Raw genomic sequence first — 72089 nt, 5'->3', positions numbered from 1 at the left:
CAGAGTTGACCTGTATGGATGGTACTGGATAAACTGTGCAAGCTGCTTTTTAAACACTGCAAATTGTTCTGAAAACTTGATAGGGCAACTACATGGCTCCATTATCCACACTTCCCGGCCTGCACTGGGAAGAAATCTGTTTTAAAAGCATTGTTTCTCTAGCACGTGTAAATAAATTTGACTAGAGCAGCTGTGCAGAGAAATACTGTTGTGCTGTCATCTCCTCAACCCTCTGGATGCAGCCTGGCCCTGATAATTTGCCTTGGCTCCTATGGGAACAGAAGTATGCTGACTAAATGATTGTTCCTGTTATCCGAGTTTCCTACTGTGCTGGGAGTTCTTTGCTTTAATTTCATTAACCGCCTTACAGCTCAGCCATGTGCAAAATGTCATCTTTTTTTTCCCCAACAAAATCTGCATTAAGGTAAATGCAATTGTTTAATAGCCAAGTTAGTGGGTCGAAGTGAACAAAGAGCTGCACGACAGGTTCTTCATGTGAGTGCCAATTCAAATCTATTTAACTACTGTAAATTGATTTGAAGGCAGCACCAGATGTGCCACTAGATTTCCATTTATTCCTCACAGAAAGTCAATGAAATGCATGTCATCTGGAAGTCATCCCAGGGAAGCAGATGTGATGTGTTTATCGAGGCTTTGACTAAAGACCAATCCTTGAAGCTTCATATAGGAGTTAAGGGTGCTCAGCAGCTCCCAGGAGGCTCCCAGCATAATGGTAGGTGGCAGAGTAAGTGGAATCTGCTTTGTGTAATATGACATAGATTCAAAAAGTCTTTTGAGTAGTTCTGTGAATGCAAGACTAAGATCAAATCAAATATTTAAACCGTAATAATCCTTTCCTACTGAACCCGGATGAGACTACTTTTTTTCAATGACCAACATCGTAATTCTCCAGTTCAATTTTCCTTTCTTTTGAAAAGTTCATTTCCTGTGGCCGTTTCCTAACATCTCAACATTTATAGGAAATGTAACTCTCTAACACATCCCAGTTGGAGAGAGTTTCCACTGCTCACAGAAAGGTACTGAAAGGTACAAAAGTTCAAACATACTCAGCTGCAGATGAGCTCACCCTCACCAGTTCTCTGCAGCTGATTATAATAAAAACATCACCTCCCATGTGACCAGCTCTTGCCATCGAAAAGCAATAATGTCATCTCCAGTGGGATCTTGGATGACATAGAGCTAGTATTAAAACAGATATTTCTCCAGATTTCCCTGCAGCCTGTAATTTCCTTTAGTGGAAGGAGTATGCGATTGACCAAAGTTTAAAGAAGGTAAAAGGATAAGCACCTTAGTAATACAGATTGTAGCTTGGCAGTTGGGATAAACACACGGGACTGCATTGATAATAAGAGTTGATTTTTGTTATTTTTTATTATATAGGAAAGTATATGCCTTTGAATAAGAAAGAGTTGCTATTAGTATTTATTCCTTCAAGCTAAAAATTTTATTATCAGGTCTGATCAAATAGTCCATGGAAATATTAGCTTTATTGGTCATTTGCTCAAGCCATCAAAGCATTTAGATGAGTGACTGTAATACAAGAAATTTGCCTTTCCATGCAAGAATGCTATTTCCAAGGCTTTTTCTAAATTCCACTGTGCCTGGTGGCCTCGAGGAAGAGCAGAGGCATTCCTATGACAAGAATAAAGGGTAAAATACTTGCTGAGTATCTGTCCTTGCTCATTATAGATGGGAGATTACTTGCCTGGCATTTAATTTGTGGCATGCTTTTCTTCCTTTCTAGAAAAAAGGCCATTGTATTTTGCATATCTGTCATGAAAGAAAAGATGAAATACTGTTACTCACAAACAAAAGAATTCAGATATCTTAAGGAACGTCAGATAAGGATTACAATATACCCCAAAGTTTGCTTAAGACAACCAAAGTCATGGGGAGGCTGTGAAATTTCCAGATGCTCCTCTCAGCTAGATTCCACCACAAGGCAGGGGGATGTGTTGCAATAAAAATGTAATATCATCCCTCATGGTTTTGAGAACCTATCTCCCATCTCTCTGAGTAGGCAGTATTTACATAAAGCTAAGAAAGGAATCCCTTCAGAAATATCTCACTCAACCTAGAGAGTCTGAATGCAATAAACATTATTGGTAATTATTGAGTCAGATTCTTTTTGTACACAGACAACAGACCTTCAAGCTAAAGGATACTGTTATTTTAACAGAGCAAGATGAATTGTTAGCATTGCAGTCTAATCAGTGGATTGGAAATTGCTGAGTACGTATTGCTTTATCTTTACAAAACCCAAACAGACCTTAGAATGTGTATTAGCTGCTGACAGTTTCGATAACTTCCCTGAAGCTGTTTGTAGCTTTTCCCAGCTCTTCATTATTTCTCTGAAGAGAGATCACTTGACTAAGAAGGCCTGAGAAGATGCATAACATACAGTGTGCCATCTATCATGATTTGTTAAGATTACTTTTAAGAGGCTACAGAAAGTGCAAAGTGGGCCTACACTGGACACACAGCTCAAGATATGAGGAGGAGAGATAGCATATTTGAAAAGAAGTCTTCAAGGCACATCAATGCTGAGGCAACGCTTATCAGGGTGCTTTGGAGATACACATGGCTCTGAGAATTAGCCATCATTGGTAACAAGCTGGAAGATCAACCAGAGAAACTAAGATCTGCTGGTGCTCAGAAAGGCTGGGCTAAACCCTCTGTGCTAATTCCCCATAAGTCCTCAGAGGAACTCAGTAATGTGCATCCACTATAAAAATGTCTGTTACACCTCCTCTCCATAGACAAAATACTCCTATCAAACATATTCCTTTATGCAGAAATTATACCGTACTCTGTTTTAAAATTATACTTATTGGTTATGCCACAAACTGCTACAATGTCCTGCTGGAACATGGTTTTGTGTGCTGAATATTTGCTTTCAATTGCTGTGGTATATAGTGGTTTGACTTATGCTATTGTACGTGTTGAATTGGTTTGAATACTGATAACTCACGGTATGTCACTTACAAAGTGCACTGTCTTGTGTGAAGTTAGCTTTGTTTCCGTGTTTCTTTCTCCCAGAGTGTTCTGATCCAACTAGAACTGAAACATTATTTGTACTTAAGGTAACTAACTCCCTGAACTGTTCCACAATAAATAATTACGATTTTTTTTTAAAATTCTGTATAGCTCTTAATTTGCCATCTAGAAATTTTTAAAAGAAAAATAGCTGGCATGTATGTACACAATCAATTCGATATGGTTTCCAAAAATATTTAGCTTTGGTCTAACTTAATGCTAGTCATGTCCAAAAACCCCACCTGCCATGAATTGGTTTTGCTCTTTCCTGCCTGTGGAAGAGAAGAGGCACATAGGCTGAGGAGAAGGAGAGCTAGCTGGAAATGTCTGGAGACACAGTGATGTTGACTGGAGCGTAAAAGTTCAGATAATGTATTTCTAAGCAAAGAAATTACTGGTAGGAATTTGTCATTTGTTACACTTGTCTCTTATTTGCTTAAGTAATAGCTGACATCACCTCAACCCAAAAAACAACAACCCAGAAGTCACTAAGAGCCATCAATGGAAGATGAATTTCACTACAAGATGACAGATGCAATGCTCAGTGCCCATGAAGATGTTGCATGCAACAAGTTTAAGAAGTCTTTGTATACCTCACTAATTGAAAAATGGTATGCCAAATCAAAAGCAACAGAATGACATGGCCCAGCTTTAGCAAGGAACACAGCAGGCAACTCTGAAGGTGAATCTTTCATAAACTATCCAGATGCATTCCCTTACCAGGGAAGAATGCAAAAAGGTTGAACCTTAGAAGGCCCTAAAATCTTGGGACAAGAAATCTGTGCGTATGTCTCAGGAAACTAAAGGCTCTTTGAGCACAAAACTCAATCTATAAGGATAGTAAATAAGCTATTTTGTGGTTCAGGAGAGAAGTACAACAAAGTAGGAGGAATGATATTACTTCAAGAGTTACAGATCTGTCTGGCAGAAGAAATTGATTATAATCTTTGTGTATAATCTCTCATTTTGTTGGCCAGAGCCAGAGTCCCTGTTCTGTCTAGCAACTAAAGCACTGGTACTGCAGCTTCTAAGCTAGGAAAGCCATCTTATAACTACTTCTTGGCTAGAACGTGTTGACTACAGTTTCGAATTTCTGGGTGTAAAAGAGTGGAAGCAGACATTTTTCAGGCCACAGAACAGTCCATTTGACAGAAAGAATGATTTTAAAAGCAATCTTTTCATTAAAGCAGCCCGACTTGGAAAAACTCTTGCCACTCACTTTAGAAAAAAATCCCAAACTTAAACAACTAGGACCCATGCAAGCAGGGAGAATGCTGCCCAGGCCATATACAAAAGAAAACTTAAACATTTCTATGTCTCATTTTTCCGCAGATTCTGAGCTGGTGTGAGGTGGGTGAGTGTCAGGACACAGCAAAGGCCAGCGGTTCCCTAAGGGCTGGGGAGCTGGGAGCCAAGCGTGATGACAGGGACAGCAGGGCAGGGGCTTTACCAGCCCCGTGCTACCTGAGCGAGGCAGGTAGGGCCAGCCCGGGCAGGGCAGCCAAGGACAGCCCGGGGTCGGGATCACACATGGGGATGAGGTAGGTCTGAGGAGCACAAGCCAGAATTAATGCAAAAACTGAAATAATGAGGGGTTTAGAACAATTGACTGCATCTTATGAATTAAGTGGTAAGTAAGCTCTGCCGATCACTCTCTAGGTAGAAAGGAAGAACCAGCCACCTCCTGTATTATCCTCTGTGAACAGCAGTGCAGAATCTGCAGCCTATCTCCTTGCTGAGATTCTCTCTCCCTGCCTGCACAGGTCATACTTGTTTAAGGTAAGATAAAATATGTTTTAGGACAAGGACTCTCTTTTCCTTTGTGCTTTCTAAGGCTGATGCAGTTCCATGATTCCCATCTTGGTTAGTCCATGGAAAAGAAACATTAAGGAAAAAGCAAGCTGCAGGCAACATAGCATATTCATCTGCCTGTCAGGCTCACATTTAAGTTCTGGATTGTCTGTGAGGAATGTTAGAGGATCTTCCAGGTAAAATGTACCCTGGAAGGAAGAGAACAGGCACAACGGTGGCTTTGTGAGTAGGGTGATCATTAGAGATTTCTGCCAGGCATAAAACATATGCTTAAATTTTACTTCACTGCAAAACGTTCAGTAATGAGACCAGATATTCCACTTGAAAAAGGTAGGGAGGAAACTTCCTTTGACTTTAGTTGTTGGGTGAAGAAAGGAGGAAAAGAGTAAAGCAACTTTTGCATTGAGACACTAGTTAGGTGAGTGCTGCTCTCTACTGGTAAAGAACACGCGTTGCTCGAGAAGTGCCTGGGTGCTGCCGTAAGCGATGCTTGAATAGTATGCGAGCTATTTTAATAAACTTTGAATTAAACGAAAGCTGTAATAGCTATACAAACTAATATATTATCACTGTTAAAATTAAATACTTATCATTCAACTTCTGTGTGTGTCTAAAAACTTGATTTCGTCTTCAGATTTCAGTTGCTTCAAGTAAATCCAGCAGCTTAATGTAAACATTCTGCCATTACTGTATATGCAGGAAAACGTTTCCCACTGATAATAATTCTCCTTCTTCCTTTCCTTCTTTTTTTTTAATATAAAATCCCATGAATTTTCACTTAAATGGGAATTTGAATGGCCTGAATTGTAGCTGCAACTTTAGAGTCCATATTGAAGAACATTTGAAAATGGGCTCCCAGCAGTTTACTTTAGGAATAGCTAAAATTATACCCATTTGCTCTTTGAAACAACATAAGAAAGTGCTGCTCTATATTGTACGTGACAGGTACTTTCAACTATTTAAAGATGGATAGTCATAGAATCATAGAATGTTTTGAGTTCACCATCCTCATAGTAAAAAAACTCTTCCTTGTATCTAGTCTGAATCTACTCTCTTTACAGTTTCAGATCCTAATGATTCAGAGTTACTTAAGGTGAGGAAAAGAAGCTAAATATAATGCTCAGAATTTAATCTTGGGTAAAAGAATAACTGAGTTTGTGTCTCACAGAGCCATGGCTGAGCTAGGCAACAGGCATAAGTATGACCATTAGCAATTTTGATTTACGTAGCAAAGTGGCCAATAATTTCTTATTATCTTTTCCAGTAAATCCACAAACATGTCGAAAGTCTGGAAATGCTTGTGTTGGTTTCAGCCTTTCCCCTGCCCTGTGTCCCCTGGAGTGGGAGGTACACAGGGAAGAATGGGCTGGGAAGGGGGACATGGGCACAATGCCCAGAGCCTTCAGCCTCTGCAGCCTTTGTGGCAGCCTCATCCAGAATTGTGGAAGGACTCAGCACTTCCTGACCTTGCGCACCTCTTCTGTCTTCACCCCAGGTGTTTCTGCTGGGACCGCAGTGCAGCAGAAACGGTGCGGGTATGTCAGGATGGGAAACCGTGTGCTATTTGCCTGGAGCCCCTGGAGGAGAAAAGCTGTCCTACCAGACTGTGGTTTTCCCTCCATGTAGGCACATGTGGCTCCATCAGGGCTGCATCCAGGCACGAGGCCCTTCCTGTATCTGTTCACACTGTTCGTGTCTCTCTTGCAGTGACAGGCACTTCACACAGGGTTGTTTTGCTTCTGGTGCACCCAGTGTAAAGATGTGGAGAAATTCTTGCCAAAAATATCTTCCATGAGGATCTGAGCCCCACCATGTTAGTTCTCTTCTGCCCTTCCACTGCGCCCACAAGGCAGAAGAAGGGCACAAGGCTGTGGGGTCGGTACAGCTGCCCTCTCACCAGGCTCTGTCTCCAACAAGAGGGGCTTCTGGGAGGACAGGAGGATGTGGGCTACTACGTGAGGTGCTCCAGGCCCTGGGACCTCAAATTGCTGAGCAGGAAGTGGGGTGCTGGTGGTTATGAGCTGGAGGGATTTGTTCTTCCCTGAACTTTCCCAGCTGCTGGGGGTAGGGCTTCTGCAAGAAGTTGGGGAGGTGGCACCTGTCCCTTCTTCTCTTGGATAAAAGTACTTTAGAATTTCACTTCTTCCTGTAGTCTATCTCAGCCCCTGTTTGCCAGCTGTGAAGCTACTCTGCTTTGAGTGTCCCAGCTCCCCAAGCTCTGACCTCCTCCTCCTCCCAGGTGACAGCTTTGTATCCCTCGCTGCTTTGTCTGCAGCCAACATATAGCTGCAAACACTCATCTTGCTCACCATCCAGCTCACACTGGTCAGACCCTTGCCCAGCTCCTTCTCCTTTCCCATGGCCCACGTCAAGTTCCTTCTTCTCAAAGTGATGCATTTCCCCATCTTGCAGACTCCTCTGGTCTCCTCTCTTTCTGGAGTCTCCCAGTCTCCATGCAGATGATAACAGGAATGCAGAATGGAGTTTGATTGCCAAGAGAGCACAGCATTCTCTTTTACTGCAGGAGGATCCAGTTTTGGCTGAAGTTGCTCAAGGTTTTATCGTCTGGTTCACCTCACGCGTGTTCAGAAGATTAATGCAAGACCTCACTTGCCTGACCACACTCACACAATATATGCTTATAGTAGTTCTCCCAAGCACCTTCAGCATTCTTCTCTACAGCCTTTTCTCACAGTTATATCTGCTGTTATCTGGATGCCCACGTATTCAGTACTTTCATCTAAAAATCCAGCTATGAAACACAATCTACCTAAGTAAAACAGAAAAAAATGAAGCAGTATAGTGCCTATCCAAGCAAACACCCCCTTCTTTTTCAGCTTCTGTCTCAGAAGGCAACCTGATGGGAAGCATTTATTTAAGCAGAGAGGCTTGCGAAGGTCTTCTAGAAAAGGCTGACAATGCTTTTTGTTAGGCGTAGGTTGTGTTTGTGTGGTCCTCTCCCTCACTCCACTCACATAACTAAGTGAACAGTGAAGCACCAGTTCAAATGATGTTTGCTGAGCCCAGCATGGTCACCCAGCTAAGTGCCTCCATGGGGTAAGATAACAGTAGTACTATGTATTTATGCAGAACAACAAACGAGTCTCCAAAAGACATTAGGAAATATCCTGCAGTGCCTGGTTTGACTGCAAGAGCAAACTGCAGATGAGACAGGAGGGCACAGCACACAGGCGACATTAATCACAAACAGATTGCTCATTGTTTTACCTAAAGTGAGACATGGAAAGTTTCAATGTCCCTCTCTCTCCTGTAAGGCCTTGGTCACAAAGTCATAGCTAGACAGTCTCAAGCACAGTGGCCTTGGTGGTCCTATTGCTGAATCTATGTAATGATTTTAATTCTTTTTTGACTTATGATATGAGGCTGAGATGCAATTTCAGTACTTTGCTTGACCTTTCTCCATGGCAGACCTGTTCCTTGCCATCCTCAGGAAGGATTCACAGTGATTGTGAACACACAGCCTCTTCTTTAGTAATCACGGCAGCATACCAGGGCTGATGAGAAATTGCATGAGTCCAAGAAAGAGTTGCCCCTACTATGACGCAGTATAAGACTATCAAACTTTCCACCCACCCCGCTTATGTGGAGGCTCCTAATCTATACTGCTGCCCAGAAGTTGCTGTAAACTATCACCAGAAAGGGACAGTTTAGCCTTAGGGGTAATGCAGAGGGTGCATGAGAAGACATAAATTGCCTCCACGTATCCCTAAGCCGTGTTTGCACTGAACAACATTACACTCTGAGGACAGAAAAGGAACTGATGAAAATGTCATCTTTGTTGTGTTTGTTTTCTGAGAAAAAAAAAAATCCACTAGAGGTTATCAGAAGAACAGTTTTATTTATAGAATACTCTTGTTCCCATGAAATTCAGGAGAATTTTTATCTTTGACTTGAATGGGAACAAAACTTTGCCCTTGAGGAACGACTTCTTACATTACCAAAAAAGAAATATGGTTAGAAAAACCTGTGGCACATATTTTCTCCAGTGAGCTGCTATTGAAGAAAAGTTACTATAGAGGGAAGTGTTTATGTTAATTCTGAGACGTTATTTTGTCATGCTGTTTGTCTTATAGGGTACTGGTTTGCAATTTCTTCCAGTGCCTATTAAAATTAATAGGAATTATAAGTTTTTAGTCAGCACTGGCTTAGAGGAGCAAGTGCTCTTAGCAGAATTTTACAGATGAAAAGAGAATATGATTTTATTAATTTATTCAATGCTTTTGGAATAAAGTATCTTCAAACACAGACAAATAAAAGGAAAGATAAAGATAAAAACCCCATCCAACAAAGCTAGATACAGTTTAGATCTGGAAAAGCATTTGCACATTTACTAGAGATTGTGTATTTGTGCTTGCATTGCATTCCTTATATTGAAGAAACCTTCAAATTTTTTTTTCCTTTCTTGAGTAAGCCACAAAACAAAGGTTGTCTGTTAGCCCAGAATTTGTTAAAGCACTGAAAAGCTACACTAAAACTAAACCTCAATCGCACCAAATAAAACCAGTTAAAACTAACAACAGATATCTTTAATAATGTGTTTCCAAGCAATGATTGAAAAAAAAGGAACGTATCACTGGAAGACAATTTTCTTGTATTGGCATTTTGCTACCCTGTAAACCTGATTTCAGAGATTGTCCGTCTAGCTGTGGCAGGATGATTAGTCTCCAGGTGATTAGTTCTGGGGTAGAGATGTGACTGGTTACAGTTAAGGTTAAAATTATAACTGGGATTCGGGTTGATGCTCTGGAGTGGTGGGGGCGAACTGTGTGACTGCAGTTAGGGTTAGGGTTCAAGGAAGGAAGAGGTGGGAAAATATATTTACTGCAGGATCTTGTCAATGTGGTGGATCTAGGATGAGGGCTGGTGATAGCAAGGACTTATGCCTTCTGGCTAGTTGTGATGGAACTGGTGGCAAGAGTGTTATTCAAGGCAGTGTAAAGGTCGCATGTATGGTCTGGATTTAGGAAAGCAATCTGTGGAATTGTGTTTATCACTGCGTCACAGCAGCCCTTATTTCAGACTTTTTTGATAGGAGTGGAGATCTGACGATGCATCCTAGAGGCAATGGGACTGACTAACTACAATGAAGGTGACTGTCTTGGTTGTGGTTATAATTAGGATTCTGGAGAGCCACGGTGGGAGCTCTGCTTTTAATGTGGTGTCTTGGAGTGGTGTAATGATGTCTGAAAGGATGACTGACTCTGATCTGGGAGCTGATAAGTCTGTATTGAAGCAAATGGTTGGAGTTATTGGGCAAGAAAGGAGAGAGAACTGGGAGTATTTATGAATCCTGTCCAGGGGAGGTCTGAGGTTGGCAAGGAAAACTGCAATCTGTGTGCTACAGCACTGAAAAGAGGATGAGTAGGATTATTACTAAGATTAGGGTTTGGTGAAGGATAAAGTTTTAAGAAAGCAGAGATTATGAACAACAATCTATTGCTCAATGCTACCACGCTTCTACTTTTCATTTAAGGGTGATTTTACAGTAATGAACTGTAAATGATTAAGATGTGACAGGACTACAGATAAAGCATCTGGCAGTTATGCAGACAGAGTTTGGGGTAGAAGAGGACAAAGATCTGAATTTACTGGGAGGTCCTACAGAATTTAGAGACACAGGCAGGGCTGATGCCAGGAGGTTACTTAGCTTAGCACTAATTTGGAAGTTTGTGGCAGTTGTTAGCCTGTCCAGAAGCCTATCCTAAGGATAGCACTCCCTTTTTCTGCGAAAGAAAGCATGGAGAGCTAAACCGAGTGTTGGACCCCTGAGAAGGGATGACTGTGGAGTGGGCTGCTGCTTGCAGAAGTCAACAAATTCTGGATAGTATTGTTTTAGGACAGGGTGAGTAAAGTTGCCTGCAAGTGAAGACCACATTTGGATATCTGGTTTCCATTTGGAAAGTAGAGGTGCCTCTTGGTGGATCCTGCCAAGTCTCAGGTTCCAGTTTCAGGACTAGTTCTCTTAGCAATGAATAACATATATTTCATCCTGTGACAGAAAACAGTAACTGTGCTAAGGATGTTAGAGCGTTTACTGTTAGTGTGGTTTAGGATTACATGTCTGGTAAAAGATGGTTAGGGTCTTGGTTTTACATTAGTTCCTCAAGAAGCTAAGGAAGAAGGACAAACTTTGATATCAGAGAAGTCAGTCATTGTGGTATGAAGTCTACAGTACAGATCAATATCTTGTTTAGAGAACATTCTTACCATTAATGCTTATGTTATGGTCCAGGAAAGGGTAGGCTAGAAGAGCAAGTTAATCGGTGAACTAAGTCCTGTGGGAATAGCATGTGGGCTATTATTTGTAGCAAACTGTGTGTTTCTCTCCAAACTTAATTTTTAGGGTGTCAGGGTTGGAGGGTTTTTATTTTCTTTATTGGCTAAAGTTGTGTTTAGGTTTAAGACAGCTGAATTTAGATACTCAGTTTCTTGCAGGATCCTAGCGGGTTGTGGCTCGTCCTGCCTGTGAGTAATGAATGATCAATGCCATGGCAGGAAAAGTTGAATGGGGTTCGGGTATGGTGACCAATAGGACTGAATTTGGAGCTAGGGATTTGTGCAGCAAAATTCAAGCATCGGTGTTGTTTCTTGCAGGGCACTGAGGCCTAGAACAAGGAGTGGTTCTTTCTGGAATTTATGAAGGAATTTAGACTTAATGTTAAAATCTCAGTTTGGGAAAGCAGGGGTTGCAGAGGTCAGATTATTATTAGAGTCGTTCAGTTGTGTAGGGCAGGATGAAAGCTACTGTTAGGAAGGGTGTATGCTTTCTGCGTGGGGGAGGTTTTTACTGAGAGGAGAGCAATGGTTGGCGCTATATTTTAGGTAAACAAAGTCTGAAAAGTTTGCTCTGTTGCTGGGTTCTGGGAGACCAATAAGTCCCATTTCACTGTTAATCTTTTCAATCATGAAGAGGGGGTACGTAGTATGTGCCAGAAACTGGGGCACGAATAAGACTCTGGACAAGATTTTAAATTGGGATTTGCTTTACATCTTCAGTAATTGCTCAATGTTCAACAAGGGTTTCTATAAAACTGAGATGAAGATTGACATCAAGAACAGTGAATTACTATTAATTTCACTATGACTGGAAAGGAAGACCTGGAGAAAAGTGATGCTGCCAGTTCTGTTGGGGTAGGATTGGGACTGGACTTGCGGATGGATATTGGATTTAGGCCCTCTGTTTATTTTTGGAGAGGGGCAAGTGCTAACAGGAGTCTGTGAAGGATCATATTTTGTGATGCCTTTATGGATTATTTTTTGGGACTGAATAGAATTATTTGTTGTAAAGAAAAGAAAGCAAGCAAGAAATCACAGTTTTGAGCTATTCGTGAGGCTGGCAGATAGTATTGCTATTGTTTCATCCTATTCATGCATGTTTCACTTGAACATTTAAAAATGAATATTTATGTTCATTCTTTTTTTTTTTTTTTTTAATTTGAAATGCATATATATTTTAAAAGTAAAAAAAATTTTAAACCCAAACACTAAATGAAATACTGATAGCTGGGACAAAGCAAATGCTTACATTAACTCTCATTTATAATTTTATTTCCTATGTCAGGTTTTCCAAAATAAATTTTTCTCCCCAACTTTTCCATTTGGCTAAGCTAAAAACTTTTTTGCACAGTGCTAACTTCCTTTGCCCTACCAGATTTAACTTCATGCTTGAAGGCTGATACAGATACAAAAACTAAAGATAAAAATAGAATCATCCATAGTATCAGTGAAAAAGTAAACACTTCAGATGTTTTGACACAAGACAGAGGAGCACGCGAAGCGTGTTAATAGGGTACGCTGCATAAGCTTCCACTGTTCACCTCTGTTGCTTTCCTTGTTTTGCAGGTGAATGTAAAGTTTCCACATTCAGACTTGTCCTTCTGGCAAACGTTATGAATATTAAATATTCATGTATGAAATCTGTTCAGATCCAACCTTGGAATCATTTTGAGGTTTTTTTATGAACGATTAAAATGCTATATAAATTTCAGATTCTGCCATCTGAGTAGCCTGAATGCAGAGAATGAAGGGCAATATCCTGTACTGCTAATTTAATTTTCCCATCAGTGTTTGTTTGAACTCTGTCTGTGGGTCAAGACAATAGATGTCTGTGCAAATATTTTCTGCTTACACCAGCCAGGACTGTGTGTATAATTCCAACTAAAATTTCAGCAACAGTTTAGAGTTAGTTAAGCTGATTTTTCCCACATAGGAAATATCACTTTCAGATAGAGAACTTTATTAATGAGCTATGTGTGTCACTTGCCTGTGGCAGAGCTTTGATTTTATGCAAACTGGACCCCCCCTCTGGCTCCAGATCTTGACTGGAGTTTGAGGAATCTTATAACCTCCAGAAAATGAAATTTTATTGAACTTGGAACAGTCCCACAAGCATCAGAGATTTGCTGTGCACACAGAGAAAACAGAAGATAAATAAATCGCAGAAGAATGTAGTGAGTCATTTAACCTGCAGAAAGAAGGTAAAACGTGGAGGAAGACAGTAGCAGGTAGAGGATATAGTTCCCCTTCGGGTCAGCTGGACGTGTTTTTCCATTCACTTCTAAATTTTATGTCTCAGTCCAAGTGCCATCAGCCTTGAACTTGTGAGTGACAGGGAGGTGGAAAGGGTACGTCCATGCTTGTCAGCCTGGAAAAACAAAGTAGGAATGTCTGCCAAAGAAATCTGGACACTTTGGATTTTCTTGAAAGACCCAAACATTGTTATTTCCTCTGATTTTGTATGCAGTATCTAAAAGAGATTGACTTGTAAGTGTTCCCATGGTCTTTGCATACACAAAGAGGAATGAGACACTTTCAGTGACATTTATTTTAGACTGATGGAAGGAACAAAGTGCCAAGCAGCTTCCAAGAGGGTGTTTCCTCAGCATGACCCTGAACATAGTTTGAGAACAGTCTGGCTGCTGCCTCTGAGCACAGGCACAGCTCCTGGAAACTGAAAAGTGCCTACTATGAACAGCAGACAGACATAGCTGTCTGCCTCTGTGGGCAAGATCATGCAGCAAAATTCAGATATTAAGATGGAAATGTCCTCAGAGCGGGGACAGCTGGAGTCAGGATTTTGGTTTGGATCACTGAGAGGCCCATTGGAGAGAAGTCCATTTGCAAAAGCTGGATGCATAGCCAGATTTCAGGATGCTGGAACACTCAGAAATGGGCAGTGGATTAGATCCTTAGAAATATAGCATCAAGTGGTTTTATATTTTTCCTGCCAGTACTGTGTACAGAATAAATGTGAAATAAATTCAGACAACTCCCATTACAAAAGAGAAAGCTGTTTCCTTTCCTACACTGTGTGTCTCATACCAAGACCACTTTGAGCACTGATCACTTCAAACCTCCACCTGAGCTGCAATCATTTGTAAACTGTATCAGGCCCAGTCTGGTCCATCTGTATTTGACACCACCTCAGGTTTTTGCAAAACAGTCAGTACTACTTTAGGTAAACACTCCCTCTGATCCCTTCTAAAATTACATAACTCTTTTGGTTCCCCCTTAAATAACACAGAAACTAACAGAAATTTAATAAACATGTTGTAGATCTCTACTTATTGCAAGAGGAACATCCAGAGCAACTGGCAGACTTACACAATCCTTCCGATGCAGGCTTGGTATGAAGATCATGGCAGTTTAAATCTTAACCATTACAGACCAGAATATGAAGAAAAGGCACCATACTTAGGAGAAAACAAAAAATATTTAAAGTAAGTGGTCATTGCCCAGCTTATTTCTCCTTCCACCATAGAATAGTTTGTCCATGGCTAAGATCGTATTTCCAAGTAATCCAGATTCTTCCAGCCCGTTTCTACAGGATTATTTTACTGGACCTTTCATGTTGATTCCACTCTTTCCATGTTGCCGAACTATGGAGGTTTTCATAGTCATGATTTCCTTTAGGATGAATTGGAGAGTGATGAAATGGAGAGGAGAAAGGAAGTAATACCAGCTCAGAAGAAAAAATAGGAAATCTGAAGTATAAATAAATAAATAAATAAGCAAACAAACAAATAAATAAATAAAACCAAAACAAACAAACACACAATCTAAATGTTACATTTTGGCAGTATCAAAACAAAATTATCCTGACTGCAGTCTTAGAGGTGTTTGGCTCTGTTTGTCTTCTTAAACTTCTACATATGGTTGAAGTCTAAGAATACCAAATCCTGGAAGACCGAGTTTTCAAATCAGAAGGGAGATCCTTGAAACTGTCCAGATTCTGTGCTCTATTTTAGAAAAATTGCTGAATTGCTGGCACCTTTAACATTCTTGTCCCCAAAGCTATTCAGGTAGTGAACGTGCTCCAGAGCTGTGACGCAGGAAATGAGGGCTCCCAGATGAGTTTGTCTCACTGAGTAAATCCACCCAAAATCCAGGTTGAGCTCCAGAGCAGGCTTCTATTTGAAGCATCTTAGTGTAATGATGGATCCCTCCAATATACGCTAGGATGACAGCCATGATGACATTAGCTCTTCCCAGTCAGTTTTCCTCTGCCTCTGTTCAGTGACCCTCAGATAAACAAGATGAAAGCTGACAACCACATTCCATCAACATTACTTAAGACACATTTCAGTGATTTCAGCTATAAACATTTCCTCCCATTTTCCTCATTGTCATAATCATTGCACGACTTCAATAGCTGTGAATACTCACTATCACAATTGTTTTAACCTATCTGCTTTACACCAGCCAACCTATCTGCTTCCAATTTCTTTTTGCTTTCAAAACAAGTTTATGTAACAGGCTAAGATGTATTTTTGTAATTTCCGACAACTCCAGACAATCAATCTAGACTCCTATGTTTCTCAATCCCTTGTAGATACTAATGGAATAATATATCTAAATGAAACTTTGTCATGACAGCAGTGTGGCAGACTAAACTGCATAAATGAAGGGGCTGCAGAGCAATACTTGGCAGGAAAAAAACCCAGTATATTGAAGATTTATAACTGTTCAGTTCAGTGTACCAGGACAGAGCCCAAATGGAAAAGGGCTGGCTGGCACTAATACTTTTGGAATTGGAAGGGAATGCCTGACTTCAGCTCATTTTGTTTGTCAGCATTTCTGATTCTCTGGCTGCAAACTCTGCAGATCTGCAGATCCGGCTTTGGCAGTGCCACTGTTCAAATGCAGCTGAGTGGCAGCATGTTTGCTGTCTGCCAAGAGGAGGGAGAAACAGCAGCAACCCCTGCCATGTCATTTATAGCAGCTGTCACCTTTCTAAAGCTACCAAATTCTCTTTCTACGTGCAAAAGTGACTCTATTTTCTTTTCACTCCTCCAGGCATTTGAAATATTAAGATCTAGTGCAGTTGTCTTTTCTTCCCTTACTCTGCTCCTTCTAGCTTCTGTCCTTTACTTATTACTCTGTATGTCTATCAACACAGTCTTTTCTGTACTGTTTTCCCAGCTACCGAATGCATGACTTTGTAAGAAGTTGTTAAAACAATTTTCATGGGTAAACTGAATTCCAGATTTGAAAAAACAAATGAAACCAAACCAACAAAACCATATCTCAAGTGTTCTGTATCTCTACAACCTTCAGAAGTGTTTCAGGACAATGTCCAAAATATGGAATGCAATTAAGATACTGTGTTCTGGAATTGTCACAGTTGAGACTAATCCTCTTCAATGCTCTAACTCAATGATAAATATTTCTAATGGCTGTGTTTATTGCAAACTTGGGGCTCCTTGTATCTGAACACGATTCCTATCAGACATTTTAAAGCCTTGGATTAACCTTCAAGCAATCAAAATATTAACTCTTTTTGATTGCAAAGAACTAACTTCCCCAGCAGTAAGTATATGGCTCTTGGCTAGTTCTTAGATATAGTTTACATTTTGCAAATAAGGAAATGGAGACTAAGAAGTTTGGGTAAGGTTCACAGCCAGTAAGTAGCTCAGTGATCACAACTCCAGGAAAGCCTTGCTCCCCACCCTGGCAGGACTGGAGCTGTTCGCTTATTCTTGTTTTGTTCTGAAACAAGAAGACATGGAGAGACCAACTAAGGGGAGAAAGAGGTTGTAGAAAGTTGCATGTTTTAATTTACTCCACCAATATACTGCCAGTAAAATTTTTGATAGCTTATGTGACAACATTTTCAAGCATATGAGAATACGCCAATTATGCCCAGAACTAGCTCCGACAAATACAATGCAGCATTTATTTTCCTTAAATAAACAAAGGTTTTTTTTCTGATTTTTAACTTCATTTTCGTATATGATCCTGTACCTGTAAAAAATTAAATGAATGGAAACCTCTCCAGGGTGTTCAGCTGCAATGAATGCAGCATCTGCCATTTGGTAACGAAAGAAGAAAAAGCTTTTCAGTTCTCTGCAAGCCAGATGCGAAAGTGTTTGATATTGAAACCCCAAATAGAGTAGGGACAAATGGTTGACTTTTTAGAGGTAACGTTTTTCCCCTTTGATGCAAGAAAACTTTTTATTTAATTTTTAAATTTAAACTGAACATAAAAGTCTTTGGAGTACAGCCAACAACACTGAGGCTGTCATTAAATGTATCTTGTTAGAGTTAAAGAGAGATTCCCTATAATGCAAGTACTTGGAATAACATCTTACCGCTTCTGTCTGAAGCATAGACCTGTTTACATAAGTGGGTTGATCAGACACAGTTTCTGGCCAAACAAATGTTCAAGAAGATTAATGACGAACACATGTTGTATTTTGTTATCTAAAACAACACCCAAATTCTCAGTTGAAATCTAGGTTATGCGATGACACAGAGTATTGGTTAGGGGTATTTCCTGTTTTTGGAGTGTTAATGCACTGTGTCCACTTTTGTTGCTCTTTGGAGAATGCAGTTGTGTTTTTATAGAAGGATTTCGCTCCCTTACTAGGGAAAGGGTGGATTTTCCTTTCTGCTGTAGGGTTGAGAAATGTAGGCCTGAGAGGTGGCCCAAATGTGTATGCAGAGAACATGTCATTGGTCGGTCCATAAGAAGGACAACAACCAGATTACTACGAAAAGCAGCTCTTCCCTTAATTCAAGCTATTCTCCAGTTGTTAGGATGGCAATAAAGCTTATGTCATAGCAAGAGGTTTGGTATTACCCCAGTTCAACAGAAAACACAGTAACTTTCTGCTGATTCTGTTTGCTATAGGCAGTTAAATACACATCCGGTCTGCTAAACTGGTCAACAGCTTGGAGGCCTTTTTAGACCTCTCAGTGCTACTGGATAATTAAATAGCATTTATGCAGAAGCAGTCCATGTTATTCAACAGACCAGGCACGTTCATTTATGTCTCAGAGAGAAATTCAAGCCATTAAATCTAGGAAGCTGAAGAAAGCTACAGCTGGAGCTAGCCATTAATACGGAAGTAGACATCAGATAGTAGATGTGGGTGTCCCGGTGCACAACGAGATGCACACCAGCCAATAATGTACTTTTGCAGCAAAGGCAGCCAACAGCATCTGTGGCTCCACAAGGAAGAGCGTGGCCAGTAGTCAAAGGAGGTGATTATTCTGCTCCACTCAGCCCTGGTGAGGCCACATCTGGAGTGCTGGGTCCAGTGCTGGGCTCCCCAGTACAGGAGAGACATGAACACACTGGACCTAGTCCAGTGAAGTGCCACCGTCACGGTTGAGATGGACAAACGACATAGGCCAAGTTCTTAAGTACAAACAGCCGTCTCCATTTATTGCCACAAATGCTTTTTTATATAGTCTTTACTAGCTCATGTGTCTTTTTGCTACTGGTTACAGGCTGCAATAGTAACATATCATTGGCTAGTTTTGCTATCGTCAATGTTACTCTTTAACTCCCTTTCTCACGGGTACACCTTAATGCCTTTGGATACTCCTCTACTCCCATCTTTCTCATGGGTAGGCCTTAATATTTTCAAGGCTGATCTCTGTTCCCATACCCTCCGTCAGGGAACCCACAGACCCACCGCAGTCTCCCATATGCCACAAAAATGACAAACAGATTGGAGCATCTGACATAGTAGGAGAGGCTGAGGGCTGGGATTGTTTGCCCTTGGGAAGAGAAGGACCAGAGGGAATTCTTAATAATAGGTATGAATGCCTGATGCAGTGGGTGTAAAGAAAATAGAGCCAGACTCTTCTGTGGTCTCCAGTGGAAGGACAGGAGGCAATGGTCACAAATTGAAATACAACAAGTTCCATTCAAATATCAGATTTTTTAATTTTTTTTTTTTTTTTTTTTTTTACTGCAAGGGTGATTTAGGACTGGAGCAAGTTGCCCAGAGAGGTTGTGAGTCTCCATCCTTGGAGATATTCAAACCCAGCTGAGTATGGTCCTGAGCAATCTGTTCTAGTTGAGCCTGCTTTCAACAGGGGGTTTGGACAAGATGATTTCCAGAGGTCCCTTCTCACCCTAACCATTGTGCAATTCTGTGGTTGCAGGCTTAGCCATGCAAGTGAGTCTGATGCGCTGCGGATTCACCTCTGCACTCACTACAGAGACTAGCCTAAAAAGCACATCGTAGCTGAGTATTCAAAGTTCTATGTGAGTGAATATTGCCTATTTACTCCTCAGTGCTGTCTTTGACAGCTACTTTATACCTCACAGCTCTTGCTGTGTCCTATCTTGTCAGTAGGGGAATAATGAAAATGCAAGAGCAAGAAAAAGCAGAGGTTCTGGTGTATCCGTGTAACACAGGCTGCAGCAGACAGTCCTGCCTGGCATGAGGATGATCAAACACATTGTTGCTGGACCTACAATCCAAAGTCACATCATCTATTTGGCACTCCAAAGCCTTTGCCTCACAGGCTAGCACAGCCATGCTAAGTAGTATGCAACTTCCCTTCCCTTATAAACCTGTCAAGCTATTTCTCCTAGAGAGAGGCTAGAAAAAAGATTTACTTCTGTTTGTGGCTGTTTTGGGACTGCTTAGAGTCTGTAGCAACAATGGCAAATACCAAACGGAACAAACGGCACCCAAGGATTTAGTATAACCTAACTTTCTGCTCTGCCAGATGTTGCACTTGTTCTGTCCAGGAGTGCATTACATATTTCAGGCTATAGGGCTGCCAGAATTAGTATTGCTTTTCCATTTTCTATTGTTTCTCTTCAGCAATGGCAGTGGCATCCCTGCCAGTGAAGACTGAAGTAATACTAGTCCTTGGCCCATTCCAGGGACTTCAGACGAGTTTGTCATGCATCAGTGGGTGGCCATCTCCATTTCACAGGGGGAAAAACAGAGACAAAGCATAAACTAGCACACCTATGGGCTCCAACTCGTGACTGCAAGTATTTTTAGGAGTAAGAGCTGAACAGGACACTTAAGGCCCACAGCTTACAGCCCAGTGTAAAAAAGTCTGCCGTGTGATTTGGCATGACTGGGGCTAGTCACTGCCTACACCACTGCGGTTAGGCCTGCCTATGTCAGAGCGGTATGGGAAATGTATGGTACAGTGGAAAGTGAACCTAGGACTCCCAGTTGCTGTATCTGATCTCCACTTGATGTCTTCTCCAACAATATGTCCATACCTTGCCAACTAGTTCTACATGATTCATTTTGTTACTGGATAGTCATATTTTGTGGGTAGCCACTAGTCAGTTTGAGTTACTCACTTCTACAAAATACTTCCTCTAGAAGGTACTGTAAACAGAATTAATTTTTAAATAGTTTGAGTTGTTTAAAAGCCATGAGCAATGGTTATTAACATTGGCACAGAATAGGTCACATGGTGATGATTCAAGGGATGGAAATTGGAACATTTTGGACGGAAATGATGTTTTTATGTTCACTTGCCTTTTATCCAGACACTCTGGTGGTAGAAGTGTTAATTATACCCAAGAAAGCAAACTGGGGCAGTTACGGGTACTAATACATGTAAAATAAATATTTAGACTAAGGAAATAATGTCTATTCAAGTAATCTAGTCTCCATTTCTTGGTTACAACATGCAATTTTATCATGTATCTCTTCTGAAAGACAGAGGTGGAGGAAGGAGTTTGTCTCATTGAAGGCAACGGAAAGTATGCTTAATATACCATGCACAAATATGGACATGAAACTGGGAGGCTGCACTGCTAACAGCTCTTACAGACACAAAGAAGCATGCACCCAGATTCCCAAACAACATACAGTGATGTTTTGACTTGAAATTTCTTGCACTGAAGCTCATTCTTGTGATAAAAAATGGCATGTCCCAGCTGGATCAACAAGCCAAGAAAGCTTGCCACTTGGTGACTGCAGCCTAGTTACCGCTAGCACAACTCAACACTGTTCTGCTTCCCTAAAAACCAAACCAAACCAAACCAAACAAAAACCCCACCAAACCAAAACATCTCCAAGGCTTGCCACTGTTTGGAAAGAACCTATTTTTTCTTTTTGCACGTCTAGACTGGTTTACTGCTTTTCAGCACAACTTCTTGTCATGGCATTGCAGCCAGTGTGTACTTTTTGACTGCTGCTGACCAAGGCAGACTCTGAGTAGTCTTCAAAAGCGAAAGAACTTGCCAGCAATTGAGTCAGTTTAAACTGCCTGCCAGCAATTTTCTGCATGCCATACAATGCATTTTTGAGTCGCCTTCCAAAACCAGCCTTGATGAATAAGTACTCGACAAGAAAAAAGTCTGAAATTCCTGCTTGGTCTTAAACACCAGGATTCTGCCATACTCCCTTTCTCTCCTAAGTCAAAGCACTCAACCTGATCTCAGTATAAACAGCTATTCAAAATGTCATGTTCAATAAGGAGCATGACTAGGGACTGCACACTGGGCCTTAACAAATGGAGACTTCTGTGCAGGGGCACAGGAGCCTGATGCAACAACACCCCCACACATTGCATGGGACTGCAGAAGAAATGAGGGGCTGCCTGGATGTCTAAAGTCATGAGGGTGATGCCCTCATCTCTCACATTACCATCTGGCCAAGAACAATGTGCCCATGGAAAACAAGTGTGGATTCTGTAGGAAACAGAAGAAATCAGTGTTTAACTCACCGCTAGGTGTCACGACTTCTTCATTTTTAAGCAGAATGATGAGTTTCTCTACGCCTAGAGGAAAGAAAGAAAAGCACAAGGTGAAGGCAGGAAGCTGGTACGTTAGCCAAACGCTCAAGCTGGCTCCAGTCTACATTCTTCTCAGTAAGGTCAGGTTGGTAGATAGCATATTCAGAGAAAAATGACAAATAATTTCCTTCCCTTTTGCAGCTTACTGCCATCTCAGACCACATTGAAACAGTAAAAATCTCAGGAGTGCAGGTAGCTGTAAACTTCTGCATGTTTAGTGCACCATGGAGTTTTGCTTATATTTGTTTGCTTTACCTTGCCAGAAATCAGCCCCAGATGCAGTAGCTACAGGTAACAGGAAAGTGAAAAAAAGTTTTCCCCACTTTTCAGCGTGTCTCAGACCAGCTGCTTTTGTTAAGTCTGTCCTTCTTGTTACTGACAAATGCTGTACTTTTGGTAGCTTTGGAGACTGACAAATACACAGACACAAATTTATGTATATATTTTAATGTATATTCACAGGGAAAACATGGGTCAGGAAATGTTAATGCAACCACCCTTCCCTATGCCACGCACTTTTCCTATGCCGCCGTGTTCTCCAGGGAGGTTTCACCTCCTCCTGCTTTGCTAGTGTCTCTACCGAGACTGAATGCAGAGGGAGCAGGCTGTTTTTATGCTGTCCACTGACGTGAAAGTCTTTTCTCCTTTCTTGCAAATAGACAAATTGTCATCAGGGTAAGGCTGTGACACACTTGATTTTTCAGCCTGTGGGCTGGATGCAAACCAGCAAAGGAGTGAGGAGCTCTCTCTCCCTCTCAAGGTTTCCACAATCCCCTTCAAGCTGGGACTAAAAACTTATCATAAGGTCTGCAGCCTTGTCATGAGAAAGATGAGGAAATGCTTCTTGAATGCTCTTCCCCTTCTTTCTGCATATTCCATGTCACGTTTAATGCACAAGGGTCTGGGGTGGACATGAACCCACCAGCCCAGGAAGAGGCAGGAGACCTGGCACATCAAACGAGGTGCTTCTGGGCACTTCTTAGGAACTTGGCAACAAGAGAGGACTGAAGTGGCTGCCCAGTATGGGCAGATGTTTTTTCCTCTGACCCCTTGTAGAGTACACATTTGCTGGATGATTTGCAGCTTGTACTCTGAGCCAAAGGAAAAATTCAAACATTGCTGGCTGCAGTCGGATTTTGTTTGACCTCTTAAGTAGTTTAACATGGTACTGGCCTTCTTTCCCATTTTAGGTCTTTCCCTTCCAGAACAGCAGAATGGATTCAATGATGCAGCTTCTGAAGCACCTACACAGTGCCCTGGGCTAGAAGTAGTGGATGTGTGATAACTACCTTTAAGATAAGAGCTCCCCAGAAGGGAACTTTTTCTCTTCTCGGTGCAGAGAGCGTTTTTATTATAATGTACTATGAGTTTCCATCTTCCTATTCTGTAAGTTAGGAATTTGAGAATCAGCATTTGCATGGGAATTTAAGACTACACAGTTTCCTCCATCCTTCAAAGTAAAGCCATGTCACTGGGTGGTCTTGGCACCAACCTCTCATATGAGACAAATAAAGGTGATTTTTGTAGTGTAAGTACAGAACCTAGAGATCCGATTCACATTAAAAATGTGTAATTAATCTACTGCATAAATTAAGAAGCAACAACAGAAAGATTTCACCCATTAGGATTCAGTGGACATTTTTGACATTTGTTTTAAAGGGACACCATTCAACCTTTTACCTTTCTTGTCAGAATCCTTTCGTAATTTAATATTGTTCACTCAATATTCCCTTTGCTATTACAGAAAATTATATATAATTTTCTTAATATTTTTCCAGTTTATTTACCTTGGACATTTGACGATGTCTTGTGTCTAGTCCGCTTCACTTCTTTTAAAATTGGAAAATGTAATAGTAAAACCACAGAAAAGCAGAGGAATTCAACAGCAGGTGCTGAGGCTAAGAATATTTTCCACTCATTCTTTAAATAAATGGAATTAATTTCAAACTGCCAGAGTCTTTAACTTATAGCTGTAGTTTATGGATCATCATAGTTAACAAATATAGTGTAACCCAAATATCAGATATTATTTATTTATTGCTTGTGGAACACAATGCCTCCATTTCTTTTCTGACCCCTCACTTCCAACTCCTGAAGCACTGAGGCAAAGTCCCATGCCTCCTAGATCTCAAAACCTGCCATTTCTACAACTGTATGCTCATTCTCTTCCAGATGTATTCTACCTATGTCTTCTCTGATGCAGATGGTGTGGTTTCTGGTTCCCAGTAAATACTTGTTCCCTTGCATAAGGACAAAATAATCAGTAGTGTTTTTGCCCTGCGGGAAGTAATGCCTGTCTGGTGAGAAGATATTGGAAACATCTTCAGGAGATGCAGATGTTTTGCTTTAGCCAAAACGATGTCTGGACATCAACCATAAGTAGAAGAAATACATGTTTTTTCAAGAATTTCAGGTAAACTAGATGATCTGCTCAGGAGTAAACCCTGGAGATCTGCTAATGCACTTACAGCAGTATTATTAACACTACAAATTGGCTTGACCTGCAGTACATAAATCCTACCAAGACTAGTTCACAAATAATACCTGAACTAGACTATAGCAGAAGGCTGGGGTAGGAATTACCAGAGACATCAGATGAAACTCTTGAACAGCAGGTCTAGGGGTGGATGAACCTTGCCAAATCAGAAACTGTCCTGAGGAGATGCAGAAACACAGGTTTAGTGCCTGTGAGACTCTTTCTTGGCAAAGCTAGAGGATGGGAGCTCTTAACAAAGTCAGATTCCATGCCTGGACTTGGCACCTAAACTCTTATTTAAATCTCAGTTCAGAGCTAAAAAAAGAGTATTATGCACTTGATCTATACTCTTTTCTTTGTTTCTGATGAAAAACAGGGAAACTGTTTTTCAGAGCTCCTCTAGAGCTACTGCCAAACAGCACCTCATAAGAGGTAGGGAGTGTTACCTGTGAAAGGGGTACTAGCTGTTGCTTACTTTACAGCAGTGAAGTAAGGGTAGCTATCCTAGGGACTATGAAGTACTTGTACACTGTGACAAAGGGGACAATGACAAGGACCTCAGACTTACATGGAGCTGTTCTTATTCTCATCCAACACAACCTGAAAGGTGAACTTGGAGAAGAATAGACAAATACCTGGAGGGCAAGTAGTGAGGTTTCTTTCAAGCCTTGAAGAGAGACAACCGCTGGTTCTGAATGACACTTTTGATTCCTTAGGAGCAAGCTTGCTTAAAAGTGGGAGGTACATAAGCATAGACAGACCGGTTTGTACACAGGAGTAAAATTATGGTACTTCCTACAATATTATTAGAGTGACTCCCAGTCCTTGTCAAGTTACACCTTAAACCAACAGAGTGTAAGATGAGGGAGGTTGTAGTATTTTCATTATACAGAGAGGGATCTGAAGTACTGAGAGATCGAATGACAAAGCAAGAAACAAAAGAATATGGCCTTGATAAACTGTGACTTGAACACCAGACCCTGGAGACTTCGAGTAGGCAGCTGGACTGCTCTTCTCTTGCAAGCTTTCTGAAATGCTGAATGGAGACATTTGCATCTCTTCCTGAGAGATGGCTGAAAACTAGGAGATCACTCTGGTTTCTAAAAATTTGACTAACAATATTCGCTTGCTGCTGTGTATTGGTTTTTGGCAGGTAGACCAACATGTAACCCATGGATATGGTTAATTATAATGCCTCTGAAAAAAAGAAAACTAGTCAGGAATGCATTGTTAGAACAGTCCTCTGCATGCATGGTAAAGTCAGGAAAAGTCTCTTAGGAAGAAAAAGAATGTGGCTGAACGCTAAAAACATCAGAAGGATTGTCATTCAGGGAGCTAAAATGAAACCACTGAAGTAGTTTAATGACCCCAGGAACAGGCAGTCAGAGCTATGTCTTGGAGGGCCCACTTAACCCTGGAACTTGTCATTCCATCAGCACAAGCCTCTGTTTCAAAAATGCATGTCATCAAAGAGGCCGCTAAGATGAAATTGCAACTATTAGCCAAACACATGCTTCAGAAAAAATGCACTAAAAGCACAGAACTCAAACTAAAAAAAAAAGTTTTCACTGTTGTTCCATAATGTTCCTTAAACAGCAGACGGGAAAAATAGTTGCATGCAAACCTTAATGAATGAAATCCAAATTGCTATCTCCAGGCTTTTGACTGAATGCCACTGGTGGGTCATTCACCAGTGATACCATTCAGTTTATTGGCCTATTTTTCGCAGACTTATGTGCTCATTTATGAGAATGGCCTGATTTTCACAGCGACTGTACCCATATGCTCCTGCTGCAATTGCAGTGTTCAGTCTCCAAAACAAGTCTGCTCTTTTAAGTGGTTAAAGATGGCTTTTAGTTGCGTAACTTTCAGGCATCCCATATCAGAGAGTTTGGGCCAAGAGGAGGAAGATACAGCAGATCTCAGGCAGTTAGTAAGTCCTGTCAAACCCCAGGAGACAGCTTATTCATCAGAGTTTATAAACTGAATATTGTGTCTTTGCTATCTGGGAGTTGCATAATCAGACAGAAATGTTGTCAGGCGTGAACACTGCAAGCAGCACTGAAAACTTTTTTTTTTTTTCAAATGGCATGTCTCCAGGCAGCTGGACTAAACATGCTGGACAGCCCTAATGTGGACTGGTCCAGCCTCCCTGATCACCACAGAAGCTGCTGATACCAAAGCAGCACACATTTTGGGCATTGTAGAGAAACGATCTCCTGAATGGTGCTCTGCTGCCCAATGCAAGCACTGAGCAACTTGGTCTTGATTAACATTTTGCCAGTCAGTGTTAACTGGTCAAACTTGAGTTCTGCTTCATTTTGGGCATGTTTTTCTTGCTTCACTTTGATCTCTTGACTTTGTAGAGCTGTCTTGGAATGTTAATTATATGCTATTCAAGGAATTCAGGTGGTATTCACATTATTTGGGCTTTCTATGGTAAGTAGGCATAAATTTCGACCTGCTTCTCTTGTTCCTTTACCAAGGGTCCAAGAATTTTTCTTGCACTTTATTTTCCTTCTTTTGTCAAGGAAGGCAAGACAGATGTTCTAGTATCTGTTTTATAAAAATAGCCAACTGCATCTGATTTGCCACACTAGAATCAAGCTGTCAAGGTAATGGAGTGCCTGATGGAGTAGTTAAGATGGAACTTAGCTTGTTTTCTGATGTTTTTTGGGAGCATGTGTTTGCCAAGCCATGACAGTTTGTACATGCTGAGCTTATTGTGCAGGGAATGGTTTCTATATAGCCTGAGGGAAACGACATTTTAAAAATACCGTCTCTAATTTATCGGGCCATCTCAGGCATACTCTCAGAGATATCACTTTGGTGCTGGTGTCACAGTTCTGGGATACAAGCTCCTGTTACTACCAATTAGCCACTAATCAGATGAACTTGCTGGCCATTTTTGCTCTGATGCCATTCCGTCACAGTCAGTACAGGTGGGGACCTACTCAAGGCTTCTTCTGGGTGGAGCAATAACAGCTCCAATAGGCCACCAAAATCTAACATACAATCTCCCAACTTTCTGGAACAAGAGCTGAAATGTGGCTATTTCTGTTTTGTTTATTTGACAGAAATCCTGTGTTCTGACTCTTAAAATAACACTGTACAACTCAATATATGGTTTTGGTTGCTCAGTTTCAGAGCTGGCTGTGGTATAGGCCACATAGGCCGTTGCCTAGGTCGATTAAGAGTTGGGAGACGACAGTGCAGCCATGGACCTACTGCTTGGTGTGCCTGTGTTGGTCAATGAAAGACACACACAGCTTATGCTGTGCTTTGAGGCTTATGCATGTCTAAACTGCCATCTCTATCCAACTGTTTTCTATGGCAACAGTGGCAGAGCAAGAAACTGTATTCTAGCTCCCTCTTCTCTTGATCTTCTCCATGACCAGAAGCAGCCAGCTGCAGGCAAGTCCTGCTTTCTGGTCCTTTGGTGGCAATATTCAGCATTGCCTCTGGAAGTAGCGGGCACAATTACCAGGCAGTGAGTACATCATCTTTGGAGACATCCACTAAAATGCAACAGTGTCACTTGTGCGTTGGCTGGCTACCACGAGAATGATCAGACTTGTTTGTTATTGCAAAATCTGGGTTAGCATCCTTCCCTGGCCTTTTTACCTGGAGCAGCAAATTAAACCACTTTCTTGCTCAAGTACCTGTGGCTTTGGGGAGACAGAACTCCCCTCTAGAGTCTGTGGAATCTAAAGCACTTTCAGGAGATAGAAAACCAGGAAAAAGGTGTCTCATTTGGAAGTGGGAAAGCCAAAAGGAAAAAAAAGTTGACCCTTTTCACAGAAATACAGGGACTTCACAATTTCATTCCCTTATGAAAATGAAGTCAAAGAGATATAGTGTCAGTGAAGAAGAGCAGAAGCTCTCTTGAATTCGCTGGGCTAGAATCCACTGCCAGCAATGATTCAAATCCCAAATATTTCACTATTTTAAGCAGGCTGAGGTTCCTATAACCCCCTGACAGTACTGTTATGGATAAATGCCTAGTGTTAAAATCCAGAGAACAATAGTATGCAAGAAATGGAATGTATGGGAAGTACTACATGCTTCCCTGATAAATTACCTGCACTATCTTTCTAACGACTAGGGATCCTTGCTCCAAGTGCCAACTGGGTCATTTGAGGTAAACCATCTATTGAGCAGATTTTTCTCGCCAGACATTGGCAGCAAGAATTGAATCTAACATTTTTTACTAGACATTAGTTTCTGCTTCTCTGGCTCTGGCTCACAAATGTGGTCACCAAGAAGCTTTGGCATTCCTTTATAACTAGTGTTACTCAGAATTATAATTTATTTGAGCTCCTGTGCTCTTTTTGTCTTGGCTGCAATGAAATAAAATCCAGAGATGTCACATTTCTTTTTATGACCAAGACAAATACTGTCCATGTAATCGAGGGGACAGAATACCTAGAAATAAGAGGAGAAGTCTTTAGGAAATTAAATTGATGTGAACACTCAGAGAAAACGTTTCATAGGAAAAGCTAACATAGAAGCCTTTTTGAAAAGGTCACTTTGAAATGAGGTATCTCAGACACCTGAAAGGGCAGGACAAATGTGATGTTAATATGACATAGCCACTTAGTAGTAATGAAGCAGCTTTGCTTTTAAAATCTGTGCTTAAACTTACTCCCTGAGCAGTCACTTCTATTAAGGGATTGTGTACATACATTGAAAGGTGAGGGTTTAGTGGAAACTAAAAAAATTAATTTCACACTGATAAAAAAACTCAAGACCTTGTCCTTAACCTGGACGCCTCAGTGGAAATAGATTTAAGATCTAGAAAACTTGTCGTTTAACTAGTTTGGCCATTAGTGTATGCTATTCTCATTTTCCTTCTGGTGGTGTCATTCAAAAAAAAATTACATACCTTAGTTAATCAATATCCCTAACTGTATGACTACTTTTGATCTCCCTTTCTACCAAAAGGCAGTTCTTTAAATCCAGATTGCTCTGCATTTCAGCCAGAAGGCCTTGATTATCACAATCTTTTTGTCTGTTTATTCAAAACTGGTTTGAAGGCACAATATCCAAAAAGCGAGAAGGTGTTGAAAAGAGGAGGTATATAAGCTGTTCTCCATAGTGCGCTGTGTCAGGAAAAAAAGATGAAGATTCGGAGGAGGCAAAGGAAAACTTTTCAAAGCATCAAGTTATTTCAGCCTGGAAAACATGGCATGGGAAAGCAACAGAGTTTTTACTGAGTATTTTTAACATCAAGCTGGATTTTTTTCTGTCAGGAATCACTAAAAGTATAGTATAGTACAGTGTAGTGTAGTATAGTACAGTACAATATAATAGTACAGTGTATTTCATCCTGCCCTTGGTAAAGGGTAGACTAAGTAACCTTCTACGGTCTCTCTCTTTTTCTATGCATGTAGAATTGCAAGGACAAAGAATATCTACATATTGTAACTCAATCTTTTCATTTTAGTACCAAGTTTGAAAATATTGTCATATAACTCGAGGAATCGAGCATCACACAATTTCATAGACATTTCTATCTATACTTGATGATTCCTTAACCAAGTACTACCTGTTGAAGGAAATTCTGTTACCTTGGGCAAAATAAGGCAGTCATTGACCAAACACTATTATTAGTCCAATGATTTAGGATCAGAATACTGACAAATACTCAAAAGTAAATGTTATCTTGTACCATTTTAATTACAGAACCATTCATACACTAACAACATGCCCAGCATGCTGATAAACCCCAGTTTTTGATAGGTTTAATCTTGGCAAATTAGAGGAACATCAGTGAAGTTCAGATATCACAGTGAGAATTATGCTCAAGAAAAGATTACAGAGTAAGGTCTATAAATCTTCGCCAAACATACTTCATGTTTGCATATATAAGGAAAAAAAGGAACAAACAGCTCTTCGCCGATGCTACTGATAAAATTATTAGCAGATACTGTGGTTAATACATGCCTTATTTGTTCTACAGCTTCCATGGGAGAGATTAACAACACGTGAATTTGTGTCATGCCTCAATACAAATCTAGAGAAACCCTGCTGAAGTTAATTGTGTGTGACAAGATTAAATCTGGTGCAAACCCAAACTTTGGCCCAGTATCTGTACTAAAAATATAGTTGCAGAAGGAAAAATAAGAATGTTTTTAACAGCTTACCATTTATTGGACAAGGAGAGGTCTGAAGAGTGCAGAGTGGAAAATGGCAAACATTTTTCACAAAAGTAAGTATTGTCCCTCCTTCACAGGCCTGGATAGTTTGCAAGTGTGGTACAAAAATGTGTAATGGAAACCTGGGAAACAAAGACGGCTTTTCAGGCTGTAGGATTCCAGCTGTTTGCAGACTGTGGAAGAGAAAACAGACTTTATTCAATGTCTGCAGATGTTTCCAAACTTTCATAGTTCTAAAATTCAAATTCAGTTACCTAATCAATATTAAATATCTGAGGGAAAATGTGTTGCCCATTGGATACAGTTTAGTTGGTGAGGAAAACAAAGGATTCAAACATTGTCAGGCAGAAAGATCTGGTGGCTCAGAGGCAGCAGCAGATGAAAACAATGACTGGAGACAGCCTGTGCTGGAATGGTAAACGAGCATTCATTTCTCAGCTACACCGGAGTGCTGTGTAACTCAAATGTAGTTTACCCACTAGGCCTGATCATCTGTAAATAAGGACAAATTCTGTCCACGCTTACATAGTTACGGTCTTGTAGTTATGGTCTTGTAAAACAAACCTAAGTCAAAGGAGAATGGGTTTCAGAGCCCTTTAGCCACCACCCTTAAACACACAAAAATTCCCACAAGAGGAATTACAGGAAGATGTACGAGTAGGGATTGTACAGGGCTGCACTGCAGGAAAGGCTGAATAAAGAGCAAGGATGGGAAAGAGCTGTATTTCAGTTGTGAGCACTTCTTTTGTTCTATCTCAAACCCACATGTATTAAAGTTGTGAGTCACTGGTGCTATGGCTCAGTCTTTAAGTAAATGACCAGAACTCCCAAACTCCATCTTTACTGGAGACAGGATGTAATCCTGTATCTGCAGGATTCACAGCTGACAAAATACCATCAGCAGAGTGTTTTACAAATCTGGCAACATATTTATATGCAGCCTGAGATTGAAACATATTTTCTGGTGTCCTCTCAAACAGGCAGTAACTTTGACATTTTACAGGCAGTAACTTCACATTCTTATATAGCATCAAGAACTATTATTTTACTGACAAATCACACACAGAAGGAGTGAGGCCTCTTTTTGTCTGACCAGTAGATGTATTTTTGGCTGGTGTGCAAAACAACATCCCTTTGCCACATATCTGACTTCTGCATGCGATCTGCTGCAATGTCTGTGGTGAAGATAGGTATCACTCTACCCCCCAAAAGAATTTAATCATTAGAGCACTCAATTTCATGGAAACAGATCAAGCAAATCCCTTTACTAAATTATTGCCAAGGACAGATGAAGCTCCAGTGTTAAAAGGGCCCTAAATACAACTCACCTCAACAATGCTCGCTGCCTTATGGGATAGAGACAATACCTTCTTCACTACCATCTCACATGATGCCATCAGCCCAAAGATGCTGAAAAAATGTAGGAACAGTGGCAGACCATCTCTGAATTTGGTAAGGACAAAAAGAAGCTGGTGCCCTTTGCAATTTGTTATTTTTTTGGTTGCTACTATTATGGAAACTAAGGAAACTTCAGATTCATGTGTTTCTTAATGACTTCTGAAAAGGACCAAGCACTGTATGAGTTAAGAGCCTCTGGATAGGAGCAGTTCAGGTAAACAATTGTTCTTTGGAAAACCACATTCATACAAGAATGAATCCAGAAGTTCTAGTATGATCTACATGAGGTGGTTCACTAAAACAGTACAGGCTTACTTGGTCTATTGTTATACACAGTTTAATTTAAAGGTTCCTAATTTTCTTCATATGTGTAAGAATAATCAGTTCAATTCACCCATATTTGCAGTTCGGATTCAAACCAATACTATACTGCTGAAGACCAGACTTCGGTAAATGTATTTGTTAGACAACAACCGAGAAAAAAATGACAATGCTGAGGTGTGCTGCCAGGCATTCAGGGGAGATTAGGTTAGGAGAGAAACCAGAGCACATTTGTATGTGTACATGGACAGGCAGATATATTTATGTGCCTAGTTTTTAAAGACAGTGAGAAGCACCTTTCTACCACATCACTGTATAGGGGGGGAGTGAAGCAGAGTAAAATTTACATTAACACTCTGTCTAAGGTCCCTTTAGAAAACTCAAGCTACTAAGCCTGTAAGAAACAGCTTGGAGCTTGCCTAACTTCGAGTGTGTTCATATAACATGTATATAACTGGACAAAGATTTAAGGCTTTTTGGAGAAGGAACTATTTTTCTTTTCTGTGTTTGTACCAAACCAAGCATGCCCGTAAGTGGGGCATCTGTTACCAATTCTACTTCTTCTAATAGTGAGCATGGAAACATGTAGCCAACCTCGTCCCCCAAATCCTGAGCTGCACTGCATCAGTCCAAGACCTCTTCACACCGTCCTGCCTGTGTGCATGTATGTGTTACTCTCTAAATAAAAGTTACACTCAAATTTAATTGTTTTTTTGAGAGCAGTCAGTAAGAAAACCACCACAACAAAATCCCTGTCCTGTTGATGTCATAAAAGGCTTTGTATTGCATGTGACCCACAGGTCTGTTATGACTGAGTGTCCTTCTGCCAAAAACATCTAATGTGAAATTTTCTTTCATTTTAATGGGGTACTTATTGATGAAACTAACCAGGGACTGAAAATCGTGCTGTGGTTAAGATAGCAACATACTTTGCTTACTGTACCCTTCCAGATCTTAGAGACATGTTAATTTGTTTCTCACCTCAAATGGCCTTTCTTACATCTCATCTTCTGACATGACTTCCAATTCCTATGCATTTTTTGGTCATTGTTTAATCTTTTTACAGTGTGACTAGCTCAAACCCCTCCCTACCTCACAAATCTAAATTTTCTTGTTGCTTCACTGTCCAGGGTTGGCACAATTATTGCAAATGATCTACTTTTCAGATGATTCCCAGATCATTCCCAGACTGTGAGACAGCCTGTTTATGTGATGGAAAGTACCAGAGGTAACATTACACCGATATGTTAATTGTTTACATGAGTGAAAAAAATCAAAATAATATGACTTTCATACTCTGCATGAACTCATACTTCTGTCTGATTGTATCACACTTGGTTTCCTGTAGTCTTCACAGAGTGCCATCAGCATGGCTCTGTCAAGTTCACTTCTTCCTTTTCACCTCTTCCCTGTGGAATATAGTCCCTGTAGAAGCCACCTTACTTTCTTGAAGACTGAGCAAGGAGCTAAGCAGATGGGAGACTCACCATCTCAATATTCTTGCGGACAAGTATAAGGAAGTAGCAGGGTGATGACACTGAATGAAGAGTGAACTGAGGCAGGCAAAAAAGAGGGAACTGTATCATGGTAGGAAGCTAAAGGATAGGGCATTTATACATTTAGAAGCAATAAGTCATTATTAGCCAGCCAGCCAAACATCTTGTACCTGCCTATGCCTTAGTCCCTTTATTTGATATTACAACTTGCTCTCTCTCCCCCTTTGTTTTCAAGATTATTAAGATCCATGAAAGAGGAACAATTCCTCTACTTGTGAAAAGCACCTTTTTACACTGTTGTGATATTTTGTCCAGAAAGTTGGGGCCTGACACTATTGCTGTTTAAGTGACCTGGGAATCTCCCACTGCTGTTGACTGAAGATTTTGTTACTGAGTGTCTGGAGAAAAAAGTTTCCCAGTTTTGCTTTGTGGTCTTGGCATGCACATTTCACTCTTCACTTGGAACTGTTCCTCTCTTATTTGTCTACATCTATTATTCTCAGAGCTAAATTTAGTTTCTCCTGCTATTTCTTTTCTGGGACTACAGTGGCTACTAATCTGTCTCTACTTAGTCTGTCACTCATTGTTTATGGAGTTTGTAAGAAGCATCTAGGAAGTGAGGTACTGCAGAAGAGAATGAGGAAGATAAAGCTAGACAACAGAAATAATAGCAGAGAAACCCATCCTGTGGTGGAGCAAAATGAATATCAATGGAAGTTCTATATTAAATGTATGTTTCTGGGAATTTTTAGAAACAAAAATTGTGTTGACAGCATGTCGACACTTTTAGAAAGCGAAATAGGACATTTCTAGGCACTTGCCTATGAAACACTGTTGACATTCACTTAGATGTTTTTCTGTGTAAACTCGGCCATTGGAAATCTTTCCTTGGCTTGCATTTTAGCTTTTATTTTTTCAGCACTCAGGTGATTTTAGACCATGCTTTATAAATTATGTGCTGAAAAGGCAGAGGAAACAAAGTTGTCTTGAGGCAGGGGAAAGAATAATTTCAGATCTGATCAAAAATTCTATTCCAGCTAGCTCCAGCCTTGCAGTGCCCTCTGAATTGAACAGCTTCTCTGTGCTGTGGTAACGGGAGAGGGAAAAGAAAAGGAGAGAACAAATATACTTCAGCTGAATTGCTCATGACAACTGAATTTGCACTTTGTTCAGTGAAACACAAACTGTGTAATTCAATTCCATTAACTAGTACAAATCTAGACCAACACCATCCTGAATAACAGATTTGTACTCTGTAAAGATTCATAAAAGGGCTGAATCCACTCTACATTCATAACCTTTGTAATAAGAAAGCAAATAGATAGTTACACTTGTCCAGGATAACTTTGTAACTTTCTACTGACCTTGCTATCAGATTTTATTAAAATAGTCTTTGTGTCTTTTCCAGCTCAGAGGCAATTGTTTTAGAAATTGCTTTCTAAAATATAATGTCAGAAACCAAAATAACATTAGGTTTTACATGGTTGGGTGCTCTTACCTTCCACTGAATTGTTTTGTTTTACTCCAGCCTTGCTGGTGATACTCTGTTACAAAGAAACTAAAGTGTAAGAGAAAAGATGGTGTAAAGGTAGCCCGAGAGAGTAAACTGAACCACAAAATGTCTTGCTAAATCAAAACAGCCAAATCTATTTGTGTGTGTATGTATGTTTTCTGGACCACCTTCAACTATGAACTATGCTAGTTTTTGAGAACACACAAGTGCTTGTACTAAGTGAGAAGAAGAAAGTAAATTTGTTCTGCATTGGGCAGGTTTGGGGAAGAAAGTCAACTTATCAGTAAAGGAAATGCTTCACACCAGTGCTTGGTGAACAGAATTAGCAGCTGGTGTGATGATAGATGAAGGAAAAAGCCTGGAAGCTAAAAACCAAACAAACCAGGACTCCAATAATTCTTTCTTCAGGTCAGTTTTGTCAATTTTGTGTTGTCAACTGGGATACAAACAGTTCATTCATCATACTTGAACTGTATGAAAGACGTGCAGTGATTGAAATAGTTTTCTACACTTTCTTGACACAAATTTTATGACATAGATTTTATGATACAAAAGGAGATCTGAAAGCAAACCTCTGCAGCACTGCAGAAACTCTGCCCTTCCAAGGTTTGTATGGGCTTGCGCTGTAGACAAACACCTGCTCAGGTGCAAATCAACAGAATTGCACCTTGTCAAAGAAAGAGGGTAGATTCAGGCTAGACATGAGGAAGAAATTTTTTACAATGAGCGTGGTGAAACCCTGGCACAGGTTGCCCAGAGAGGTGGGAGATGCCCCGTCCCTGGAGACATTCCAGGCCAGGCTGGATTGGGCTCTGAGCAACCTGATCCAGTTGAAGATGTCCCTGCTCATTGCAGGGGGGTTGGACTAGATGACCTTTGAAGGTCCCTTCTAATCCAAACCATTCTATGATTCTATGACAGCATCTTTCCAGGAAAAAATTAGTGAAATGGGTTTCAGTGGTCAATTTTAATGCCCCTGGGGTAAGGTTACATTTTTGTTCCAAGTCTGGAACAGAAAGCAGTGTGTAATTACAATGCTGCAGTGGCACTGCAAGGCCTATCTGGGCATCCTCTTGCTCATTATAAGCAATAATCACAAGCTACCCCACTGATTTCAGTAAGCAGTATAATATTTAAAAGAAGCAAAAGAAACTGGGCTATAAATTAGTATGATTTTCTAATTCTCACAAGCTAACTGTAGGGCTAGAATATTTAGGTTCCAGTTACTGAAGAAGAAGGATAATATCCTTTCCCTTCTAGAATTCAAATAATAATAAACTTTGGGTTTAATTTATGGAAATAATTCCCCCAAACTATTTTATTTTCATCCAGCCTAATTTTAAGAAGTGTGGCTCTGGAATGGGACTTAAAGGTTAGTCAGTTTGAAGTGTGTAGGACACAGGGTGCTGGGACAATTTACTAGTATCCATGAGAGCCTACAACTACACTTGGGTGTCTCTGAAGTTAGGCTCATAAGTCTCATAAGTTAGACGGTTAAATAAGTGGCCTGATTTTTAAAAATGCTTATGACCCAGCTTCTCCAGCTGACTTCAATAAAATGTGTGTGTATGTCTGTGTGTATGTGTTCATGTGTTCAGTACTTCAAAAATCAAACTACATATTTAGATGTTTAAATCTAGGCATCTAAGGCTTGAAAAAGTTGCCAATAATAATTCTCCTGGCTTCACCACAGGGATAACACACAGAGTGAATTTTAAATACAGGTGCTTCCACAGGAGAATAAGCAAGGTGAGCAGAGGGACCTGGTGTAACTTGTTTTTTTGGTTCTTTCTGAAACAGTGAGGGAATTGTGTTTTTGAAACATCAGATCTGCCTTTCCTACACCTGAGCAAACAGCCCATAGGAAAGCTATCACAGAGAATTCGCTGGCTGCTTGGCACATCCTTCCGATCAATGTTTAATAAAATCAATCATACCACATTGCTTTGCATGAATAACATGTAACAACAGAAAATGTTTCCTTAAACTATTTTTCTGATAATCATTTATGAAGGAAACTCTCCTTAAAAAAAAATCACCTACAGATATTCATAACTTTTTCTTTAGTTTCGAGAAGAAATAGCAGGTTACCATTTTTAAACAGGTTACCTGTTTTAATAAAACTTCATGGACTGCAAAATATACTTCTGAGGAATGGCTGACTGGTTCTTTTGGAAAATAATTCAGCTGTAAACCTAATCTTAGAGCCAGCCTTGTGCTGAGAAAACTTAAATTTACTTAGTGACTTTTAGTTAGCAGCTAGACAGATCTGAGTGCTGTGGAACAATCTACAACCAAAAGGAAGAATATGGTTTTAAAACGGAAGATAAAAAAGCAAGTGTTTTACTCAATAATCTTTGCATGCTAGTTTGCTATATGTAAAATGACCTGCTCATTTCTGTGAGTCACTTGAGCTTTGGGACAATATACAATGGAAAACATTGTGCTTCAGGTTAAAAATCTGCTGTGTTCAAGCAGAAGATGCTTGCTTGGCAGAACTTGCCAAGCACTGACCAGCTCCCCCCATACTCTTCACATCTGGAGGCAACTTCAGTGAAAAAAAATTCAGCAGGACTGTATAGACCAATCTGGCTTCTGGCTATGTTGCAGTTAGAAAACTTCTTAGTTTTATCATGAAAAAAAAACGAAACAAAACCTTCCAAGAAAAATAACAAATATTTCTAATTTTATACTTACAGAATTATTCCACTGGAAAAAATTATGTGAAGCCTAAGCACAGGTATCCAACAACAGCTTTAATGAAGCTTACCACAGAAGGCATTTTAACTGAGAGCCTAGTGTCTGCCAAACTCATGTTGTGGAGTCTCCTTCTCTGGAGACATTCAAAACCCGCCTGGACACCTTCCTGTGTAACCTCATCTGGGTGTTCCTGCTCCGGCAGGGGGATTGGACTAGATGATCTTTTGAGGTCCCTTCCAATCCCTAACATTCTGTGATTCTGTGATTCTTTGATATCCTCTAGGGAGAATGACGCTGGTAAGAAGCAGGCCAGCATTCTCCTTGCCCCTTCGTACTCCATTTACTTCTTACACACTCTTTTCCATGCTACATTTTCAGATTAAGTTCACTGACAACACAGAGGCGGATGTGTCTGCTGGAGTGTGCAGCGAGGTTGCGGGAGGTCAGGGTCCCACTTTGCCCCTGCCCAAAGCACTTTGCTCCTGCAAAGCACTGGGCACTGTATGCTAGCACAATCTTTAAGACACAGTCAGAATATTACCATAGGGTATATCTTGTTGTTTCTACTCTTTTTACAAATGGATAGGAGACCCAATATGTAGTGCTACTAGACAATTTGCCCAAGACTACTCATAACATCAGTGGCAAACTGGATGTTGGGTGTGGAACCTCCTGCCATCTGGCCTTGTTCTGAAACCATTGGCCATACAACTTCTCCCTGTGCAAGCAATACATCTTAAATGAAAAGGAAAACAATGGGTAAAGCGGCCAAGAAGGTAATGAGTAATATTAAAAAGGCAGCTATCAAAATAATATTTTTGAAATCAAAGCACCCAAATGAGGGCTGAAAGAATAATTGTATTTGTGTTTTTAATGTTTTCAGTTGTTGGGAGGGCATTAGTCTTCCTGAGCTGTAACAGCACGAAGTCGCTGAGTCCTTCATATGGAGTCAAACAGCCAGGCATCCTGGGAGGATCTCTGTGGCAGGGAAAATAACATCCTCTAAAGGAGATGAATGACCCTCAGAGAAGGCCCTGACTGTCCTGGGAAGGGACGTTACTCTTCCTAGGGTGGTGGTGAATCCAAGAGGAAAACAGGAGAATTACGAAGACATTGTCAAAATAAAGGGACCAGAGCAGGCCATGACTCAACCTCTCACTGTTGCTCTGAGGTTATTCCATGTGCCAGAGCTGTGCAACCACATGCTGCTGTGCCATGGTGTGTTCTGGGCCACCTAACAGGAGGAGGGCTTGGGGGCAACGATGCAAGAGGCCCAGCTGGGATGTACATCTCAAGCTTCAGCACAGCACGTCAGCATTTCTCTCTGGGTTCAGAGCTCCCCATCCCCTGTGCAGCCATGGCAGGAGAGGAAGGAGCAAAGGAAGGAGCTGCAGAAGCTGAGGAGTGGGAGACAGGGACATGTGTCTTGGCCTCCTACCAGCAGCATGAGATTTGTCATGTCTGTGCAGGGTGGTCCTGCTATATTTAGTTGCACTGTGCTGCTAAGCAGCAGCATGGTTGTACCGAGTGCCATAGGGCAGAAAAACAAAGCCTCTTATTAATACCAGAGGTTGTTCTGGCTCCTATAGATGCCTTGAGGTGTAAAGCTGTATTAACATAGGGGTTTTAACATCTCACCTCCTGTGCCATGTGTCTCAGGAGATACAACAAAGAAATATGTGAGAATTCAAATTGCACTGTAAACAACTTTCACTGAGTAGACACAGGGGAGATTTTCATGTAGCAAAATTATAAGAAAGATACATGAGCATGTTATATGTGGACTGAAGCCTGAGATAAGGTCTCTAGTGGCTGGGGAACAGGGGTTTGCCACTGGGTTAGACAGAAGCAACGCATTGTGTGCCTTAGTCCCTTGGTAGCTTCAGTTAATTTAGAACAGCAATAGCACACATGCAATACAGCCCTTCTGTATACACAATAGAACAGTGTTCTTCAGCATTAATGAAAACAGCATTTTCCCATTTTGGTATGTTGTAAAACAAACTCTCTTAGAGCAATCCAAACCTCTTATATAATTCGCAGCAATAATTGCTTTCTGAGGCTCTGCAAAATACACACTTTTATGACCTTGAATATCTACTTCTTCAAAGCTATTTTTACTTCATTCATGTTCTAGGTAACTCCCCACATATTCCTGATGCTAAGTCCTTGGTCCAGTGTCTTGTCACATGTTTGTCTGCTTTAGACTTTCATCATTCAGATGTTTTTCACTTTAGCATTAGTGGAAATTTAATCGTTGGTACTATATATGTAAAGATGCATACTGGTATACTAGCCTGTTGGAGCATGTAAGATAAAACCTAATCATAATGGTGTATTAGCATCATTTATTACTCAAATTACAATAAATTAACTTGCTGAGAATCAGAATTGTAGCTCCTATATTGTAAATGTACTTCTATTTTCCTTTTAACCTTAAGCTTGCAATACATATCACTCCTACAGATATAAGCTGAATGGAGATTCTCCTTCAAGGAATGCCACTAGTCTAATGAGATTGTGTAGATAGGGCACACACTACCACGAGGCTCTGGTTTTGGTCAGGTAAGTCAGGAAGTTAATTATATAGCACATCATTAACTTTAACACACTGCCCCAATTTTAGTGGATTAGTTGTTCAGCAACTTGGAGAAGTGGTTGCAGGTCTTATGAAGGAAAAAAAAAAGAGGAGGAGCCCCTGTAGTATTGCAGATTATAGTCCATAAATGGCAAAACATAGAATAACAGAATCATTCTGGTTGGAAAAGACCCTCAGGATCATTGCGTCCAACCATTAACCTAACTCTGGCACTAGACTGTGTCCTTAATAACATCATCTACATGTCTTTTAAACACCTCCAGAGATGGTGACTCAACCACTTCCCTGGGTAGCCTGTTCCAGCGCTTGACAACTCTTTCTGTGAAGAAATTTTTCCTAATATCCAATCTAAACCTCCCCTCATGCAACCTGAGGCCATTTCCTCTTGTTCTATCACTTGCTACTTGGGAGAAGAGACCAACACCCTCCATGCTACAACCTCCTGTCAGGTAGTTGTAGGCAGCGATCAGGTCTCCCCTCAGCCTCCTTTTCTCCAGGCTAAACAGGCCCAGTTCCCTCAGCTGCTCCTCATCAGACTTGTGCTCCAGGCCCCTCACCAGCTTCATTGCCCTTCTCTGAACTCTGCCCAGTACCTCAATGGCTTTATTGTAGTGAGGGGCCCAAAATGTGAGTGGCCGTGCAAGTGTGCTCCTCAAAAAAGCCTAAACGTACTATTAAGAACTTATAATAAAAGATGTTTGTTTCTCATTAGAATTTGTCCTTTTGAGATATTTTTGATAATGATTTAAAAATGAAACATATCGAAATAGATTTTGGCGTCTTTTGGAAACACTGCTAGTAGGTAGACGTGGTGAAAGTGAAAATACTTCTGAGTTAGGTGACATCAGATCACACAAATTCTTCACGCTGTAATAAAAAATTATCTATTGTGGCCAAGTAGCAAGAATGGACTTTTTGAAAAATAATTCACAAAGTTACAAGAAATGTAGAAAAAAACCCCAGTGAATTAAACAGAAAGCAATGAGAGATAAAAAAAAGAATGTACTAGTCTTGTGACTGCACTAGACCCAGACCCAGACCCATTGTCTCCTCCACTGATGCTCCCTTTTTCCTGACAGAAATTAAACGCAGTATCGTCTCTGAATTGCAGATTGCTGGAAAACATGACTATACTGACAATGTATTAGTGTGAAGTTGCCCCATTCTGATGCTATTCTCCAGGCATCTGGTTTTAGTCACTTTTTGAATGCAGGATCCTGGACTAGCTGGAGTTCAACTCAATTCAATCAGATACAGCCGTTCATCTTTCCATATATAATTAGCCCCAAAATGCAAAATATCAAGAAAGAAGTAGTTTAAAAATGACCTCCTTCAAGACTGAAAAGAAGGCTGCAGCTGTTCAAATTACAGTGAATAAAAGGGAGGCAGTTTCTTATTAGTAACACATTTTGCATTGTTATCCCTATTTTTAAAGGATGCAGTGGGGACTACTTTCTTTTTAGCAGAGAGGAAGGGATGTATTGAGCATTGTCAGTAGGAGATAAGACATTTAAGAACTTCAAAGGTCTTCCTCTCTCTAGCATTTTGAAACTTGCTGGTTGCTACTCCACTGGGGCTCTGGGCTTCCCATATTAGTGAAGATTCAGGCTACTTTGCAGCCAGAAGAAAAACCCAAAGCATGCTGAAGCTAACCATCTGCCCTTCTGGAAGCTGGACAACAACCAGACAGGCCAAATCTTGACTGATTATTTACACAAGAGAATTATGGCTCTGTAAGTAAACCTTAGGTTGCTGGTATAATAGGTTTGGTGTGTTCTCTTTAACTCTGGAGACTCTGACAGTGTACAGAGCAGCTACTCCATCCCAAAGTGGAGTTTAGAAGGGGCTTTCAGCTGCAGAGATGTAATCATGTGGGGCTCATCGTGAATAAGACAAACAGATACCCTGATAATAGGCGCTACTATGCATAAGATGTACTAAAGATTGGGGTTTCTTAAAAAAATCTCACAATCTAAAACTCAGCTCCTTCTGACTTCATTAGTAGAACTGTGGCTGACTGAAGGGACGGCAGAGTGCTTCTCTAAAATCCACCTCAAAGAAATCACCCCTGTCATTTGGTGCTCTCACATGGTGGTGCCTGTGCCCTTGCAGGGGCAGTGTGGCTTCCTGCTCTGTGCAAAGGGTACTGCCCACAAATCCCAAATTCTGATCCTGGCTCTACTGCTACTGCTTGGGGTAATCCTTCGCAGGCAGTCTACAGTCAGTATCTCGGTTATTCCATCTGCAAAACAGAGATAAGATGAGAGACTCGGTTTGTGAAACTCTTAGAGACCAACTCAGAAAAAATGCCAAGTAAGAACGAGATTTTATTACTATAAATAATATTATCGCCAGGTCTATAGGGATGCCATCTTACTGCAACACAGAGCCTCTTTATTTCCAGAATGATACAACATAATTAGTTCTTTCACTGTTTTCTTTAGGGCACTTTCGGCAAACTTCTCAGGAGTTAACCTTTCCAGGGCCCCTGCTATATTGATAACACAATGCAAAAGCCTGAATAAATAGTTTCCTTTCTGTTTCCCCTCCATCAATTTGCTAAAAAATATATGGATGAGAAAAGAAGATTACATTTGCTGTTCCAGAAAGAGAGTTTTCTCCCTGTGCTATATCCAGGCTGTACATAACAGGTCATTGCTGGGCAGAACAGACAACTTTAAATTGATTGTCTGAGTTCACAATGGAAAAATTTTCAACAAGGAGAAGTGAGAAAACATAATTTGAGAAAGAACAAGCCAGCTCTTTTCTAAGGATGGAACCGAGGCTGACTGGGACAGCACAGTTGAGTTTCGATTTTATTTTAGACTTTTTATTTATTTGAGACTACTGTAATGATAGGTGTTCAACACAGCAAGAAGCCAGGTGATGTGACAAGCACTAAGTTGCTAGTGTCACAAATGATCAATATCCTTTCAAGTTCAATATCTGTGTGTGACATCTCTGTTTCATGGTTCTATGGACTGGTGGTTATCCTTTCTGTTGCAGTAAAGAAATTATGAAGAACAATGTAGGGTTTCTCTGCTCCAAAGAGTCCCACTGAATGTTAGTTTATGTCCCTTACAAAAGATGGTAGGAAATCTAAGACCCTAATACTGTTCTTACTGGTTTTATCCAAGAAAAGCTCTAGTTAAGAATTCAGCACAGAGACTGAGAGTGGGAAAGAGCCTGCTGTATCCAATGAGTTATGCTGAGGCTGTTAAACTGTAGTAAAGTAGAATTTTAGTATCTTCCTTATGGTCTGTTTTGAACAATCTCTGTACTTTTAGCCTGATCACATCACTCAACCCTTCTAATCCTCTCCCCCAACCCCTCCTACACCTTTTCTTTAAAAAGATCTATGGAATACACAGGATTAGCTATCCTGAGGACAGCACAGTCCCTGCATGTTAAGTCTTGGTGCTGCATGGAGAAGCACTGTGGGCAATTGGAAGTATTTTGTTTGAATTTTGTTACCCCTTGAAAAAAAAAAACAACAAACAAACAAGCCATCAAGGTGGCTACCTAGCCTTAGGTCTTCTATGAATAATAATAAACAGTCTCCACCAGAAACAGACATCTTTGTGGTTTCTAAAAATACTATTTTCAAGTATTTATTTTTAAAAAAAGAATGTTAGCATTGAGACAGCATCCTTTGTCCTGTAGATCTGGATGCTGGGGCCCAGGGCTGACTTAGATGTAGCACAGCTGAAGGCTGGCCCCTTCCTTTGATGACCATGAGGAGGACTCAACCAGGGCTGACCCGACCTTCCTGTGGGAGCTGCTCCAAGCTGAGGCTCTGCTTGGCCCCAGCCTGAGCTATCACCCCCACCACATCGCAGCCTGTGCCTGCCCATGGACCCCACTGATCCAAAACCAGACCCTGACCTGCAAGCTGACCTCCTGCCTGCCCATCGCGATGGACATGTCTGGTGATCACTGGGCTGTGTCTGGCCCTGGTTACCCTCACCAGACCTGATCCTAAACCTGCCTCATCAGCTTATGTTTCCAGTTTGGCCTTGGCCCTGCCTTATCATCACAGACGTGCGTGATGCCCAGGGCTGGGGCTGCCCCCAGCTGCCCCCTGGTCTGCTCCCTGGCTGGGGGTGGTGGGATGGACCAAGGCCCTGTCCTGATGCCCTGGGGAGCCCACATCACTCCCATCACCCCCAACCCTTACAGAGCAGCCGATCCTTGTTGCTCCCTGACAATGAACTGCAGATATTTCACCTTTCTTTGGCAAAAGGACAAAGATTAGTAAAAAATAAAACAGAGCGTACATCCTATGGGAAAACCTTGCTTTAATAAGATTTTTCTCTCTAGATAATTATCTTTTTGCCAAAAAATTTCTCAAGGAAATAAAAATAACTCCATAATACAATCTAATGAACATTTTCAGGTTATAGTTCCACAAATAAACGTCCAGTCATATCTATGTCAATAACTAGGATGCCTAATCCTGCATCACAGAAATATTACATGTAAAGAGGAAAGCACTTTTTTAAGATCCTGTTAAGATATCAGCATCTTTTCACTTGATGTTTAGATATTACGAATGGAAAAAACATAGCTGAAGAAAAGGATTGTGAGAAAAAGCTGGTAATATTGAACAGGTACAGACACAAAAGAGAAAAACAATGGCCGTTCAAAAAAAAAATCATTCTTGCTTTAACTTTGGAGATGCAAACTGGAATATATTGGAAATGCTGACCAATTCATAAGCACTACTTTTGTAATAACTGTGAGACAAAAAACTAACCAATTCTATATAAAATTATGAAGAACATTTTTTGTCAAAGAAAAACAGTCAGAAAGGTTGACTTCCAGAAACACTAGCAAAAAGATATCATATTTAGAAGCTGGTCTCTGTTAAAAAGTTGGAAATAAAAGTACTGTTTCAAACTGAATACAGCTTTTCCCAAGCTTCTGACAGATGTGACTAGCTTATTACTGGAGCACAGCTATTATTTAGGGGCTTAACAAAGGCTGTTCTAACTAATAGATTCTACAGTCAAGTTTCATGATAAACAGATGCCGATATAGATGGGTCTCCAAATGATGGAGACTGGGTTCAGTGTCTCTCAGGTCAGACTTTGTGTGGTAACATCCCCTGGGGAGTGGGCTGAATAATTAACTGTTTGCAAGACTGCCTATGTGCCTCACCACAGCTGATGTAGAAATGTAGATGTACAGGGCTTTTGCCTGCAGGTGGATTACTACCGACGAATTGTCAATTAATACAAGGCCCCTGATTTTTCCTGACATAGTGAAGGGAGAGCCTTCCTGGCATGCTGGCTTTCAACTCTGGTGATTCAGACTCACGTCTTCATACCGGTGGGCAAACCTCCCATGCTTCTGTTCTGAGTTTAGAGACCCATCAGACTATTTTGAATCGGTAAACTTTTTCTTCTTGCAATTTAAACACGTTTGTCTGCTTTTCCCTCAAGGGAAGTTCAGTGTGAACTAGAACATGTTCTTTTTCTAGCTAAACAAAAACATATTCCTGGTAGTGTTGAATGAAGAACGTGCCCAAAAGACACACAGGACAAGTGGTCCTTTTGCGCACACACACAGACACACGCTCAGCAGGCCTCCTTAGGGTTGGAGTCGGAGTGGAGATTGGCAGGAGGAAATGGAATGAGAATTTGGATAGCTGTTAGTTTATCATGTGAAATTTGAGTGGGACAGCTATATAGGGTATTTACATTGGGGTATCACTATTTCCTTGGCCTGCTCCCTCCTCCCCCTTCCCTCACTGAGTTGGTTCTCTTCTCCCTTTCTCCACTTGTTTGCTTCATGTGCTTGAAGTATTTCTCATTTGGTCGCATGTCCATCAGATGACCTTTTTACAACACATGATATGAGTTAAGAGCTGCATTAAAATCTCTGCATAATCTGTGTTTTCATACAGTTACATGGCATGTAGGTAGCATCTATTAATATTTTAAATATGTTGAAAGGAAGGCTATGCTGGAGCCAGATGGCTTGGCTGGTTTCAGTGCATATAGAGCATTTAACTACACTTATCCTCCATTTCTGTTTTTCCAGTGAGAAATATGAACGCAGTAATTTTAACAACCTGTCTTAAAGGATCATCTCTGTCATCCCAGAGCAAACCTACACAGTGGGACTATTCCATGGGGAAGCAGCAGTGCTGAAGGAGCCCTGGATGGGGACAGTGGATGCTAAATTTCTACAGCTGCGCTGAAATATAAGTTCAGGAAAGGAAAGTTAAATGCCCTTCTGTCCTGTTTTTGCAGAGGTACCTCATCACAGAGCAAAGGAAAAATAATCTAAATTCTTCTTGGCTCTGGTACACATGGGCTTAGTTCCACATGCCCAGCGATCAAAAAGACGGCAAGGCTTCAGAGAAGCAAAAAATGGCTGAGAAGAGCAATACGCAGAGGAAAATGAAGGTGATAACATATAACCTGCTAAAAGAATGTGATGAACCATAGTTCTTCATATAATTTACATGCAGATGAAATATTTAACCATAAGGAATGAGACAGGTATATTCATATAACATGTGAGATAGAATTGAGATTAACAGGAAAAGATAAGAGGAGAAAATTTAGGCTGAGATTAGAGAAAACTTCATGATATCGAGCTTTCTCTGTTGCTTAATAACTAGATTGGCAAATGCTGTAGTGGGAACCCTGTCATTTTGAGATTTAAAATGAGACAAGGAAAAGCACTCTCAGCATGCAGTAGGGAACATTCTTCCACTGAAGGGAGATGGAATGAACCATTCATTAGGATGTTGGACTACACTATATTAATTGGCAAAGTGCCAGCAAAATCTGTGGAAGATGGAGACCAATGCTTTATTTTCATCACAAAGAAAAAGGAATCGGGCCCATTAGCCAGGGAGAGACGGTAGTGACCTCTCTGGTACAAATTATGGCAAATTCAGTCTATGGTAACTTGGTGAAATATTTTCTGTCACAGTAAGTGATATTCAGAGGGAAATTTTACTATTACAAATTTATTGCTAACCTTAAAAATTTCAGATTTTATAAGCCTTTGTATGCTAGCACTTGCTTCACAACTATTGACAAAAGAGCAGAATATTCTCAGAATCTGAGAATGATTTAGGTTGGAAGGGACCTCTGGAGGTCATCTAGTCCAAGTTCCCACTAAAAGCTGATCCGTCTTTGAAGTCAGGGCAGGTTGCTCAGGAATACATCCAGCCAAATCTAGAATATTTCCAAGGATGAAGATTTTAATATTTCTTTGGGCATCTTGTTCCAGTGTTTGATCTCCTTCACTGTGAATTTCTTTTTCTGGAATCAAATCAGATTTTCCCTTGCTAGGTCTATTCTCCTGTGCCATTAAGCTGCCCCCTGAAATGACAAAATAACTACAGGACTTACAAATTAATTTTTTTATAAAGTAATTATAAAGCAAATGCTACAACACAATAAATAGATTAAGGCACATTTTAAGATTAGCAAGTCTTTATGAGAATTTGCCTTCTTCCAAGATCTTCTAAGAGTGAAAACTAAGTTGAAAGAAACATTTTCTTCTAGAATGAAAACTACTTTCTGTCTGACTGTTGATCCATTATTGTGTGTGACACTTTTAATGGCTTTCTCTGACACCAAGCACGTAGTGATGAATTAAAACACCCAAGTAACATGCCAGTGAACATATCTTTGAGCAATATTGATGTAGTAATGCACACCTAAACATTAAGTGAAAACAAATGCAGAAAAAATGGTGCACGTAACATTACTGTGAAGGCAGAACAGTGTGACATGGTGATATTCAGGTAGCAAGCTTCATCAATTTGTAAGTTATATTGATTGATTACAATTAGAAAATGAAATGAGACAGAAAGTGCACTGAAGAGTGGTAATGATTATGAAATTTCCTACTGAGACAAGTCCTATTTCTTGGCAAGCTGGACTCAGTTAAATTGGTCTGTGGACAACCTAAACAACGAGAAGCACCCAGACAAATGTCAATATTTGAAGTGAGGGAACAACAGGCATTTTGGACAGCAAGCACATTTTCTTTGGATCATCTACCTTTTAAGCTTAATATTGTCCTGGATGAAATTTCAACAATGTATATTTTAAGTGAATATGTACGTGTCAGGCTAGGAGCGCAGGTCTGTCAGAAGGATCATCCAGCAGTTCAGAGCAAGTCCTATATCTTTTCTATAGTCTGAAAACAGAGACATCATAAAAACAGACTCTTCCTTTTTTTTTTTTTTTTTGTTTTTAATGCTTCTTTTGTGGTTGTTCTGTCAAATTTGTATTAAAATACTGTGTTGATTCTTTCTAAACTATGCCATCACATTTCTATGTGAGCTGTAATACAAAAGGTTTTGAACACCTTGATGTAGCCTTACTCTTGTTAAAAATACATCACATTGCAAATTTGCCTCCAGTACCCATGTCTATGTCTCAGAAATTTTCAGGGACACAGCTCATTTTTATTATTGCTATCTTTTTCTTCACTTTAGTTTGCAGTGAGACAATCCCATGAGCTCAGACAAATAATTGTCTTAAGGGTGCTTACAGGGGTGCTCAGATGGAACAGCCCAGGGATAAATATGTGTGTCTTTATATGAGTGTCTTTGTCATTTTAATAAGGAAAAAAAGAAACATTCATACAAATCATTTAGTGACTTTCCCCAAATTCAGTGACTGAATTCAGTCTCTGTTATTATTAGTCTGTGGACTTCAGAAAACTTTCACTGCTTAATGGCTTTGCATGTAGTCAAACATCGATATTGTGCTATATAGAATTCCTCATAAAATTTTCTGTTGGTTATTATTACCATCTTGTCTGTCAGCTTGAACACTTGCTGTTTGGCAAAGCAACTGCCAGTTCTGACATCTGAATGCAATCTGGAAAATTATAACCATGCATCACTCAAAACATCCTTTTCAAAGACACAGTCCAAGCATCATAATTTCCTTGGTTGGTCGCCTGTTAGTATCATTTGTATAAAGATCTTGGAGATAAGTAGAAAAAGTTTCCAGATAAACAGCCACATATCCTGGCTTTCAAATCATAAGGAAAACCATTACAAATAAGGGGCGGGAAAAAAACCCCCATTTTTTGGAGCTCTTATATGATTATAAGAGGAAGGACTAACAAAATCTTGCTTTATAGGAGTTTTTGTCCATATGTTGGTAAGAACAAGGCACAGAACTATCTTGACTGCTTTTGTATTAAGCTTCCAGTTAAATTTTCGAATGAAAATTCACAATACATATTTTGTAATATTTAGCCAAATTTGTATAGAAAGAAGAAAAATTTCTTGGAGGGGTTTTTAATTTTAAGAAATTTTAGAGAGTTCTTAATTTATATTTTTTTTTAAGTTTTCTCTCTCTTGAAGACCACAGGGGGAACCCAGTGGTTTTAACAACCTTCAGGTCAATACCTAAATAAGTACACTAAAGCAATGAAATCCATCTTGACAGTAGAAGCTACTAGTATGGATTTACTTAGTGAGGGTAACAAGAAAGGCTTTAGCACCCCCTTTAAACGCATGGCTTATGCTCCTCCATCATGTGAGATGGCAACAGCACTGAATAGCTTTCTTTGTCAACCCAACAGAGCAGTACTTTGCCTGTGAATTTTCCTACTCTGCCTGAAAAACTCCCCTGTGTCACAAAGCCTCTGTGTTTCTGCTAAGTTTGTGCAATGACAAGAGGAATAAGGTTTAGAAGGCTAAATGTTTTGAGCAACAAGGAAGAACAGTGTTATTTGTAAACATAAAAGTAAAATACTCATGTTCTTAATCCTGCCTGTTCTTATATCATAGGGAAGTTTTGGTGGACAGAGAAATCACCCACCTTGCTTGAAGCTTTAAAATATTTTCATGCTAGTTCTCAGACTCCATTGTTATAAGTTGCTGCAGTTCTGCCCAACTTGTTAAATACAGACTTAACAAAAAATACTGCTAAAGCATTTGTCAAATCCTGCCTCACAGCAAAGTGAACTTGGATGGATGAAGTGCAGGAGAAAGCCTACGAGTGAGTCGAATTGCAGGTCCCTAATCCCAAAGTCACTACCAAATAAATTACTTGGCGAACATCACAACAACCTATGCTGCTGAAGGTCCTTTCTTTTCACTAGCACCTAAAGCATAGCAATCTACAAATGAGGAGTCTGCTCCTCTCGTTTGGATCTCTTGCTAATACATACGTTCAAATAAGTCTGAAAGCTTTGGTACTATCAGACACCCCAACCATAAAATATAAAGATGCACTATAGATGAAGATATCCGGACAAATGAGGTTTGGTTCACTGGATACCTGGTACGTGGCTGGGTGCTGCAGTTATATCAACACTGAGTTAATTCACTTTAAGTGAATGAATAGCCGAAACAGCAACTCAACTTCCTAACTTAAGTGACTAATCTTGAATCTTCTCTTTCTTGGGCAAACTGAACATTGATGTCATTCTGAAATTAATGGCCTCAATTATTTTGGGTGGCTGCTGGCCCAGTGATTCAGCTGGATTTATTCTGAAATATCTGTGAAAATGAAGTTCCCAAAAAGCATTTATTTTAAGATAGACATCATTATGTCACCTAGTAAAACTGAAAAATAGCACCCACACATCTCTTCAATAAATAACAACGAGATCTTCCTTTCAAGTCATCTCATTGTAAGAAAAACTTCCAGCCAGGAAAGGCAGGAAATACTTGATGAGAAAGATATATCTTATGCTGAAGTCTGGGAGCCTCTTTCCAAGTGGAATCAATTCCACTGCTCAAAGCTTTCAGCTACTCAAGAATGAACATCTAAGCTAAATAACCAGGCATGAGCAAAGGCAATTTAACATGTACTGTAATAAGTAATAATCACCAACCACCATGAAAAATCCAATTCAGAAGGTTTTAATTTTATCTATAATGTTTCCCAGCTGCCTATTACATTGAAACCTCTCCAGTATTCCATGGAAGAATGTTTTTCTCTTGTCCATATTGAATAAAATTCTCAACAATTAAAAAACAAAACAAACCAACTTTTTTTCTGAAAATATTCTGCCTGAGGGACAATTTTTTACATAAATCATGGATTTCACAGAAACCGAGCCCATTGCAATAATTTCCCACCCCCTCAACCTAGAGAATTCTAAAATTTTTATTCTTTCCCTGAGACTAGGAGGACACAGGTTCAGCAAACTGACTTCATGGTCTTTTTCAGCCACTGCAGATAAAAAAAGAAATAGTGAAAATCCAGAACAGGTTAAATGTTGGTTCTAAAATACAAGAGAAACAAGATAATAAAATACCTCAGACTAAACATTTACACACTGTCTGCTTGGGCTGGAGTCTATGGACATTTAAGTTCTTTGGATTTCTGGTGGAGGCTTAAGCTATAGCAAAGCCTTCAGCTGAACTGCCAACAGCACCAGTTTACCCAGGAGACTGCAGGCATCCTTCCATCATTTCAAGATTCAGATTGTCTGTACAAACAGAAAAAAAATGTGGAAAAGAAGCTGAAGAATGTCAACGCAGCAAAGAGAGAACAAAGTTGGCCTTTGTGCTAGCTGGACACCAAAACGGCATATTTCCCATCACACCTACTACACAGACTGAACAACATGCTTTTCCTGTGAAATGCATGTTCATCTGCAAAATAATTTGGTCTGGGACATCTGGGTTTGGCTATCAGAAGGTTCTAATATGTGTCAAATGGCTAGATTGCTTCCTCACATTTTAGCTGCACTAACGGCAAAATAATTTTAATAGCACAGAGTATCCGTCTAAATTTCAGGTTACACAGTAAGCCAGCTTTTTTTCAGGAGAGCTAAACAGCATCAGGGACTTAAAAAGACATAAAGCTCTACTGCCTACTGAAAGGTAGTTCCAGACTACCTAGTAACATAAGCAAAATCAAATTTTGTTGTCCTAATGATGCAGGTGAGGAACAAAGCCACAAATTGCCTTTCTGTCTTCAGCCCAGATGTGACAAAATGCAACCCTGCATCAGCAGTAGAGCAGCTGCCCTCTTCACTCTCCCTCCCTGGCCAGCTCTGGATGTGTTCCTCCAGGTTCATGTTCCAGAGACAATGTCAGCCCAGGAGATAGGAGAAGGAGAGAGATTAACCATAGGAATTGCCGATACTCTCCCTAGTAGGACGCTTACTGGGCTCCCCACTGAGAGCAGAGGCAGGCGGCTCTGCCCAGTCCTGCTCTCCCTTCACTGGGCTGTGCCTTTGCTTGGGCTTAGTGCCCTGAGCTCCTCAGGGAAAACTGCTTGGGGCACAGGTCTGCTTCTACTGCTGAATCAGACCTGAGCTGAGACGGATGTACAAGCCTGGGGTGTCTTAACCTGAAGTCAAGATTTTGTCACGACCAGCTTCCTTCACTGGTGTGGAACGTTTAATGTGTCCATTGGGACAGACCTGCTGACCAGCAGGGCCTCTGCACCGGACGTTTGTAAAGGGTTTGGCACCATGGGGCTCTGCACTAGGGGCTGCTAAGTGATGCCTCAATAATGCAGCAAGCGGATAAAGAAAAGCTGTCAGGAAAAGACTAATAACACAGCTGGGTCCAAACCGCTATGGTACCTTACTGAAAATAATTAAAACCAATGCACTTCTGTGAAGTGGCTGGGCCAATGGGAGTTTTCATAGGCTGAATAGAGAGCTGGTTATGTTGCCTGAGGGGTACTGCAGGGAAATCATGAGAGCGGACATAAGAGAACACTGTCAGACAAAGCAGAGTTTACTGAGAGATGCCTTAGCTTCACGGCCTCTTACAATAATAGTTGCAAATTAAACTGTGGGTCATTGGATACCTCATCTTCCTTACAGAATACTGAAGAGTAATATAGAAACCATCAAAACACTGTGTGCCTTAGTGTCAATAAGTGAGTGTCACCTACCTCTCTTTGTGGACGAGGCATGACGGGGAATAAGAGTGCTGACCAACATAGAGTGCTTCTTGGCTTGAGCTTGATCAATCCTCCCCATGCCTATTTCTTTCTGGGTAGCTATTTATTTTGCATAGAATAGCTCTTACTGGTAAAAATAATTATAATTTCCTATTAATAGGTGTAATGTGAAACAAAATTCTAATGTATTGCATTTTGGTGAAACATTTCAGTTGCTTTTATCACACACTGAACACGCTTGGCAATAAGCTGAATGTAGGATCAAAAGAACATTCAGCTACTAATGCTCCCACTGCAAATCTTATTTTTAGTATAAGCTTTAAATACGGTATGTACTGACCAAATTCCCATTTTGTGTTCTTACATTCCCCCTGAATTTTCACTTGTGTATACTATTACTATGCCTGTCCTCTCATAACCCATTTTGAAATGTTACTGTTTGCCATTTTATAGCTGCCGTGTTTCACCTCAGAATTGGCTGCATTTCAATTGTGGTTACTCGTTACATCTAGTTTATCAGTCTCTGAAGCACTATAGGAAGAAAGGTGTTAAAAGTAATAAAAATTACTATTATTATTTTTGGTGAATAGAACTTTCATGCCGTTTTAATAAGAATCACACTATAAAAAAGACTAGGAGATTTAAAAGTTTCATAAAGTCCATTCGCCATTTATGTCCACATTGAAAAGAATGGAAACATTCATTTTATAATATTCACTGCCTCTGTACATCAGGCCCAAGAGATGCGCAGTTGCAGCGAGGAAAGGTGTCGGCTACTAAAAAGTAAGACGGCTCTTGAAAACATGACATTCTTGACGAATAAGCCACTAGATTTTTGCTGTGACTGTTTGAGTCTTCAAACACACCAGCAACTCAAGTATATGCAATACAGAGCCCCTAAAGAACTGTGTCAAAGAGGTCAAAACATAAGAAAAATTAGTAAAATTCAGCACAGAAAAACCAAGAAGGTTTGGCAAAAGAACCCACACTTGGCACATGTCTCTGCTGCTAAAACGTTTAGCCTGTATTCTGCTTCCTACAGCTTCCTCCAGACTGCAGCAAAGACCATTTTCAAAGGGTTGACAACATAGGCCCAAAAGGAGATCCCTGGAGAAAGTTTAGATGCCAACAAGTTAGCAAATTGGTGGATAAACCCAAAACTACAGCCATCAGCCAGCTGACCTCCCAACAGTAGGAAGAGTAATCCCCTTTGCCCCACCAACTCATTTAAACTCCTGCCTGCTTTGGATCATATTCGGTATTAAATGCAGTGATGTTTTCAGAATCAATCCACAGGCCAGGTCAGCTGTCCAGCTGATAAACTCCTTTTCAGCCTGTCCTGCCGACTGTTCCTGAACTGCCCCTTCTGGAACAGCTGTGTCTCACCTCCCCGGCCAGGGAATGTCCTGCTGCTCGTCTCCAGCAGTGAATCTGGCATTAGTCACACATGTACTTTAGTGCTCTGAAACCTTGCACTTTGTTAGCTAAACCTAGGGAAGGTATGTGAAGTCAGCTGACCTGGATTTATCACTCATCGAAATCCTTACTAACGATTAGCTAAGCCTGTGATAGCTCAAATCTTGCCCTCCAGTATGTATCCAAACCGTCAGGAACAACCCTAGCAGCCCTCAGGTAACCAATTTTATAATGATCATCTCGTTGCAAATGTACAGACTGTTTCAGCATGTATCAGTGGGTAGTAACAGCAAATGGTAGTGGCATGAATGGAGATGCCACTAGCTTCTTAATCTGCAGTTAAACTGTTGCGATTTTAATGCTAACAGCATCTTCTTTCCATTATCCTTCAAATCAAAACTTCAGAACAACCTAATTTTGCTTCCTTGGCTAAATTTTCCTTATAGGTGTCCAGTGTCTTTTGGGAAATATAAACTAGTAGCTTAGTTAACAAGTTATTCTTGTTAAAAAGTTATTAGTTAAAAAGTTAAAAGTTATTCTTGTGGGTTTGGGAGAGATTATAAAGCTTCACAAGCTAAGAAAGTAGTAACAGCAGTCCTAGTATGTTTTACAGGATGTAGTAGTAGGGTTTGAAACAAGCCACATGTAAACTTACAACTTAAAGATCTTTACTTTCGGAGAACTGATGCCTTTCTGAACATGTCCAAACTTCTTGGCCTGGGGAAAAAGTGGAAGCTGCCTGAAGCTTCCAACACATTCCAAATTCAGCAGTTCTGGATGCAGGCACCCAGACTCAGGCTGCGTGAGGACACTGGTTTTTCTAGTCTGGAGTATCAAAATAGATTTTTTTAGAGTCCGTAAAAATTATATTGATGAAAAATCCTCAAAGTTCTTCCTGCCTGAACTATATTACCTCACACTAAATGTCTCCTGAACAGGAAGAATAATCTTTTAATTAAGAATTAATTCACTCATACATGCCCCACCATTTTAGTCAGAAAATCCATAAAGTTTTCACTTCATGGCTGTCACAAGTTTGAGCTGCTAGTTCACTATACTGCTCTAATTTCATTGGCATGGAAATTTCAGATTAAAACAGGAGAGTCATGACAGTGAGAAAGGACATTTATGGGGTCAGCTGTATAACTTTTGAGACCGTTGTAGATAAGACCACTTTTTATACATCTGCTGATGCCAAGCCATGCCTTCAGATGGACTCACACAGAACTTAATTCAGTCTTCTTCTTGCAAGCCCAGAAACTGACAAAATTTGGGAGGTTTGCCTGGTTTTGTAAGGAAATGGGACTTATATAAAAGTGTTGTCTACGAGTCTGTCTGCCCAGCTTGAGTTCTGTGATTGATTTCAACCAAGTTTCAAAGAGAGGTAGGTAATGAAGTTCCTTCAACTGATGTCAAATGCTGTTGGGTAGAAGAGAGACTCTGAGAGAACGCAGGCAGAACCCAGCCCTTATAAATACAATTTAACTGCAGCAACCTTGCCAAAGAGTACACACATACTCACTGAGAGTATATATAGCCCCAGACTGGTCACAGCAATGCTGTCTCTTTCTAAGGGAAATATCAGAGATAACATGGGCAGAGCTGACTTTATTGTAGGGAATTTTTTGAAATAAAGAATGCAAATACATAGAAATGCTGTTCACGAAACATTTATTAATTATGAGGTCCTCATTAAGAGATAGTTCACAGATGTAAGGTCAGCATCTGAACATGGCCCAGGTTACTTTTCACGTTTCCCCCTTTGCTTGACACTGTGGTTCTAATTTTGGATTATTAAGGAGGACCTTATATTGTATCGAGTTAAAGAAACACAGATGGAGTTGTGCACACAGGCTTCTAACAAAAAAATCAGAAATTTCTCTGCTTTTCATTGCTCCTCTTGCAGGTTTTAATACATCTGTCTGCTTGTGAAAGAAGAAAGAACAGTGAGGCTTTGGTATTATTTAAATACCACTATATTTTTGTAAATTTACATGTATCTTTATGGATAAGACAAAAAGCCCAAAACTCTCCCATCCTGTATACTCCCATATCGTGCAACCTAATCCTGTATCAGGCAGATAAAAAAAGCCACATCATGCTACCATGGGTTTTATAGCCTTCATGTGCTGGATGGATGCCAGTGTGGGTAATTCCATCATGCCACCATACACTTTCTCATAGCTAAAATTTACTCTTCACTTTTAGGCCCAAAGTTATATGTGGTACTGCACTGCCACTTGCTTGGGTGCTGAGTCCTACAGGTGCCATCAGCTCTGTCAGTAAAGCAAACATGGCCACATCCAGGTGGTGACACTCCAGGTTACAGTCCAGAACTTTGTGTTAATGTAACTTTATCAGGCCCATGTCTATACTTTGCTCAGTATTTTAAACATTTGCAGTCTTTCAAGATCTCAATTCAAAACCAACTTAAATGCAATCTCACAGAAGATGTTGCTTCTTCTTTCTCCTCCTTCGTCTTCATGAGAAAGAAGCACACTTGTTCAAGGAGAAAAAGCAAAAACATTTACTCCTAGATATCTGATAAGTTAAGCATCCAATACTGTATGCCCATTCACAGGACTGTCCGACGGAGTGGGTGGCATTCTGGCCTGCCACAGTAGGAGAGGTCCTTCCTTCTTTTCCTTAAATGATGCCATACTTTAAAATCCACTCCTCAAAATGTACACGGTCAAGCAAAAGAACATCTCAAATGAGACAGGGGGAAAAAAGCATCAGTTACACCTTTCTCTTGTCTCTCAGACATTCCTAAACCACATTTATGATCCTATGGCATCTGGCTTTATAGGTAGACATATATTTTAAAATAATATACCTTAGTGATTTTAAAGTGCTGCGAAACATTTCAAAGCATTTTTTCCCCTCTGTAAACCATTTGGAAGAAAGTGAGAAACAGTGGTTTGGTACAGCAGAGTACCCTGCATTTGGGAATGGTCACTGGGTAAAACTCATTTTCTGGACACCATTACAGGAACTGCCTCCATTCAAGACAAGATCATTACAAGTTTTATGTATTAGCAGAGATTTCCCTAGTGATTATTGTTAGAAGTGGTGTAAACAACATAGGCTAAGAAAGAAACACTGAGAAACTGGATGACCCTTTTACCAAACAGCCAACATGGTTTTGTAATTTTCTAAACCAACATGTTCCCCACACTGCACCCATGTAAAAAGGTATATGAAAAACTGTTACAAATATTGAGCCTGGTACATATTGCTGCTTTTTCTGCTTGAAAGGTATTTGCAAAAAGGATGCATCTTCCTGAACTTACCCATTACTTACTGAATCTCAGTTTGTCATTTGTTTACACTGCTGTCTGTTGCAAGAATACAACATTTTATTTCTTTGGACAGAGAGTTATGGTCATGGGATAAACTTAAAAGTCAGGTTCAGGTTTCTGGTTAAAACATCTAAATGAACTTCCTCTGATTAGTTTTTTTTTTCTTTTCAAAAAATTTCATTTACTAAAATATTCCTGCCAAGTGGGCCTCAAATGGACTGAATTATTTGTGAAAAGCAAATTACAATTTGCTTTAAAATTCCAAAGACTTTTGGAAAGGTATTTTCTAGAATCAGTCTGTCTGAATACTGGTGCTTAAGACTGTGTCTACTGTCTTCCTATCTATGTGACTATTTATTAAACACTGGTATGCCTGACATGTTCCCTTGCTCTGAAGTCTTCTGAAAAAGGAAAATGTAAATTAACTGTGCAAGGAGCTGAACTGTGTTTTTCTAGTAATGGCTATGAAAGTTTAGATTCACAGAATCACAGAATCACAGAATGTTAGGGATTGGAAGGGACCTCAGAAGATCATCTAGTCCAATCCCCCTGCCGGAGCAGGAACACCTAGATAAGGTTACACAGAAAGGCATCCAGGCGGGTTTTGAATGTCTCCAGAGAAGGAGACTCCACAACCTCCCTGGGCAGCCTGTTCCAGTGTTCCGTCACCCTCACCATGAAGAAGTTTCTTCTCAAATTTAAGTGGAACCTCTTGTGTTCCAGTCTGAACCCATTACCCCTTGTCTTACCATTGGTTGTCACCGAGAAGAGCCTGGCTCCATCCTCATGACACTCACCCTTTACATATTTATAAACATTAATGAGGTCACCCCTCAGTCTCCTCTTCTCCAAGCCAAAGAGACCCAGCTCCCTCAGCCTTTCCTCATAACGGAGATGCTCCACTCCCTTAATCATCTTCGTGGCCCTGTGCTGGACTCTCTCCAGCAGTTCCCTGTCCTTCTTAAACTGAAGGGCCCAGAACTGGGCACAATATTCCAGATGTGGTCTCACCAGGGCAGAGTAGAGGGGAAGGAGAACCTCTCTCGACCTACTAACCACCCCGCTTCTAATACACCCCAGGATGCCATTGGCCTTCCTGGCCACAAGGGCACAGTGCTGGCTCCTGGTCCACCAGGACCCCCAGGTCCCTTTCCCCTACACTGCTCTCTAATAGGTCATTCCCCAACCTATACTGGAACCTGGGGTTGTTCCTGCCCAGATGTAAGACTCTACATTTTCCCTTGTTATATTTCATTAAATTTTTCCCCGCCCAACTGTCCAGCCTGTCCAGATCTTGCTGGATGGCAGCACAGCCCTCTGGCGTGTCAGCCACTCCTCCCAGCTTGGTGTCATCAGCAAACTTGCTGATAGTACACTCAATTCCCTCATCCAAGTCGTTGATGAATATATTGAACAGTATTGGTCCCAGAACTGACCCTTGAGGCACTCCACTAGATACAGGCCTCCAACCAGACTCCGCCCCATTGATCACAACTCTCTGGCTTCTTTCCTTCAGCCAGTTCACAGTCCACCTCTCTACCCGATTATCCAGACCACACTTCCTCAGTTTAGCCATGAGGATGCTGTGAGAGACGGTGTCAAATGCTTTACTGAAGTCAAGGTAGACCACATCCACCGCTCTGCCATCATCTATCCACCTGGTTATGCCCTCATAAAAGGCTATGAGGTTGGTTAAGCATGACTTCCCCTTGGTGAAGCCATGTTGACTGTCCCTAATGACCCTCTTATCCTTTCACTGTGGAAATAATAAGATTGTCATGGAGATTCCCATTTAAAATATGCAAGCATATGAAGAAATTGTATTTCATTCCCAAGGAAGTTGTGGTCTCTCCGTCTTGGGAGTTATTTGAAACTGGACCAGATGAGGCCATGAGAAACCTGAAATAACTTTAAAATCGGCCCTCCTCTACAGGTCACTTCTAAGCCCAAATTGTTTTATGATTCTTTGATTTTACATCTTATTTTCACACACATACAGAAACCTGTGACCTTCAAAAGGAAGTAAGAGACACTTATATCAAACTAATATTTTAAGTTACGGAATTACTGAGACCTTTTCCATTTTGTGAGAGAATAAGATATTCATTTTTCTACTATGTTCAGGATAATCCCTGTGGAAAAAAAGTAGTGAGGATGGATATATTCATGTGCATGCACAAAGGAAGTGTGCATCAGATCACCTTTCTGCCCACAGCCCACAGAGCAGCTGTGTTCCACTGAGACAATATGTGAAAAGAAACACATATTTTGGCTTTTAAGCAGTGTTGGGGGAGAGTGTTTGGGGGATTAGAATTACTGGCTATGGAATTCTTTATGGGAGAGCAGACCCAGTCCTAAACTCGTGTAGGTCAAAGGAATAAAAAGGCCACTTCTTCAGCAGGGTTTTCTTCAAAACCAAAACAAAAGGAAACAAAGCAAAACTGTCCTTTTCCATCCCACATACCAATGATGGCCATCTAAGCTATCCACAGAGGGGAAAAAGTACTGCTTACTAGTACTTCACATACTTCAAAACACTTGCTAAAAACATCAGTTCTCAAACATTAGCATGCATTTATAGTGAATCATAAACTCTGTCTTCACTCTTTTTTATAATCAGATTTTTTTTCTTTGAAGTTATTAGCACTTTTGTCATAATATACTTACAACAGTTTGCTATTCTTATTTATTGACACATTAAAAAAATAAAGCCAGAACTAACAAAAAATCCAACAGAAATATAAATAGGAATATGGTTTTCAGAAATGTCTTCTGTTATTTATAGAAAATAATTCTGTACGCATCTGGCCAGATGAAGACAGTGTTGGTGGTCTTGGACTCCCCATTGCCTACCTCAAAGTATGAATAATAACAAAGGAAACTGATAAGCACCTATTCAGAAGAAAATGGCTCAAAACCAAACAGAGTTGTGGCAGATGGCTTGCACATTTCAGGGGAGCACAATGTGTGATTGCAATTTGGAAAGTCCTGCATGGGCCTGGATGTGTGCTGATGTGTGCAAAGCAGTGAGGGGAAGGGATTCAGACAAAATCACTTTATCTCCAACTTTCCTGTTGGTTGCACGTGTGTGGTATTCAGTAGAACATCAGCAATCAGTACAGGCTGCAAAGCTTTTTGATGCCCTAAAGCAGTGCTTTGCAGACCCTGGGAAGAAGGTTTCCCCATGGATCTGTTCATGGTCGTTGCAGGAATTGTTATTTTTGCCATACCTGTGGACAGCAGTTATTTTCATCCTCTTTTATTTACTGTCTAAGTGGAAAGGAGATCTTTTGGTAGACATTATTCAGAGCAACTTTCTAAATGTTTCCAGACAAGCCCTCTGTCTGTCTTGATATGTGGAAATTTTAGCTTCTGTTTTAGGTTACAAGCATTTCAGTACTTTGCTGATAACACCAGTAGCATTGCCATATGAATAGTTCTTCATAAGCAGAAAAAAGAACTTCTGTTCCAAGGTGAAGAACTGAAATGCAGACCACACAACACACACACACTTGCCTCTAAATAGAAGGCTTAAAATATTTTTGATGAAGAATTATCAGCATTTGGAACTTCAAGCAAACATCTCCGAAGAGAGGCCAGCTTTTACAATACACATTAGACATTCCTCATCAAAAGCTAGGAAAGCTTCTTTTCTTCCCTTTGTCTCTTTTTGTTCTTTGCCTTTAATCTATTCTGTCCCAGTATGACTCCTTGTGAACTGTGGATCAGACCTGTCTAGATCACAGGTTGTATAATATAGGAGAGCCAATATAACTGAAACATGCTGGGATTTCTTCGGTTTCGCAGGCTCTGTATCAGAGTCTGCAAATGTTCAGCTATAGTTTCACACCAACTTTATTTCCTTCTTCCTTCTGCCAAGTGTCTCCTATGGGACAGCACATTATCTTTCATAATAAAGGTATGTTTTCCTCTATGATCATCTTGTAGTATGCTGGAAGCTGTATGGTATGCTCAGAGTGTGCTGACAATTAGTCTGTGTGAAGGAGAACATCATGCAGAGAAAACCAGGAGAGTCAGAGGTTGAGAGGGTAGCCCCACGAGCAACCACACCTTCACAAGGATTTTCTTTTTGCCTTTGAAAGGAAATACATCTGATTTTTAAAATCCTGAGGCAGAACTCATGGGCTCCTTTCACAAATTGGACTCAGAATTCCACGGTGATTTGAGGTCTATTATATAGGCTTTGCCATTTTAGGATATAGGAAGCTTTTATATGTCATAATTAGGCAACTGACATCCACATGTATAAGCTGGCTGAAGCAGACCTTATATGCACTCTTCTGGACTATTTAAACCTGTCAGCATGCAGGAAAGCTGCAGGCTTTCTTGACCACATTAGAGTTTTACAGCATCTGTAGTTGGAAGACGAATGGTCAGAAGACTCTGTCCTTAGTTTGATTTACAAGGGCATTTTACACTATTCCAATACTAAAGCAGGGGTTTGAAGTCATCTATATCCACTTTAAGACCAGACAAATGTCCTGCCAACTTTAAATGCTAATGAAAATCAAGGCACTCTTATTTTTGTGTACTATTTCCCTAGTAGACACAAAATACTGTTTCCTTTGTCTCTTACAACTGGGGCTGTGCTTCATTATATGTTTTGCAGCACTGAATGCAAGAAAGCGATTAGCTTGGTTTGATGTGTGGGTTGGTCTGATAACAAGAACACAACACTATGAAAGAAACAAAATTCCATTTTAAAGACCCCATTTGGATTCAGTGATCCTATTGCCCTTCCAGCCTGAGTTAATAATGTGCAAAGAAGGTTTAAAACCATAAACAGCTCCTAAGCACGCTTTTGTGACTTGTGCTCTGAATCATACTTGGATGCCAATCAACACTGCTGAATCTCTCCGCTGCTGCAAGATGCCTCCCCTTCCCTGTGTCTCCTGAGGAGTGAGAGAGCGTGGGAGGACAGTCTGAGGCCAGACCTTCTCTGCACTGTTGACCCTTCCTTTAGAGGATGGAAACGAGGAAGCCCTTCTTTGGCTGCCCTGCAGGAGGATGAGGAGGGATTGGCCTTGAATCTACACCCACCCATCCACTGTAAGATGTCTGATGTAGGAAACAGAGATTTAGCTAAAAGGAGGCTGTTAAATAGAGTGTGGTGTTTATCTCAAGGACGAATAGTAGTATCCCTTTGGGAGAAGGTGCAGAGGACACTAATAAGCATTTAAGTCAAGTTCAGGGAAACGGAGCAAGCAGGCAGTTCACAAACAGAAGAGTGAAGGGACAGGTGGAATATTAAGCTGCACAGCAGCAGTCTCAAGCATACTTTGTAAATCGTTACCTGAATCAGAAGTCAATGAACATCATAGATCACTTGTGCTCTTAAAAAAAATGAAGTTCATTTTTCATTTCGGTTTTCATTTTCTCTTAAAAAAAGGGTGAAGTTCATGATGGCCTTGTGTTGAACCAGTAATGGTTCCATACATAGTTCCCAAGCATATCTGGAAAATATATTGCACATTTCTTAGTGGAAAAAAAAAAAAAAGAAAACGGATACAATAAATTGCCCACCAAACCATGTGCACAAGGAAAATAAAAAGGCTATTTGAACAGCTGGAATTTAAAACTTATTATATTCCTGAGTTATTTACTTTAATAAATGTACACTATAATTAAGGTTAAAATGATCACACAAGTAGGAAAAGAAACAATCCTGTTATTATGGCTTCCAAGAACTTGTACCCTGTGACAGTGCTGGTAGAGGGCTCTGTGTTATTGGTGGTAACTTTAGATAGAAATAAAGGCATTTTTAAACACCACCACTTGAACCGCTATCCCAGCTAGTGGGGATCAAGTGAATGGAGGGCTGAGGCTGACACATTTCTGCTTTTATATTTAGTACTTTAATATGTTTTTGAAGTACGGCTTCAATATTGAAACCAGAAAAATTACAGTCTCTGGAGTAGCCACAAAAGTAGTAAGGAATCAACCTCACAAAAGTGTACATGTAGATTTTTTTTTTGTTTGCCACTGTAGTTGTTTATGGGTAGACGTTACTTAAACCTAAGGGAGAAAGTGTAGTCTTTGTTTTGTTTGTTTGTTTGTTTTTAAATAATTAGCTGTTACAAAAAAGTATCCAGGTTTTTACTTCCACCCCTAAAGGAGAAAAAACAGGTCACAGGGTAGTGTAGTGCCTTTTAAATCATCATGATTCCTTTCCAACCCACAGCCAGGAGCCCTGACCTGTGAGGAGCAGAATCAGGCACAGGGGAAAAAACCCTCAGCATCTGCAAGATTTTGGTAGGAGGGATGCAGGTATTGACCAGGATTGCTCAAAGGACTCCTATCAATAAATACCTTTCATCCAACGTGAAGTTGTCTGAGTGCTGGTTCCACTTTGCCAGTGGGGTTGATATGTGGCAAATACAGGGAAGCTCCCCATTTTTTGCAGAAATGCTCCAGAGGTAGTAAACACTTTTATGTGGACCTCATCCAAGAACCACTGAAGTTAGTGAGGGCAAGATTTCAACCTCAAAGTCATTTTTAAAGGTCAGCAAAGTAAAAAGAAAGACTGCCATTGATTTTTACGGGCTTCCAATGCACTTGTTTTTCACCCTTGGGAATTTGAGTCAGATCAGAACTTTGACAGTCTGATTTGAGCAGCAAAAAGTTGTCCTTTTGGTAGGTATTTTTCTACACCCAAAACCACTAAAAACTTTCCCACGTTTCAGTAAGATTAGCCATTGCCGTTGAGGATACATCAATACAGGTCTGTGGAGAGGGTCCAACCAAAAAAAATAAATCCAGGAGAGAAAGCTATACATTTTGCAATCGTATTTCATCATTTATGCTGCAATACGCATATTTTTCCGAAATGACATTTAATTGCTTTCTTCTAAGGAACTCCCTTTAAAGCAATGTTTTCCTAAGTAAGTCCAGAAGTTTCTACATCTCAGAAGAATGACACATCCTGCATCTAATCCGATTCCAAATCATTCCTTTGGAAAACATGTTTTTTCATTTCATTTTGCAAGTAAAATGAAGATAATCAGACTTGAGAAAAAAGTGTTATTGTTTTCCAGTACTTTCAGTCAAACTGCATGTCCACTTTTTTGATTCTCTGAGGGTTTTTTAATGCTTTGTAAATGAAGCATAAAACCCACATCTTAAGGCAAGAGATGAAGGAGATGCACCATGTGCATGTGCTTAATAAGGACTCAAGAAAGTAGTAAGTATTCTAGAAATCCTCATCTTTCATATCCACTTCCTCCCTTCCACACACCTTGGAGCAACCTCTTCCAGTGGGAGAGCATGAATATGGCAAGTCTAGCAGGCACTTCCTATTGCCCACAAAAAGTAGCTGAAGACTTCATGTGGTTTTAGGAACTGTGCCTGTAAGGACAGAACATAAGAAACATTCATGATACAGTATTTAGTAATGACAACAAACTGGTTTGTTCCAGCAGTAACAGCTAGTTGTATGGCTGTGGTCTGTCCTCTCTCAGACAGATTATGATCCTAACAACCTGGTACCCATCGACCTAGAATTTTCCTGTGGAATGGATCTTCCCCAAAGCACTGCTGCTTTCTTCATGCAAAACATTCACTGTAGCCCTTAGTCCAAGTCTGGCTTCTTTTGGAGCATGTTATTGTCCCAAGTAACAAGTGACAAGACAAGAGGAAATGGCCCCAAGTTGCACCAGGGGAGGCTTAGATTGGATATTAGGAAAAAATTATTCACAGAAAGGGCTGTCAGGCATTGGAACAGGCTGCCCAGGGAAGTGGTGGAGTCACCATCCCCGGGGGTGTTTAAAAGGCGTTTAGACGAGGTTCTTAGGGACATGGTTTAGTGCTAGAGCTAGGTTAGGTTGTGGTTGGACTCGATGATCCTGAGGGTCTATTCCAACTGAAATGATTCTATGATTCTATGATTCTACTGTGTTTCCCTTCACTACATCTAATGCAAAATCATTGACTTGAGCAGATAGGTAGATATTGGATTGGGCTACCTGATGCTATCAGACATGATGCAAAGCTCTGGCTAAGCTCCCTCGTGCAGCAGCTGCCTGGTCCCGCACAAACACTTCTGTAGTTTCAGAGAAGCTGGTTAGATCCTTGGGGGCATGGAGCAGGTCCCCTGTGTGTGCCCATGTGCTGCAGATTTGCTCAAAGCTAGCCAGGAGTGCAGACCAAGATGAAGCAATTTAAACAACTGCTGTAATGAATCTACATCATCACAGCATACAGTACCTGTATGAGCAGGTTTTCAGAACATAGTGCTAAGGCAAAAGGGTTTTCCTGGCAGGAATTTGGACGGGTTTATTTTGAATAGAGTTGGGCTTTTTTTTCTTTTTTTTTTTTTTTTTTTTCTGGTGAGCAGAAGATGTGGTAGAAGAAATGGAGCCCTGGATGCAGTACAACTGTCCAAAATTTATGCCAAGATCAACTGCAAGAATTTTGAAGACTAAAAGTTTATTTCCCCAGTTCTTTTCGTATTAAATATTTGCATAGGAAGAGCCAGAGTGGTCTGCTTTGACATTTTTACTTCTGGTTTTAAATTAGCCATTTTCCATTAAAAAGACCTATCTTATAAGTAAAGAAGGACAGAAAGCTTGTTAAAAAATGACAATGACAACAAATGAATCCAAATGTTTTATTTCAGAGTAAATGAAACACTTGGAGTGATCCAAAAGCGCCTCTATGTTGTTTCTATTTTCCTGAGCCCTTCAAATTGAATCTGAACACTATTCCTTGAACTTTTTCCACTCAGGCATAGAGTAAAACCCCATTATTATAACTGTATTTAGAAGTTGTCAAATCTTTTGTGAGTCATGTGAATTATCTTAAACAGGTACAGCTAAAATCTACAACTTATCAGCCCAACCATCAAGTGTTCTGTACGTTTGAACAAAGATTACTGTGCATTTTAAAGGACAATATAGTGGAAGTGTGCTGAGGATTTTAAATTTTATCTCCTACATATAGCTAATATTGCTCTCAAACAGTGATAGAATCTGCAGTTAACACAGTTTAGAAACACCTAAAAAATATGAAGAAAACTTTTTTTTTTTTTCATAAACCCTTTCTTTAAATTCTTAGAGATTTCAGAGTGCCATCAATTATCTTACAGAGAGCTGGGGAGCTTCCATATCTAGCTCTGGTGAGACACTGGGTCTGAACTCTGCCATTAGTTCAGACCTGCTTATTGCCTGTCTTACACCTCAGGTCAATGGAGTTTAGAGCAAATGAACACATGGTAAATATCCTGGATTGGTATGACTGAAAGAAAAGGTCTATAATTAAAACAAAATTTTGAAATTTCTTCAGTTTTTAAAAGATAGACATGATCCTTGAGAGACTGAGAGGACGAAGGGCAGTAAAAATACAAAATGACATTTACCTTCAGTACATACACATTATTTTTCAGCATCCAAAAGGTTTGTTACCTTTGTGCCCCTTCAAGTGCATTGCTCTTCAGACTCTACAGTCTCAATAAAAATGGTCCCAGAGGTTAGAGGAACTTGCTCCTATTATGTGATCCTTACTAAAAGGATAGCTGTTTGCTACGGCAGGGCATGCTGGCATTTTCTGTGCGCAACCCAACAGGTGAAGGGCTGCTCACAGCAGGTATGCCATAGCTATATCATTCATGTCTGCAAGATTTTAAGATGATCTTGGGCACTGCCACCCTAAAGACAGTATGTCAGATATTTCCCAAACACATTCTCTGTGCCGTGGGTATACTTTAACAGCAACAAAATGCCACTACAGCTGCCAATGAAAAAGACGACTCTAATTGCGTGCCTTCTTTTCATCCCCTGATAAAAGCAGTGGGAAAAACACAGGAGTCTTGATTTTTTGAACCAATGAGCCAAGAAAAACAAGCTGTTAATATAGAATCATAAAATAATTTTGGTTGGAAGACACCTTCAAGATCATCGTGTCCAACAGTTAACCTAACACTGGCACTAAACTGTGTCCCCTAGAACCTCATCTATGTGTCTTTTAGACACCTCCAGGGATGGTGACTCCACCACTTCCCTGGGCAGCCTGTTCCAATGCCTGACAACCCTTTCCATGAAAAATCTTTTCCTAATATCCAGTATAAACCTCACCTGGTGCAACTTGAGGCCATTTGCTCCCATCCTATTGCTTGCTGCTTGGGAGAAGAGACCAATGCCCTAATACATGTATACACTCAGTGTGTATATGTGTGTATGCATGTGTATAGTTAGCATGCATGCTCGCAGCAGTCAATACCTGTATCGGGTATGTTCTGTGGGACTCCTTACAGTCCTGACACCTGGACTGCTCAACCTGGTGACCTGGCTCTGATCCCCTTGCATCCACTGTTCGCTTCATTTGTAACAAGGAGGAGTGACAATGTGTATCCCTGGGAGTCAGCATGCAGCCAGAACAGGAACCTGGAGCACAAAGCTGAGAAGTTATCTTATATCTGATTGATGAGAGCCTACACAAATAGTCCACAATGCTAAACCTTACAGTAAAATTTATTGTCTCAATTTTCCATCAATATATTTCAGTGAGTGTTATGGTCACACTCTTCTCATCCCAATTCTGCAGACAAGAATGCCAAAGTGAGCACTGGGAGGGTAGGAACATCCCTGCTATCCTCTAGTAGGTTAGCAGTAGAGCTGGAAAGAGAACTTGTATCTTTTCAGGTGTAATCCAGTGCCCTAGTCCACTGTCAGCCTTATTATTACATAGATTATGAGCACTACTATGGGACTCTGAGGTATGTTGTTGAAGCGTGTCATATATTATTACACAAAGAGATCGGAGAGCAGTTAAATATGGAAGCACAGCATATTAAATTCAAATAAATCATATTGAAAATGCATATACAATTTTGAAAATGCATAAATCAATATGGAGACTGAATCTCTGCTTTTCAGTCACTTAGACCCCCTGAAAGAGACCTTGCATCCAATTCTATGCACCTAAAATAGCACGCCAAAGGCCTTCCCAGGTTCTCCATCTGATGAGAGCAGACAAAGCAGCTCTTCCAAGAGCAATTCAGAGCATCGGTGCTCTGGATCAATCCATCCAAGATACTTTCTCTGAATACTGACAGAAAGTATTGGTGAAACTAAGGAAGCAGCTACTTAAGTTAGATGATAAAAAGTGGCAAAGATAACATCATAATACTTCTATGGCTTTTATCCAACACTAGTTACTGACTTCTTTATCTTATCTTATCCTCTCCTCTCCTCTCCTCTCCTCTCCTCTCCTCTCCTCTCCTCTCCTCTCCTCTCCTCTCCTCTCCTTTCCTCTCCTCTCCTCTCCTCTCCCCTCCCCTCCCCTCACCTCCCCTCCCCTCCTCTCCTCTCCTCTCCTCTCCTTTTTAATGTTTAGGATATGTACTGACGTCCCAGTTGTCAAATGCTACAACTGCTAAGTGACACGCAAATCAACACATTCCCAGCCCAATGTACAGACAAAATATAGACCTTTTGTAGTGATTTTAGCTGGGATAGAGTTAATTTTCATCATAGCACTATGGTGCTGTGGTTTGGATTTGTGACGAAAACAGCATTGAGAACATAAGGATATTTTAGCTGTTGCTGAACAGTGCTTACACAGCGTCAAGACCTTTTTTATTCCTCACACCGCCGTACCAGTGAGAAGGCTGGAGGTGCTCAAGAGGCTGAGAGGGAACATAGCTGGGACAGCTGACCCCATATGACTCAAAGGATACCATATGACATCATGCTCAGCAATAAAAGCTGGGGGAAGGAGGAAGAGGGGACATTTGGAGTTATGGTGTTTCACAGAATCACAGGATGGTTGGGGTTGGAAGGGACCTCTGGAGATCACCTAGTCTAACCCACCTGTCAAAGCAGGTTCACCTAGAGCAGATCACACAGGAATGCGTCCAGGGGGGTTTTGAATGTCTCCAGAGAAGGAGACTCCACAACCTCTCTGGGCAGCCTGTTTCAGGGCTCTGGCACCCTCAAAGTAGTTTTTCCTCAGGTTCAGGTGTAACTTCTTATGTTTTAGTGTGTCCACTGCCCCTCACTCTGTTGTTGGGCACCACTGAAAGGAGTCTGGTCCCATCCTCTTGACACCCACCCTTCAGATATTTATAAGCATTGATAAGATCCCCTCTCAACCTTCTCTTCTCCAGGCTGAACAGACTCAGCTCTCTCAGTCTCTCCTCATAAGAAAGATGCTCCAGATCTCTAATCATCTTCATAGCCCGCCGCTGCACTCCCTCCAGTAATTCCTTGTCCTTCTTAAACAGGGGAGCCCAGAACTGGATGCAGTACTCCAGATGCAGCCTCACCAGGGCAGAGTAGAGGGGGAGGAAAACCTCCCTTGACCTGCTGGTCACACTCTTCCTAATGCACCCCAGGATACCATTGACCTCCTTGGCCACAAGGGCACATTGTTGACTCATGGTCAACCTGTTGTCCACCAGGACTCCCAGGTCCTTCTCTGCAATGTTGCTTTCCAGCAGGTCAGCCCCTGACCTTTACTGGTTTGTCTTCCCAAATCACCATTACATGTGATGGAACTTTGATTTCCTAGAGATGGTTGCACACTTGCCTGCCATGGGAAGGAGGGAGTGATATCCTCATTCTGCTTTGCTTACACACACACCTGTCTTTATTATTAAACTGTCTTTATCTCAACCCACAAGTTTTCTCACTTTTGCCTTCTCAGTTCTCTACCTCTTCCCTCTGGAGGGAGCAAACGAGTGTCTGAGCGCAGCTGAGCTGCCTGCCAGAGTTAACCCACACCACCTTCTAATGTGCATGTTATGGTACATGTTTCCTCTCTGGTACTCATTATACACACACATCTATCATGTCACAGCTCAGATGCACATAGAAATAATCAGGTTGGTATTTATGAGCTTTCCCAGCTTCTGTCCTCAAGGCTGACATGTAGATTACTGCTGTTTTTCACAGTCTTAGATACACACTGTAAGAGAAAATACATGAGTCTCTGAAGGACACATTTTTGCTACTGTGAGCTAGGAATGAAGGCTGCAATGTGAATTTACCAAAAGAAAAGCTCGTACACATTCTGCTGAAGATTCACCTCAACCAATATCTGGTAAACCAAATCAACCACCTACAACAGGGGTGTTAAATTCATTTTCACCAAGGGCCACATTGGCCTCGTGGTTGCCTTCAAAGGCCTGAATGCAATTTTTAACGACTCCAACATTTACACAGTCCTAAAATGACATTCAAGCCTTTGAAGGCAACCACGAGGCCAATGTGACCCCCGGTGAAAATGAGTTTGACACCCCTGATCTACAGAAACTGCACGCTAAATGGGACAGGTTTTATGCTTGTGCTGTATACTTATGCAGTTAATAGTCACTGTTAGAAAAATGCATCAGCACAAAGAATTTGTACAGCTTGTTTGCAACATGTGGTCAGCACAAATGCTTGATGGATCCTTGGCAGAAATCAAGTTGGCAGGGCTTTGATCCAATGAGCAAAAATCAAACACTGAATTCTGGATATTGAAATATTTGATCAATGACCAGAGAGCTCCACCACTGTTTAGCTAACAAATGACTCATCATATGCCAGTCTAAGCTATTAACTTTCTCATTTTCTGATGATTATACATGGAGCAAATTATTATTCATTGCTGTTCGGTTCCCTCCCCCAAAACACCCCCAGCAGCAAAAGCAGATGTTGTTACAAGCAAGCAGATGGCCACTTACAAAGCTAAGCTCAATTGCAAATTGCTGCTGTTGAAGTTTATAAAGATAAATCCATGCTCACCAGCTAGAGGATCCAGTCTCTTAAGTTATTGAAGAGACGACTCATGTGCACATTGATCAGGTTACTTCTTTTGAATAAAAAGAGTTTTCTTCAACCTTTTGGAACTGCGGCAATCCCATCCATTCTGTCTTGGTGTGGCTTCATGAGTGAGCTGCAGCTCATTTCCTCCAGGGCAGAGAAGCAAGGACTTGTTGCAATT

Source organism: Caloenas nicobarica, chromosome 1, assembly GCF_036013445.1.
Source record: "Caloenas nicobarica isolate bCalNic1 chromosome 1, bCalNic1.hap1, whole genome shotgun sequence".
In the NCBI taxonomy this organism is placed as follows: Eukaryota; Metazoa; Chordata; class Aves; order Columbiformes; family Columbidae; genus Caloenas; species Caloenas nicobarica.
The sequence above is the reverse complement of the archived record's forward strand: the minus strand, read 5'-3'. Positions refer to the sequence as shown.